General features: G+C 33.4%; 1 protein-coding gene across 1 annotated transcript; it reads right to left on the minus strand.

Moving 5' to 3' along the window:
• Positions 1-17,348: 17,348 nt before the first annotated feature.
• Positions 17,349-53,354, minus strand: LOC145242540 (uncharacterized). The gene is made up of 2 exons (XM_080105624.1): positions 50,069-53,354; positions 17,349-19,781 (listed from the first exon to the last, which is right to left on the minus strand). The coding sequence occupies exon 1, from the start codon at positions 52,229-52,231 to the stop codon at positions 50,258-50,260; it is 1,974 nt and encodes a 657-aa protein (XP_079961750.1). The 5' UTR covers positions 52,232-53,354; the 3' UTR covers positions 17,349-19,781; positions 50,069-50,257.
• Between the last annotated feature and the right edge of the window lie 18,735 nt (positions 53,355-72,089).

The raw sequence follows: 72,089 nt of genomic DNA on the forward strand, positions 1-72,089 counted from the left end.
CTAAATACTTAGAAACTAGGCAATGGACTAGTCTAGGTACTTATTCAGAAGGTGGGGAAAATAGTCTAAAGACTTAGAAACTAGGCAATGGACTAGTCTGGTTACTTATTCAGAAGGTGGAGAAAATAGTCTAAATACTTAGAAACTAGGAAATGGACTAGTCTAGGTACTTATTCAGAAGGTGGGGAAAATAGTCTAAATACTTAGAAACTAGGCAATGGACTAGTCTAGTTACTTATTCAGAAGGTGGAGAAAATATTCTTAATACTTAGAAACTAGGCAATGGACTAGTCTAGGTACTTATTCAGAAGGTGGGGAAAATAGTCTAAATACTTAGAAACTAGGCAATGGACTAGTCTGGTTACTTATTCAGAAGGTGGAGAAAATAGTCTAAATACTTAGAAACTAGACAATGGACTAGTCTGGTTACTTATTCAGAAGGTGGAGAAAATAGTCTAAATACTTAGAAACTAGGCAATGGACTAGTCTGGGTACTTATTCAGAAGGTGGAGAAAATAGTCTAAATACTTAGAAACTAGGCAATGGACTAGTCTGGTTACTTATTCAGAAGGTGGAGAAAATAGTCTAAATACTTAGAAACTAGGCAATGGACTAGTCTGGTTACTTATTCAGAAGGTGGGGAAAATAGTCTAAATACTTAGAAACTAGGCAATGGACTAGTCTGGTTACTTATTCAGAAGGTGGAGAAAATAGTCTAAATACTTAGAAACTAGGCAATGGACTAGTCTGGTTACTTATTCAGAAGGTGGAGAAAATAGTCTAAATACTTAGAAACTAGACAATGGACTAGTCTAGGTACTTATTCAGCAGGTGGGGAAAATAGTCTAAATACTTAGAAACTAGGCAATGGACTAGTCTGGTTACTTATTCAGAAGGTGGAGAAAATAGTCTAAATACTTAGAAACTAGGCAATGGACTAGTCTAGGTACATATTCAGAAGGTGGGGAAAATAGTCTAAATACTTAGAAACTAGGCAATGGACTAGTCTGGTTACTTATTCAGAAGGTGGAGAAAATAGTCTAAATACTTAGAAACTAGTCAATGGAGTAGTCTGGTTACTTATTCAGAAGGTGGAGAAAATAGTCTAAATACTTAGAAACTAGGCAATGGACTAGTCTGGTTACTTATTCAGAAGGTGGGGAAAATAGTCTAAATACTTAGAAACTAGGCAATGAACTAGTCTGGTTACTTATTCAGAAGGTGGGGAAAATAGTCTAAATACTTAGAAACTAGGCAATGGACTAGTCTAGGTACTTATTCAGAAGGTGGGGAAAATAGTCTAAATACTTAGAAACTAGGCAATGGACTAGTCTGGTTACTTATTCAGAAGATGGAGAAAATAGTCTAAATACTTAGAAACTAGGCAATGGACTAGTCTAGGTACGTATTCAGAAGGTGGGGAAAATAGTCTAAATACTTAGAAACTAGACAATGGACTAGTCTGGTTACTTATTCAGAAGGTGGAGAAAATAGTCTAAATACTTAGAAAGTAGGCAATGGACTAGTCTAGGTACTTATTCAGAAGGTGGGGAAAATAGTCTAAATACTTAGAAACTAGGCAATGGACTAGTCTGGTTACTTATTCAGAAGGTGGAGAAAATAGTCTAAATACTTAGAAACTAGGCAATGGACTAGTCTAGGTACTTATTCAGAAGGTGGGGAAAATAGTCTAAAGACTTAGAAACTAGGCAATGGACTAGTCTGGTTACTTATTCAGAAGGTGGAGAAAATAGTCTAAATACTTAGAAACTAGGAAATGGACTAGTCTAGGTACTTATTCAGAAGGTGGGGAAAATAGTCCTAATACTTAGAAACTAGGCAATGGACTAGTCTGGTTACTTATTCAGATGGTGGAGAAAATAGTCTTAATACTTAGAAACTAGGCAATGGACTAGTCTAGGTACTTATTCAGAAGGTGGGGAAAATAGTCTTTATACTTAGAAACTAGGCAATGGACTAGTCTGGTTACTTATTCAGAAGGTGGAGAAAATAGTCTAAATACTTAGAAACTAGGCAATGGACTAGTCTGGTTACTTATTCAGAAGGTGGAGAAAATAGTCTAAATACTTAGAAACTAGGCAATGGACTAGTCTGGTTACTTATACAGAAGGTGGGGAAATAGTCTTAATACTTAGAAACTAGGCAATGGACTAGTCTAGGTACTTATTCAGAAGGTGGGGAAAATAGTCTAAATACTTAGAAACTAGGCAATGGACTAGTCTGGTTACTTATTCAGAAGGTGGGGAAAATAGTCTAAATACTTAGAAACTAGGCAATGGACTAGTCTAGGTACTTATTCAGAAGGTGGGGAAAATAGTCTAAATACTTAGAAACTTGGCAATGGACTAGTCTGGTTACTTATTCAGAAGGTGGGGAAAATAGTCTAAATGCTTAGAAACTAGGCAATGGACAAGTCTCGGTACCTATTCAGAAGGTGGGTGAAATCTTTTAAACACTTAGAAACTAGGTAATGGAATATACTAGATGCTTAGCAACAAAGTGATAGAATAATCAAGATCTATTTTAGATGCTGAAGAAGAAAGTGGAGGTAGTGAAAGTAATCTAGATGCTTAACAGCAAAGTAAATAGTGTGGATGTTTTGAGGAAATGTAATATAATAATAGAGAGAAAGAGGGGGGGGAGGGTCAACGGTCAAAGGGCAATCAGTTCTTTCCTCTTCCCAACTAGTTTGACTTCAAGGTTTATTTATCTTTTGGTTAAATTTTTTTTTTTTTCAAATGTTTCAATTATGACTTATTTTTCTTTTTAGACTTCCTCAAATAAAATCCTCTATTTCATTTACAAAAAAAAAGAAAACAAAAAAACAAAAAACATTTTGCATGATCGTCAGCTCTATTATCTTGAACTGTTATAAAAGGACACATTTATACAATAGTCATGAGTTTTACAACCTTTGCATGTCTGTCTTATAAAAGGAGTTTTTTTTTTTTTTTTTCAAATGTACAATTTTTACAAGATAATCAATCGAACGGAAAAGAATTTGTTGATTGCTTACAGATTGTTTGCAAATTCCTTGCAGATTGTATAGATCGCTTGCCTGTTTTGACAGCAGTATTTCAGTGCTCTTCCAATATGCAATCTATCGAATAGTTTGGTTTTGGTGTGATTGTTTTGTTTTACAGCATATCAGCTCCTTTTGGGTCATTTCATGCAGATGCCAGTAATTTTGGAAAAAGTTTTTTATTCTTCAAGTTATTTATATCTTCAAATGTTTATTCATGGTGTTTGATTTGGTTGTTTTGAAGAAGAAAATTGTTTTTGTTTGTAATTTTGCAGAACATGATTGAGTTTTACAAAGAAAAAAAGAAAGAAAAAAAAAAGAATAATATTAATTTTTGGTGCACTTTAGGTCAGGAAGCCAGTATCTTCAGACAGCCTGATCTAGTAGCACCAGTCTATTAAATAGTGTGGTCTACCGAGTTGTTTGTATTCTGTTATGTGATTTTTTTTTTTTCATTAACACGAACCTGTTGTTAGGGTTAGTGTTATGGTTAAAATTAGGGTTAAATGTTAGATCACATATTGGATTTGAAACCATAAGGTAGAGTAGAAATTGAAAGAGCACCGATATTTGTTTTTTCTTGTTTTTTAGTTACATAAAAGTTGAGTATGTAAATGAATTAAAAATTAATACAAAGTCCACATTTTATATGAATATATGCACATTTTTGTCCAAATTGGCTTGTAGATAACAGCAAAAGTCTTGTTTGCAAATATCAACCTAATATCTGGATAAACACAATGTTGATCTCAAAATCAAAATAGTAACCAAATATCTGGATAAATACAATGTTGATCTCAAAATCAAAATATCAACCCAATATTTGGATAAACACAATGTTGATCTCAAAATCAAAATATCAACCCAATATCTGGATAAACGCAATGTTGATCTCAAAATCAAAATATCAACCCAATATCTGGATAAACGCAATGTTGATCTCAAAATCAAAATATCAACCTAATATCTGGATTAACGCAATGTTGATCTCAAAATCAAAATATCAACCCAATATCTGGATAAACGCAATGTTGATCTCAAAATCAAAATATCAACCCAATATCTGGACAAACGCAATGTTGATCTCAAAATCAAAATATCAACCTAATATCTGGATAAACGCAATGTTGATCTCAAAATCAAAATATCAACCCAATATCTGGATAAACGCAATGTTGATCTCAAAATCAAAATATCAACCCAATATCTGGATAAACGCAATGTTGATCTCAAAATCAAAATATCAACCTAATATCTGGATTAACGCAATGTTGATCTCAAAATCAAAATATCAACCCAATATCTGGATAAACGCAATGTTGATCTCAAAATCAAAATATCAACCCAATATCTGGACAAACGCAATGTTGATCTCAAAATCAAAATATCAACCCAATATCTGGATAAACGCAATGTTGATCTCAAAATCAAAATATCAACCTAATATCTGGATTAACGCAATGTTGATCTCAAAATCAAAATATCAACCCAATGTTTGGATAAATGCAATGTTGATCTCAAAATCAAAATATCAACCCAATATTTGGATAAATGCAATGTTGATCTCAAAATCAAAATATCAACCCAATATCTGGATAAATGCAATGTTGATCTCAAAATCAAAATATCAACCCAATATTTGGATAAACGCAATGTTGATCTCAAAATCAAAATATCAACCCAATATTTGGATAAAGGCAATGTTGATCTCAAAATCAAAATATCAACCCAATATTTGGATAAACGCAATGTTGATCTCAAAATCAAAATATCAACCTAATATCTGGATAAACGCAATGTTGATCTCAAAATCAAAATATCAACCCAATATTTGGATAAATGCAATGTTGATCTCAAAATCAAAATATCAACCCAATATTTGGATAAAGGCAATGTTGATCTCAAAATCAAAATATCAACCCAATATTTTGATAAACGCAATGTTGATCTCAAAATCAAAATATCAACCCAATATCTGGATAAACGCAATGTTGATCTCAAAATCAAAATATCAACCCAATATTTGGATAAATGCAATGTTGATCTCAAAATCAAAATATCAACCCAATATCTGGATAAACGCAATGTTGATCTCAAAATCAAAATATCAACCCAATATCTGGATAACTGCAATGTTGATCTCAAAATCAAACATTTGGCAAAAAATAAATAAATAAATAAAGTTAAATTTAAAAGTTCACAACAATTTTCTCCAAACACCAAATTTGAAAAAAAAACTATATTTAGAGCATCAATAAGTTTCATTGGATGTCCTGCTGGCTTGACAGGTCAAGAACAGGCTCGAGGCATTTACAAAAATGTGGTGACGAAGAGGTGCTGGTAAAGACAGCACAATTCACAATGATCCCCACATTTTTAATAGATCAAGACTGTTGAGGATGTCTCATGTGGCATCTATACAGCGATTAGGTGGGACGCAAATAGCTTATACAAATGCATATCATCGTCATTGACAAAAAATGGATACGATTATACATTTTTGCTCATTAGGATTGAGTGTTTTAGGTGATCCACGAGGCGCAACATCATGTCACACACACTTCAGATGTTACCATTCGCTGCGGCAAACATGTGATTAGCATGCAGATTCAAAAAGGCATGTTACAGCAGGTTGCTGGTATACCATTACGTGGAGTCCTGTCTTGCCGGCTACCCACCAGGCAAGTTTATTTGGGCTGCATTTTTCTTAATGAATTAAATGCGCTCCCAGATACCAACCTGAAAATTTCTATGATTCCGAGATATATAATGGACTCTCTCAACGTGTTCGATGTATGAGGGCCATTAATCTATCTTGTTTATATAGACACTTTTTGTTCAAATTAGCTTGTCCACCCATACAGCGCAGCTGAAATTGAACTCACTACACGAGTTTAGTGTAATTCAATTCTTGTCGGTAGCTGAATACTTGATGCTTCGCCAAGGCTATCAAGGGTATTTTTTTTTATCATGATGCCATCACTAGATGGGGTACCTATCACGGCTTAAGAGAGTCCCATCTACCCTCGAGAGAAGGATAAACCATGCCAGTTTCTCAACCTGGTACTTTACCTTGCAGTACATACAGTGCCTCGCCTTCCCAAATTGTCGCCCATCTGGTACTGGCCAGGCTCAACATTGCTTAACTTTGGTGATCTGGTGAGAACTGGTGCGTCAAGTGATTGTGCCATATATAAATTAGCTTGTAGATAACAACAAAAACCTTGTTTGAAAATATCAACCCAATATCTGGATAAACACAATGTTGATCTGAAAGTCCAACATTTGACAAAAATGAATATTTTGCATTTGCAAAAAAAAAAAAAAAAGCAAGCATAGTCGACTTACGCTAGGCCAATCAAAATATCAAAGTTAATTTTTTTTTTCTTTCAATTTTACCTACCCAACAAAATTGGGATTTCATTAGAAACGCTTCAATGCTTAATATCTCACAACTTCCAAATAAATAAGAATTGGAAACCCCATCCCTCCATGTTAAACTACATATACTATGATTTCAATGCTTGTGCCATTTATGTGACACCAGGCCAGCCTTGCTCCCACAAACCAAACTGCATGACTCATAAGTTATGAGTTGAGTAGGTCAATTCCTATTCGCGCACTACATAGATTAGCTTGATTTGATAATCTTGTGTTTAGATAAGTGTAAATGCATTACATTTTGGCATCCATAACTTTTTATCTGAGCCATCATTTTCAAAAGATTTTGTCTCCATATCAGCAAGTTTAAAATTATCTTTCAATTTGTCTTTATATCTGAGGAAAAGACGTTCCACATTCCGACTAAATTCCTTCAATTGAATGAAAGTGAGTTGATTTGTAAATCAACTTTCATTCATGCAGACAAGGTGACCTTTCCAACGAAATTGTGAATTCATTAGAAACACTTCAAGGCTTGATATGTCACAACCCTCAAATAAATCAGAATTCGAAACCCACACCTCTCCATGTTAAACCACATATACCGCAAAGGCAACGTTTATGAAAAATTTCCAACTGGACGACGTGCCTTCTGTACGGGGTCCATGTTTGTGATCACTGCAGTAATATCAAAATAATCACAGCACAATAAACAGACATTTTAGTTTTAAGAGACAACCTTCTTTCATTCCAAATACTCTGGACCGTAGTTTGTTGCTTATGAAATCCTATTTATTATCTCATCATCAAGTGAACCTGATGCATTCACTTTGCTTCTTAGATAAGGAAAAGATTTAATATCGTTCAAACGGTGTCCATCAAACCAAATTTTGTGGAGAGGTTCCTAATATGCAAAATCTGAAATCTTCACTCCTCTTTGTTATAAAAGGTATGAACTTTGGCTGGAAAATGACTTCCATCTGTTTTTTTTTTTTACTTATTGTTAACTCAAATGTTTTATCAGCTATTTCTTGTGCTTCTTCAAAGTATGTTGCAACAAGAACAGCAGCGTCTGCAAAAAGAAAGTCAAGAATCATCTTACTTCTTGTGAGCGTTTGGGCCTTATTAAACCTTTGATTATTAAAAAGTCCTCCACTTGTTCTAAATTCAAATTTCAGTTGCTGGAAAAGTATTAGCTAAGATCATCTTTAATAGAATTATGGATCATCTTGTTGATAAACTTTATCCAGAGTCACAGTTTGGTTTTGGGTCGGGGAGAGAAACCATTGACATGATTTATTGTCTCCGCCAAGTAGGAGAAAAGGGCTGTGAGAAAAATGAGGGTATATACAATGTGTTCAGCAATTTGACTAAAACATTTGACTTGGTCTATAAAGACGCATTAAGGGAACAATGAGGATACTAAAAAGAGCTCTCAGTTGGTTTCAATAAAAAGCATACCCAGGAAGAAAATTAAGAAAAAAAGGTTTTAAACAAAATAAGAGCATACCCAGGAAGAAAATTAAGAAAAAAAGGTTTTAAACAAAATAAGAGTCCCTGAAAACATATTAAATGTATTCAAATCTTTCCATGAAAATATGGAGGCCCGTATAAGAGCAGTTGGAAGGTTCTAATAGTCATTCAATGTGAAAAGAGGGACAGAGCAGAGCTGTGTTATGACTCCTGTACTCTTTGATCTCTTTTTCTCATTGATGCTTAAGCATGCTTTTAAGGACTACACGCAAGATGTTCAATTTGAATATAAGTATATACTAGCAGGCCGCAGTCTGCTGCCCGATCATAAAATATGCTTAACTATTATATTTTAATTTTTAGAGATTTCGTATTTATTATTAAGTAAATTCTCTATTGATTATTATATTGTACCTAATATATAGTAGTAATTTTGAAAAGTAACTAAATATCTGACGTGTGCCATCAATTAGAATCGAAATAAAAACATTGATGCCCAGCCTTATCTGTTAGCGTATAACCTAAATCTATATGCATACAAGACTGCAAAAAATTATGTTGTTTAACCTATAACTTTTAATTAGCGCATGTGTAGAAAAAAAAAAAACAGTTATAGTCGACCTACACCAAGTCAAAGTTTTTTGGGTTTTTTTCAATTTTACCTCTTAGCAGCTATTTTACCAGCTAAAAACCTAATCTGAAGTGGGCTACACGTCTAAATAACATCTTATCTACCAAATTTCAATTCTCTAGATTAAATATTCAGAGAGGCGTTTGGTAGATATTACTCGCACAGATACCGACTGTCACTATATATATATATATATATATACAAGAGAGAGAAAGAGAGAGAGAGAGAGATATGATAGAACAAATTCATCTTAAATTCTACGCAATTATGCAGAATGTAGAAATTATGTATAAATAGAATTCAGCATAATAGTGAAATGAACCAATCATCTCATGAGAAACCATAAAAAATTAATGAGTAATTAATTAACGAAAATGCGGGTACAAAAACTATATAGTAATATATATAGATTTATTCATTTATTTAATAGGGGTATACATAAGTTGGGGGCTTTAGGTAAATAGGAACTCTTTATACCATAGTACTTCGAAGCTTAATGCTTCTCATCAGAAGAGTAGAGAAAATGCTAAGTAACATAATGGGGATGCGACGTCTAGCGATAGTTTCGTTAGGAGTGAAATAAATTATTGACTTGTATAGGGGAACTATATTGATCTCTGTGATAAAGGAGGAGTGTAGTTTGTAATATATAATGTAAGTAGGTATATAGCATGTATAACAGTGGGTTTAATGTATGCGGATAGTATATGTGCTTAAACTCTCGGGGAGAATATAGGGTAAGTTAATATATATATACCAAATTATAATATGAAAGCTCTGTTTGGCATAGCTTGTTAATCATTGAGCTGCTACATGCCCAGAATTTGTTAATAATTCCGTTATTGATGCCGCTGCAAAACTATTGACACAAGTTGCATTCAATATTAGGGACTTGCCATTTTCAAAGAGAAACGCTGTTAAGCCATTGAGCCATTTGCCATTTCCTCTGTCAAGGCCAACTGCTTAGGAGTTCACCAGAATGTCAGTGATGTCTTTATAACACAAACACGAGTGGCAGCATTTGAACATACTTTTCTCAACCTACAGTTTTAATTCTTGGATGTATAATGTCAACTGGGCAATCTGCATGGAATTTTGAATGGAACTATTTATTTAACCCACGGAGATAGCATGCTCTCATTTCGTTATCGATGACTGGTTACAAGTCCTTTGTAATTCGCAATAGCATTAAAGTGTCAGCCGCAATGAGGATTGAACCTTCAGCCTCTAGAAGATTGTAACTTTACAATTAGATTTTACCAAGTACTCTATCCATTATACCATGGGTCCTTGCCCAAGGAAAATAACAATCAAGATGAGAACCATAGTTCGAAGAATCCAAATAATACACGTTACCATATTGGCTAAAAAGGTAGTGAATGATGCTTGGCATAATTAAAAGAGTCAGAGACTGCAGTCAATGCTATATTAGAAAGGAGACAACAGAAGTAAAAAGAAGAAAAGAGAAAGGTTGAAGATGGATTATTTATATATATGCCGCATTAATTTGCATATGAGAGGAATGGCGGCTTTAAGAAGGACGAATTAGAGAGGGCAGGTAGTCAGGTTTTTGACAGCTGAGAGAAAAGGAGAGCATAGATGTTGATAGTTGTTGTGAATTACATTGTAATTTAAGCTGAAAACACTATCAATAAATTCTCCTACTCTTTATCTGTACCTAAACCTAAACGTAGATTCCAAAAAGTTTCTTTCTTAGAACTGCACGCCTGTGGAACTGCCTTCCGTTTGCCTGCTTTCCAGCTGACAACAATATGGCCATCTTCAAGTCCAATACAAACAAGTTCTTGATGAGCCGTTCCACTTCACAAATTTACCGAATCTCCACTACTAACGATTACTATGATTCTGATACTGTACACTCTTTAACCCTTATCCTCGAGTAGCCTCTGGGCCTTGATAAGTGGTGACTCCTATGTAAAAAAAAAAAAAAGAAAGAGGGTTTGGTACAAATTGCGGTGTTATTGAGGAGAGTTCTGAAATTTTGTATTTTGATTATTGGATGACTTTGTTGAAAGCATAGTGGAAGCAAGTGAAAGTAAAGGACTTGCTTTAAACATCTTAAAAACGGTAAGCATGACCGTAACCAAGAACACCCAAGCTCCAACATGCAAGCTACAATGTCGCAATGTACCAGCTAAACAAGTTGATATATTCAAATATCTGGGCTACTGGATCACATCCGATGGAAGGTGCACGACTGAAATACAAAGTCACATAGCCACAGCCAAAATCACCTTCAAGAGATTGTCATCAGTTATGACGAACAGAAACGTTAAAATAGACACTAAATTCAGAATACTCCGAATGTATGTATGGTCTGTTTTTTATACAGTTATTAGTGTTGGACAATCACTAACAGCACAAGGAAAAGACTAGACGCAACTGAAACTTGGTTCCTGAGGAGAATTTTGAAGATATCCTGGAGAGAAAAGCTTATCTATTTCATTCTCTTTTCAGTGGACCTCAGGACAATGCAGATGTGACAGAAACAACCTCCCAGTTCTGGCAATAGCAAGGCCGCATTCAAACTCTCAAAGAATATTGAGGCCTAAACTCAAGTAACGTTACTCATTCATTTTTCGCTACAAACACTTACAATCTTTAATTTGTAATTAAATGTAAATAAATTTACATTTATTTGTTATCATATATCGGTATACTTTGTGTCTTCATTACGCAACCTTTGCTTCTTCTTCTGGAGGATTACATAAGCAGAACATCCTGTCCTCCACAAGTACAAAAAAGACAAATGAGGTTCATGGACCATGTCTACAGAAAAAGCGGATTTGAACAGATTAGTTTGATGGGAAAGATCGTGGGTAGAAGCAGAGGACGATAGAGAGAAATATATGTTGACAGTCTGAATACCTGGGCAACATCAAAATTGATGAGCAACAATGAATTCATGAATGCCTCGCGGGAGAGAGAGAGAGAGAGAGATAGGTGGAGAGCCATAGTCATCAATGTCTGTAACCAGGCAGGATACCACTTGATGATTGTTGAGAGCATTGTGTCTGTAACTTGTATTTTTTTTGTTTTTGTTTTTTGTAAATAAAAATAACATTATAAAGTTTAATTGTGTGTGTGCACATGGGTATATATGAGAGTTAAATACTTTGGTACTCTACAATCTTCGACATGGTGAGATTATGTATGTTTTGCATGAAAATTAGGATCGGAGATGATGAGGTTTAGGTTTGATTCCAATTACTAACCTTTGACACCACGAAGAGAAAAGGTGTCACATTTCAAAATGGTCACTAAGATTTTCCATAGATAGTTAAAATCACATTGAAACACGATTTCCATAAGATCATCAAAGTTAAGTAACATTGAGCCTGGTGATTATTTAGATGGGTGACTATTTGAAAATATCAAATGCTGTTGTCTTAGTGGCTTTGCAAACCAAGAACCGGTCACCAATCAGCAACAAACATTTCTGGCCGGTCCATTGTAATTTACACTAAACAAGTCACTGGTTGATTATGACAGATTAATTTAATATATATATATATATTCAAGCACATCTGATTGAACATGACAGAGTTCTTTTTTCCGATATAGTTGGATAACTTTTCAATTTGCCGAGCGGTCTTTTTTATTTCGGCTGGCATGTTGTATATTATGGCACCCAAAAGTTGTTGTTCAGCCATATTCTTCTATAATATGCAACATGCCAGCCAAAATAAAAAAAGATCGCTCAGCAAATTGAAAAGTTATCTCACAAAATCAGAAAAAAGAAGAACTCCGCCGTATTCAATCAGACGTGCTTGAACAATGACTTGCTGCCAATATATATATATATATATATATATATATATATATATATATATATATATATATAGAGAGAGAGAGAGAGAGAGAGAGAGAGAGAGAGAAATAAAAAAGGAGCAAACCAAGTTATGTGTTCATCAACGTTTTGTCTTAATCACAAGACTTCCTCTGGATGAATGAAATTAAGAAAACTAAACACCAGTACAAATATTTGAAAATATATTTTTGATGTAATGAAATGCATGGCTTTGTTCCATTTCAGAAATAAAAATTAACAAAGTGGGGGACATAGCGTTGTGAAAAAGAGTAAGATTTTTTTATAACGACATATAGCCGTTAATATATTTAAAAAGATATGATGCAATATATGACGTTATAAAAAAAAAATTTGTTTGAATCTTACTTTCTTCCACGACACTATGCACCTCCCTCCCACTTTTTTGAATTTCCAACGACTTTTTCCGTTTCTGAAATTAAACAGGGTCATACATTTCATTACATCAAAAATATATTTTACAGTATTCATGCTGAATTTTTGTTTTCTGAATTTAATTCATCCACAGGAAGTCTGCATTAAAGATGAAACGTTTATGAACACATAACTTGGTTTATTCCTTTTGTATTTTCCTATTTCATTGGAATACTATTTCTGTGCATATATATATATATATATATATATATATATATATCCCCCTCTCTTTCCCTCTCGCTATCCCTCTCGCTCTCATCTACTTAGTATACCTTACTGAACAAGCAAAAGGGAGTTAAAATTTAAAACCTAAAAATTGAAACTCCCCCTCCTCTCCTTACTCCCCTCCCTTTTTCTTTTCTTTACCATCTTCTCTCCCCCTCCCCATATCCATATATCTCTACCCACGCCTACCTGAATCTGCTACCCCCACACACACAATACAATCTAATGTATCTTAACCCTCAAAACTGAAATATTGTCAATACCCGTCTCCCTCTCCCCTTATTATCTCCTTCCTCAACCCCCCCTTTTTTTTGTATTTCTTCTAAAACACTTCTTCCTAATACTAACAATCACTTCTGTAAAGTCTGACGAGGCTGTTAGATCGTAAACATGGTCCAACATCTGAAACATATGTAACCAAACAGATAAAAAAAATAAAACACATATTTGCTCTGCAATAGTATTGAGTACTCTCTTCAGGTTTTTACTAATTACAAGTTTTACCAAATATATATATATATATATATATGTGTGTATATATAAGTGAAAATGTGTGTGTGTGTGTGTGTGTGTGTGTGTGTGCATTTCCTTACCAATTTACTCAGTAAATTTTCAGTCCACAGACTCGAGATTTGACATAAGGAGTATTGCGATTTGGGAAAATCTTTTTAATCAGTTTTTGGCCAGAAATTTGGCTGTCAAGGGGTCAAAGTTCTACATTTTGACCTTTAAAAACTCTACCAAATTCCTCCGCCAATGTTGGGTCTAAACACTTGAAATTTTAGATGTAGGTTACTTGGACATGGATCAAACTTTTTCATTTGATTTAAGCCCAAAACAATATATGTTAAGGGGTCAAAATTGAGGTCAAAGTTTAAAAAAAAAAATAACCTCTACGGTCTCTACCAAATTACTCAGCCAATTTTTGGTCTAAACATGTGAAATTTTACATAAAGGGTTTCAGACATGCAATAAGCTTCTTAATCAGTTTTTGGGCGAAAATTTGGCTACCAAGAAGTCAAAGTTTAAAGAGTTAACCTTTGCAAACTCTACCAAACTCCTCCACCAATTTTGGGTCTAAGCACTTGAAATTATAGATGTAGGTTACCTGGACATTAGTCAAACTGTTTAATATGTATATACATATGCGCTTAAAGTTATGAAAAGTACATAGGGCCCAAACAAAGCCGGCATGAACTGCTAGTATGAATATATATACATATATATATATAGAGAGAGAGATTTATGCATATATAAATGTATACATGTTTACATATGGTGTGTGCGAAGGTCAAGGTCAACCAGTGTCAAATCTATTATTTTTGTTTCTCCAATTTCCTATAATATATATATATATATATATATATATATATATATATATATATATATATATATATATATATCAGCATTTGATTTCCCCTCAATCCTTGTGTTTACTGCCGGTGGCTTTGAGGTAGAATGCTAGCCTACCAAGTCATGGTTGATTTTATGACTGGGTTCGAATCTCCTGACCAGCAGTAATTATCAATTTCTACGCTGATGTTTGCATAAGCATGAAACACTAGTGTTTTTAGGTACAAAAATAATTATTAATAGTTTTTTGTTTAATACTAGCAGGGAGACTCGACGGTGCCCGGGATCTAATGATGATCAACGAATGTTTCACACTACCATATTTTTATTGTCATCGAAATCTGCGAAACTGCCCATCTTTCAATCATTGCTTTGTGGTGCACTGGGAGGAAGCTTCATATGCATCCTCGCAGTGCCTTAGTCCACAATATATTGTAGTCTACATTGAAATGTAGAGAACCTACTGTTGATTTTATAAAATTATTTTTAATGCAATGGTTTGAATTAAAGTTTAAAATGGAAAAGTCAATTGTACTTTAGACATAAACATTCATTTTGAATGCGCCCCTATCATATCAAACAATCTACTGTCGATTTTATATGTCAAGTCTTTCAGCTTGTGTCGTAATAAAACTTCTGAAATGCACTTGTGATATTAGGCTGTGTTAGGTGTTATCTTTAGTCAAAATCTCCTGTTCCTTTTTTCATCAGAGTTTTTCGATTATCAATATTTATCGAAAACATCAAATCCCCCTCTTCTCTTCAGGTTTTTACTAATTACAAGTTTTACCAAATATATATATGTGTGTGTATATATAAGTGAAAATGTGTGTGTGTGTGTGCATTTCCTTACCAATTTACTCAGTAAATTTTCAGTCCACAGACTCGAGATTTGACATAAGGAGTATTGAGATTTGGGAAAATCTTTTTAATCAGTTTTTGGCCAGAAATTTGGCTGTCAAGGGGTCAAAGTTCTACATTTTGACCTTTAAAAACTCTACCAAATTCCTCCGCCAATGTTGGGTCTAAACACTTGAAATTTTAGATGTAGGTTACCTGGACATTAGTCAAAGATTGCCAAGATCGCTGGAAGAATGGTGGGATTTTTCTACCGTTCCAGCAGATATCTCACTGCTGATGCAATTCTCTATTTATATAAAAGCTAAGTATGTCCAGGGATGGAGTATTGTTGCCACATCTGGGCAGGAGCTGCTAGAAACAGCTTATCCTGCCTTGACAGAGTACAAAATAGACTTCATAACAGTGGGGGATGCCCTTTTCTCTTCCCTGCAACCCCTTTCTCACAGAAGGGACGTCGCAAGCCTGTCTTTGTTTTATCATTATTTCCACAGCAAGTGCTCGTCTAAGCTCCAGTCTTTGGTACCCCCTCGCCAATCTTTTTTGAAAAACACCCATCTAGCTGAAACAACTGTCAATAACTTTCCCCACTCTTTAACTGTGCTTAAATCAAAAGGTAGATTCCATGAACAATGCTTCTTTCTTAGAACTGCATGCCTGTGGAACTCTCTTCCATTTGCCTGCTTCCCAGCTGACTACAACTTGGCTGTCTTCAAGTCCAACATAAACAAATTCTTGATGAACCGCCCCTTTAAGTAATCCAATCTACCAAATTTCCATTAATAACGACTACTACGATATTATACAATTGATTACTGTACACTCAATAACCCTTATCCTCGAGTGGTCTCAGGGTTTTGATAAGTAGTGACTCCTATGTAAAAAAAAAGAAGACAATCTGATAAAAAACCTTATCTAAGAACACTGCCAGATACATAAAGTACATTTGTGTGAAATTTCATAAAAATCAGCTCAGCCATTATGGAGTCTATGGAAACAAATCCACACACACAGTTTATGTATATATAATGTGTGTGTAGTAAAAGTAGTGATCTATAGTGATAAGTTTTTTGCATAATTTTTGGATATGTTCATTACTGTTACATGACAATTAATTAGATGCCATTAGTCTTACTTGAAATTCAATATTTCGATTTTCGAAATTCACTATTATAACGGAGAAGAACCAAAAAATCTTTGAAAATAATTTAAGTATCAAATAATATTTACAAAAGATTTTTGGTAATAAATTAAAGAAAAAAAAAATGGTTACTAATGTGTGCATGTATGCCAGTGACATTCACCCTAAGCGGGTTGAACCAGCTTCCTCCAAAGGAGGAAGTGTCAAGAGACTATTAAATTCACACATGGTTCCCAGTCGCAGAGGAGATAATGATGTTAGGTTTCTGCAGGTCTAGGAGGGATGTGTCGACGTCCTCCTACATACAGCACCTGGTATTCTCAAATGGTTACCCATCTGGTACTGACTAGGCTCAACATTGCTTAACTTCAGTGATAAAAATCTTTTATTACCAGATATGGGATGATTTGCAAAACAAGGCTTTCCATGATTTCACACAAGTAAGTACTAATTGGCCTATTTGAGCAAAAAAAAATTCTTGCAGAATTTATACTTTGTGCAGATTTCATAAAATCTATAAGGCTTTCCTTATCCCATGTACATTGTACACATATTTCTGTGCAATGTTCAGAAAAAAAACAAACCCTTGACTTATTTCAACCAAAATATCAGAATGACTAGGAAGGTATTATTAATTTTGAGGGGATATGGAGAGAGATCATTAGTGCATTTTAGCTGTGGAGAAGAATATTTTGGTTTTAATTTTTGAAAACTTCTACTTGGAACAGGAGAAGACAACTGAAAAAGTTCTTTTAAATTTCCAATAACAACTGCTTCAAACTATTTATAAATGTAAACGTTTATTTTTATTCATTACAAAAGTTTAATTTTGTAAAAAAAAAATTTTTTTAATGTTCGTGATTTTTTTTAAGTCATACATTTTCATTTTAGAATTTTCTTCTTTTTTTTTTAAGAGACTATACATTTTAAAAGGTTTGTATTTCAAGATTCTAATTATTTTATAATGCCTAATTTTAAAAAAAATTTTTAATTCAATAAATGTTCGGATAATAATTGTTTTATTTTGTGTCATTGTGTGGATTTAGCATGTTTGTTTCGCGTTTACCAAAAAGTTACATGAAACTTTAATATTTTTGGAGAAATTTAAAAACTTCTTGAATTGTCTTTCCTGTTTTGAGTGGAAGTCTTCAAAAAATGAAAACAAATAAAATTGTCCTCAAGAACTAAAATGCACAAGTACATCTTTTTTTTTTTAAACTCATAAGAGAGTATAACATGAATTTTGGATTTACTTTTGACAGCTTCATAACTCTCACTCCCTTCCTGTGTTGTCCTTAAGTCCTGAAATCTTGTTAGTAATGTTTCTGATAAATGGGGAAGAATTGCTGTTTTCTGGGCCAGCTGCTGTTTTGAGTGGATGGTATGTACAGATTTTCATTACTCTCATAGTATTCATCATCATTCGACTGTCAATCTAGTCATTGTATTACTTGTTATCTTCAAGTGTTTTTGTTTTTTGCCTTGAAATGATGGCTTGTTAGTAAAAAAAAAAAATATCTGTGGTAGCAAGTTAAATTTAAAGCTATGAAAAAAGTAGAAATGTTTTTGTCTCTGACTTTAGGCACGCCATACAAGTTTTAAAAAATAACTTTTTTTTTTTTCTCATATAAATCAAAAGATGTCTCTCTTCAACCATGGAATGAAAATGTTTGTGCTCAAAGTTCCCTTTTTATATATATTTTTTTTTAATTCATGAATTGTGCACAGTTTATATTTTGAAAAACTATAGACACTTTAGACTTGCATAAATCATTCAGATCATCTCTTCAATTTGGTATTTTTAATGTTTGTTTTTTTGGGGTTTTTTTCAATTCTTTGGAAATTTTGGGGGGGTACGTTTTCCAAAATACTGGAATTAAAAAATGTTCTTTTATTCCATAAACCTTCCAAACTGTTTTAAAGCCTTCCAAAGATTTTCTGAAATCCTAGAGTAAGTATTTACTTTATTCTGTATATTCTTGAAACCAATGTCGTCATCATCATCATTATTACACATTTCCAATCATTTCTTTTGAAGTACATCTGTTTGTCTTAAAAAAGAATATTTTGTATTTAGTTCCATATTTTTTTTTTTTCTTTATATCTTCAAACGACAAAAACAAATGTTAAAGTCTCTTCTTTTTTTAAATAAAAAAACAGTTTTCGCGGCCATCTTGTTTTGGAGGTCATAGTGTGTGCCATTAACGATTTTTTAAATGACAGTTTATTGATTTTAGCTATGGAAGGCCTTAAGTGCCAAAAACTGCATTGTTTTTTTTTTTTCTCAGCACAGTTTTCTGCAGAGTGTTGCAATTTGGACTTTGGCTTACTTTATACAATTCCTTTAACTTTTTTTTTAACCAATTTATATATGAAATATTCAATGATACCACAGTAATGACAAAAACAGAAATACCATGAATATACAGAATATAAGGAGAGGATTTTATCGCAGATTTCCAGAGAAGAACTGTTGCAGGCGGTTTCACAATGATTGCATGTTTTTTTTTTATTCTTCATGATTCAATTGTCTTGCAAATTTCTAGAAAAACGTGCTTGTTTTTGGCAAATAGTCGTTTTGGTATATAAGAGTGTGCATGTGTGTATATGATTGATAGATAATTGCATTGTCTTTATTTGATTAATAAGAAGAAAGGCATCTATGTCAATTTTTTTTATTATAATCAGCAGCAGCAAAGGGGGGGGCATTAAGTGCGAATGGTTCTCGTCCAGATTTCCTCCTTATATTAAAAGATAAAAATAAAGAAAAATTTGTATGATGTACGTACCCATGAGAAAGCGAAAATATATTTTCAAAAATCATGTAAAAATCAAGTAGTTTTATTTTTAAAATAAGAAAATCAACTTTTGAGTATCCAAGAAGAGACTGTCTCACCCAACATTTTGAAAAAAATATTTTAAGGAACAAAGGGAGAAAACTCCAAAATGATTCGTACTTACTAGCTTTATTTTGTAATGCCTACAAATTCCCATTAATCGCATAAAAATGATTTTCTTTATAAAAAATAAAACTATTTGATCAATTTACGTGATTTTTGGAATATGATATTCTCATTTCATCACAACTACCTATATCATACAGATCTTTTTTTGTTTTTTAATATAGAGAGAATTCTGGAATAAGGACCTTTTGGATTTGTTTTTCATTTTGTGTCTAAGAAAAAAAATAGTTTGATACATAAAACTTTTTTTTCCTTTTTCTTTTTAAAGGAGTTTGTGGGTCGTCAGCAAGGAAGCACCGGTTCTTGTAATAGAACTGAAGTTCAGCAACATCAGCTTTGATAATTATTCAGATGGATAACCATTCTTGGAATCTCAAAGTTTGAAAGTTGAAAGTTCCATTTGTCGAAGTTCCTTTCTTCTTTTTCTTTGAGAAAATCAAAACCCAAGCCTGGAAAATAAAAACATTTTAATAATAAGATTTGTGTTAATAAAAAAAAAAAAATATATATATATATATATAGAGAGAGAGATATATATATATATATATATATATATATTAATGTTGGGACGATTAATCGGAATCGGAATTGGGACTTTTCGAGGTATTGGAATCGAAAAATTTGGTGCTTATTTTCCAATGCCAAAAAGGATGCCTTTAATTATCTTTGCTTATTTGATTTTGTTTAAAGAGAAATCTTCTGCTGCTAGTAGTAATGATAAAATAATAAATATTTATTGATTTTAAACTACCAGTAAAGCTAAAATCCAAACAAGTGTGTTTTTACATTTGAGAAATTATCTGCACATTTAACACATGTTTTCACGGTAATCGGGAAAAAATAACAACTTAATAGTTAAATATTTAGAGATTTATAAAGAATCAGAATTGGTAATTGTATCGAAATTGGGAATTTAGAACAGAATCAGTAATTGTATCAGAATCTGGAAAAATATTGGAATCGTCCCATTACTAATTTTTATATATATATATCTATAATATAAAGCTGAATGTCTGTGTGTGTGTGTGGGTGTCTGGTCACGAATAGGCTCCTATATGGTTGACTATTTTAAAAAACTGATTACATATAATGATAGAAGATGTATCGAGACACAGGAATGGGTATGTTTGATCTGGCAGAACGGTGGTTCATTAAAATTGTGGGGTCTGCATTTGCACCTGGTCCACAAAGTGTGGAAATAAAAAATGTAAAAATTAAAAAAAACGTTTACAAGTGTTTTTGATATAGATGTACATAAGAATACTTTGATAAGTATGTTTTAACTTAAATAGGGATCGTATAATAAAATTGTGGGGTCTGCGTTCGCGCATAACCTCCATAGAATGGAAATAGGCACAAACTTTAATAAATACTTTTCATATCTATCTGTGTAAGTATACTTTGATAATTATGTTTTTGTTTGAAGAAATATGGTATAAAATTATGGGGTGTTCGTTCGCGCCTGACCTCCATAGAAAGAATGGAAATATGTCACAAAGTTTAACAAGGTTTTTTAATATAGATCCACAAAATATTGTCACAAGTGTTTCAGTGTGAACAGGTATTGTATAATAAATTATGGGGTTTATCTATTTTATTTTTACTTTCATCATATTTTGCTTTGGTTTTGATACCCCCAAATTCAACCCAAATTTACAACCCTTCCTTTTCATAACCTATCATACTTTCATAAATCAGAGTCCATTTTCTGTAGGCTGTTTTTGAACCCAGTCAACGACGGGTACTTTTGCTAGTATATATATATATATATATATATATATTATATATATATATTACACACACACACACACTGATATATAAAATATATAAAAATAAATAAAATATTTACATTATAAAATTGGAAAATAAGTTCAGTTTTCAATTTATCATATATTGTAAGTTTACCATATTCAGATATTTTCAAATAACTGAAAAAGAAGAAAGAAAATCAGAAAATGGCAAGGTAAATTAGAATTATTTGATGTATTCTTCTTTGGAGAAGCTCCAAGAAAGAAGTTTATAAATATTTTGCTTAACTCTTAGAGAAAGAGCACTAATTAGACCTCCATTGAAAGAGTGTGCAGAGTATTGACATCTTGAGAAGGCTTATTGCAACCCAAATTCCAAATAAGACCAGTGGTCTTTGCCAACAAAAAAAAAAAAAAATCAATGGTAAGCTGTCTTTGCAATAAAGTAAAGTCATTTACAATGGTTATCGAAAAAGGTGGATGTTGGTAGACTTATTGTCACTCAGAAACACCACTCCTTATTGTCAGAGAACAATCATTGCACTAGTACCCTCTCAATGTAAATACCCTCAATAAACACAACAAGCAGCAAAATCCTGCCCCATACATTGTAGAGATCCCTTGATGCATTAAAGCTTTCTACTCAAATAGCTTCTTCTCTTGAACTGTTAGACTTTGGAATTCCCTCCCAGGTCCCATGCTTCTCTAATTGTACTAACATGCAGAAGTTCAAGAGTAGTGTGAATAGACATCTTGCCGCCCAACTCTCTGCATAGTATTCCTGCAAATCTGGTTCCAAACGACTGGCACTGTGTTTTGTTTGGAGTGAAAAAATAGTTGAAAAGAAAAATGTTTTTTTTAAATCATAAGCTGAACCAAAGAAGAATTTAGGCATTTGGATCAGAACACAAGGAAACTAATGACTATACTCAATGTATTGCACCCGAAAAATGATCTTGACTGATTCTATGTGAAAAGGAATGGAGGAGGAAGAGAACTGATGTGTAGAAGACTGTGTAGCAGATAGAAGCACAGAAAATTGATTAGTGTCGGGAGAGTCATCGTCAAAATGAACGCTACAAAAAACAATGAAACCAGAATAAAAGAAAAGTGGGAAGAGAAAGAGCTACACAGACGATTCATAAGAATGACAAAAGAGAATCATGAAAACACAAGGACATGGCTAAGAAAAGGACACATAAACAGAGAAACACAATCTCTACTCACAACTGCACAGAACAATGCAATTAGAACTAACTACATTAAAGCTACAATCGATAAAACACAGGAAAAAAGTAAATGTAGATTCTTTGAACAAAGAGACGAAATGAAAAACCACATAATAAATGAATACTGCAAACTAGCCCAAAAAGATTACACAAACAAACACTACTATGTGGGTAAAGTAGTACATTGGAAACTTCCAAAATGCATACAGATAATACTGGGAAAAACCAGAGACTACTTGAAAATGAAAAACACAAAATCCTTTAGAACATGGCGGTATAAATAGATAAACTCATCCAAGGAAGGAGATAGAACATCTTAATAATTAACAAGGAGGAAAGAAACTGCAAAACTGTAGTTTGCTGTCCCAGCAGACCACTGGGTGAAGATCAAAGAGAGAGAAAAACAAAACAAATACACAAAACTTGCCACAGAACTGAAAGGAATATAGAACGTGAAGAAAATCAATACAATACCAATAATTGTAGAAGCACAAGGAACATTCCCAACCAACTTGGAAAAAAGACTGAGACTATGCAACAGACGGTAACGCTGAAATTTAAGGAAAATCCTTGAATGTGGAAAGTAACCATCTTCTATAATATAAATCTCAGCTGTCTGTTTAAATGTATGTCTGTATGTTTGTATGTCTGCCTAAAATTTTTGACGAATTTTCACGAGATTGGGTTCGTTTTGAAGCTCAGCCCTTTGGACAACAAATATCGAAAAATTGGCTAAAAACATTAATTCCTTTACCTTTTCTACAAGGATGGGTCACTTTTTTTCGTCAATATTTTTGAAAGTTATTCCCTCTTTTTGATTGACTAGCATTAATTTTAAACCTTCGCCACTGATGCTGATGGTTTCATGAGCCGATTACCAGGATTTAACTGAATACTGAAGCTTTTGCAATAATGCACACAAAATATTGGCACCAATTTTGGCTCATTATGCAAAATACCACTTTGTTTGCATCGCAGTACCATGGAACTAAGTTCCCCAAGATGTAGTCCAGCAGGCAACCACAAGCACATTCAAGGAAAATTTGGACAACTGTTTTGATGATGTACATTGGACCATGGGGCATTTTGGAGCATTTTAGATGACTAAAAGCAGATAACATTGCCATAATAGTTGATAAAGACTGTATAATAGTTGATAAAGACTAAAGATTTCCATAAAAAATTGTGTAACACAATTTCTTATGGAAGTCTTTACAGTGAGACCGTCCATTTTCTATTCTCAATTTTGTACATTTGTTATATAATTTACATAATTTATACATTTCAACAATTCACTATTTTTTTTTAGTATAGCATTACAAATTTTTCTATTTTTGTTGTTAGTAAGTTTTGATTTTTAGCACCGATATGCAGTAAATCGGTAAACTCTGGCGTTGGTATTCAGTGCCACACAAAGTAATATAACATTATATTGTAATTCCTCAAAGTGCGGACATAATTTCAAATCCGTTTCTGGAAGAGAAAGTCGTCTTTGTAACCATGTTAAAAACACTACAAGAACAAAAGCAGTATATCTAAAAACACATTATTTGAATTATTTGGACTAATGTTCTTATCTTATATTTATACAACATTTCTGTCGATGTAACCTCTGACCTTCTTCAGGTGTATCTAATTGAACTCAAGAATCTGCACAGACTCCTTTATTTAATCCATGGAGGTAGCATGCTCTTGTTCTGTCAGCCATTACTGGACAGAAGTCTTAAATAATTTGTAGTTATATTTTCAACCGCCCACACTGAGGATTGAACCTTCAACCTTCAGAAAAAGGTTACTTTTAGAACTAAATTTTTTCCAAGTGCTCTAAGCGCCAAAAGTCTTTGCAGACCTGAAGAAGGTTGGAGGTTACAGGAATCAAGATGAGAAAAGTAGTCCAAAGAACCCAAATAATACAAATAACCAGTCCTTATCTAAAAAATTCAGAAACGTGATATCTAAAAACACATTTAAACACAAGCAAAAAGGACATATGAAAATTCACATGCTGTGGAATGTTCGGAATAAATATAATAATTTTCTTACATTCTTTCTCTTCAGAATCATTTGAAGCATTTGTGGTCATTGTTTCAGTCTACGATTGGAAAATCGGAGAGATCATGGATGACTAGAAAACAGTAGAATATTGGAAGAGAGCAACCTGCATCATTATGATCCACTTTGAATTTTAAAAATCTGAAATCTTAGCTGCAGCCAAGTGTTTCTTGAATAACTTGAAGGTTGTGGGATGTGAGTTAGAGAATTGTAATGGATATATAGAACCAGTGGCTAGTAAGCAAGGCCATAACAGGTGTGTGCGCACAAAGGAATTCATCAACCCTTATCCCTGAGTGGCTTCCGGGCCTTGATAAGTGGTGATCAATGTGTAAAAAAAAGGTGCAGTAAGATCTAGGCAAGGCTATGCTTTTCTTGGCAAGGAAAAATAGGCGCCAGAGCGGCAGCTATGAAGAAACTGCTAAATGAAGATCTTTGTTACTCCACGTACAAAAGTTGCAAGGGTTAACAACTCACTGCCTTACAAAAACCAAGGAACTAAGGTCAATTATTCAGTAAAGCCAAGGTTCATCTGATTCATAAGACGAGCAGTTGCACAATGCTCAAAACAACAGCTGACTAGTCTACAATCCACACAAAGTTCCATGCATCATGAAGACCAAGTAACCTTGTGATAGCGTTTCCAACAAAAGCCATGTTATGCCACCCCACATCATTGTAAAAGGACTCAAACTCAATATAGATGACTGCATTGAATTGCTGTCCACTGCTTCCAAACATTGCGTGGCTCATTAATATATTAAAAAAAAAAGGCTATGTAAACATGCACTGTGCAGCATGCTTTGCTGGTGCATATGAGTGACAGGCATTCCAGTTGATATATGTTTGGTCAAAGCAAGAGGATAAGGGCACAGAGAACTAAAAGTATCTCTGGTTGGAATCCAATCATCCAAGAGATATTTTCTTTGTTTGAAATAAAATAAGTATCTAAATGAATTGGGGACCGATCTGTTAAAGAAAAGTGATGTCCAAGACTATCTGCAGATAATCCCTTATGAATGGAGACTGTCTGACCATTATTTCCAGTGAATATCTCAAGTATTTAACTTCTGGGTAATCGAATGGTGACCACTAACAAAGGCCAGAATCAGTCAGAGATGATATGATTTTAGGAGATAAGAAGGGCAGATGGTCAGAACCGGCCTTCCAGAGGAGAATTTGGATTTGGATGTTTAAGGAGAAGTTGTTCTTTTCCTGAGAACTGCCAATCAGTTAGGCTGGTGTGCCCCTCCTTGTAAGTCCTTGGGGCTCTTAGTTAAAGGACTGTGATAATGGGATTTATGTGTTTCAATGTGATCAAGCAAGCAAAAATCTCATTCTGCAAATCTATTCTTGCACAAATAAACAGTTTGACAGTCAAATTTCTGGCCAAAAACTAATTAAAAAGATTTTCCCAAATCTCAATACCCCATGTGTCAAATCTCGAGTCTGTAGACTGAAAATTGACAGAGTAATTTGGTAGGGAAATACACACACCGACAATTTCACTTTTATAGATATATAGATTTAATTTTTAAGGTAAAAATTGGGGTCCTATAATTTAAACATAAACCATTAAAGAAGAAAAATTCAAAAAGAAAACCAAGATACACTTCTGAAATATATTTCTCCTAAGCTCTAATTGTATGTTTAGAAACATAAACTAGATAAAAAGGATAAATAAGGGGTGGGGCAGAAAAAAAATCCCTATCGAAACTTCTTTCAGCCAACCCTTTTCAAGATTAACGTTGGCAACGGGGGGAGAAAACATTGTTTAAAAAACGTGGTCAAACGACCATAAATTATTAGCGAGGGTAAAAAAAAAAGAAAATTGTATGGGTAATAAGAGAAAAGGAAGCAATCTCAGCGAATACCCATAAGTTCCAAATTATGGGTATACTCTCTTTGTTTACACAGAGATCGTTGGCGTAAATTAATGGATACTACCTCGAGAATTTTTAAGTGAATTCTCGAGCGCGGTCTGTGTAAAACCAAGAAAGTTTCATCAGTTTATCCATCAGTGCAGATCTGGCACTGTAATAAATGTTAACCAATGGTCGACCCATGAGTTGGTAAATGCCCGGATGTTGCCCATTTTTTGTGCCTACGTATCGAAGGGGGGACATGTTGGGAAATTCTAACCTCCAAATGTTCAATGGTATTGCCCACACAGTCAGCTTCACACTGACCGTTAAACCGATAAACAACCATATTATATTGAGTGGTAGGGATACCATCATTTCGAAAGGTGGGGGTGGGGGGTGGGTGAAGCATTTCTGGTCCCAAACACCGTTCGAACCTTGGTTGCAAAATAGCAACGTGAAACGTCTGTAGCAATTTTATCTGATTAGCAACAAAATCCCACCCTTTCACTGTAAAGATCTCTAGATGTTGGAAAGCTTTATCCTCCTGTATATAATATTTTGATTGTAGAAATTCCCCTCTGGACCAAATTACTGTAGGTTTATAATAAAAGATGCCACATACAGAATTATTATGTCTAAAGTATTACCCACCATCTTATGTAGGTTTTTTAATCCCGTTACATACACATTTACTCGTGCTATCAAATTGCTACATTATATCCATGGAAAACAACCATCACAGCTGCAACAGTATAAGAGGAAGAAGTCCGTACTTTTCCCTCTATACATTTAGTCCTACCACTGCTACCAGTTATCGCCAGGTATTTTTCTGCAATTCTTTACTACAGTGCGATTACATCCTCAGTAACTAGATGATTACATATATATAGAAATAACATATTCTTTCTGAATTACAATTCAAAATTAATAACTTTTCCCCGACCATTCTCATATTCTAGAATGAAACAAACTGATACATAAACAAATACTTCTAAACGTTCAAAAAAAAAAAAAAAACATGGCAGCGCTCTGTGGCACCTATAATAAAGATTGTAACACTGAGTATGGAGCAGCCAAACCAGCTGCCAACATTGCCCTGCTTTTTATTGAAACCAACCGAGAGCTCTTTTTAGTATCCTCGCTGTTCCCTTAAGTGCAATTGTCTGGATCTCTTTTGCACTTGGTTAACCAAGAATATTAGTTAGGTAGGACTTCAGGTTCTTCTTCATAAGCCCTGTGATACCTATAATAACTGGCATGATTGATATCTCCCTAAGATTCCAGTTTCTTTTCATATCAGACCTGACACCTTGATATTTGGTCTGTTTCTCTCTTTCAGCTCTGTTCAGACCTCCATTATTAGGGACACTCACTTCAACCAAGGTTGCCACTCTCTCTCTCTGACTTATTCCATATAACTATGTCAGGTTTGACAGCAGCATTTTCAAAGTAGGTGGCTGTAGGGATTATATGGTCATAATATATGATTTATAAGTCATTTCCAACTGTTCTTACAGGTTGATGTTCCCAGGACTTGCTGCTACACTGGATGTTTAATTTTTTACAGATGGTCCAGTGGAGGTACTAATATACTCCATCATGTCTCGCTGTGTAGTAGCCGTCCTCCAAAAGAACCTTGCAACTTGATACCAGATGACTCACACTTTCCAATTCTGTGTGGTAGAATCTGCATTTGAGTTAATTCGGGAAACCAGTATCTGATGGCACCTTAAAGAGTTTAGTCAGAATTTCTGATAACTTGAAGAAAGTTGGAGGTTACATCAGCTGTAACGTTGTGAGAATGACATCTAAGATGAGAATAGTAGTTTAAGTTGGCTTGCCATTGTTTCCTTTCTTCCACGTGCAAATAGTGTTCCAGCTACCGGCAGAGAAGACACTATTGACTCAGGACCAAAAGAAAAAGAAAACGACTAACATACAAACCCCAACAAGAATACTTTAATCACTATCACTATTGGAAGAAAGCAAATATTTTAAATTAGAAATTATTTAAAAAAAAAAAAAAAAAAAAAAAAAAAATAGGTTAAGTTTACAATATATCTGACAAAGTTCAAAATTACCAAAATTGATTTTGCAATTAAGTAGATAACCTTCGCTTTACGCTATTGTTATTTCCATGAAAATTGCTCGGCTGAGCTCCAATTTCTGATTCATTCTTGTAAAACTTTCACAACAAGAAATCATATTGCTATTAAAAGGCTTTTGTTCATCAGGGTGATGCAACTTTTTGATGTTAGCCTGGGAAGTGTGATATGCAAGAGAGACTGTTGCCCGTGTAGCAAGTCCCCACCTCTTTATGTTGCTGATGGATTGGCATTAATGTTGAAAAGGCTGATATAGTTTGGCATCAATATCGTTCCAGGAGCTGGTATAATGAAGTTATAGATAATGTCAAATTGCCTTAGGGGCTCCAATCCAGATTTTTCCTCAAGGTTTATTTCTGAAACCTTTCCCATGAATGGATATTTCACAAGGCAAGGGATGTTTGAAATCAGGGTTTATCTTCCCTTAGATGAGTTTGTCTTCCAGGATTGATGAGCCAAATATTAGCACTCCAACTGTAAAATAACTTCTTTTTTTTTTTAATTTTCTTCATGTGATTAACATCAAGCAGAATTTCCATGAACAAAGATTTTTCCAATAACTTCCCAACAATAGAACACATTACTGAGAGACTGCTTCCATGAAGACTACAACAAAGGCTATTTCAAATCTAATGTCAATAAACACTTGTCATTAGCCGTCCTTGTACAATCAAGTAGGCTACTAATTTTAAGGTTATCAGAGTTTGTTCTCATTCCTCTCCAGGAAAAAGGGGGAAAAAAACTCGATCTCCTCATCACAGTCTTCATCAGTTACCTACCAAGAGGGTCGAAATGTACTTTGTAGGTATGGGCAATTAATGGCTGCTTCGGTAGGGGGGGAGGGTATGGTTTTTAACGCCGGTTAATCATAATAATTTTTTAAATATGCAAGTACTTTTTTATTGTATTTGAAAGATTATAGTTTAAAGTTAATTTCTCAAAAAAAAAAAGTGTGTGAAATAAAAAAATACATGGAATAATTTTGTCTCAAATCTGAAAAAACCTAGATTTCACGTAAAAATTCATTATGACAAAAATCGCGTTTACATTTTTCTGGTAAGAAAAATATAAGTTTTCTGGAATTATTTCAAAGTTAAGTCTTAAGATAATGAATTAATACAATAAATGTACTTAACTTTTGCAAAAAAAGTAATAATTATCCAAAAATGTATCACTGGTAGCAACGAGACTCGTCCATTCGCATCAAATTAAACTCTCGCGGCAAAATTGAAATATGTATGGAAAGACAAATTAGACATAATTTATGTCTTTATTCCGGCATACCGAGCGACTTTTTTTTTTTTTGAGTCGAAGACCCTCCTTCTTTCATTGACCCTCCTTCTTTCATTTAAAAATGCATACAAGTTAATTAAATTCATTAATTATACTATTGACAATTTATTCTTTGAAAAAAAAAAGTTAGCGCCATTATTTATTAATATTAGAATTACACTTGGTTAAGAAAACAATTTATAATCATTGAAAAAATCACACACTAAAAAAATACAGACTTACGTCAAAATTTATCATAATGTTTATGTGAAATTTAAAGTTGATGAACACAAAGAGGCCAACAATGACACCCTTATGAAATTTGCCTTTGCATTAGAAGTTGCTAGGAAGCAACAGAGAGGAAGGTCGCTGATGAGATAGGTAGACACTCTGCACAAAGGTCTGCGTAAAATTGGCCTTCATCTAGACCAAGCCTGTAATCATGCTAAGTGGAGACAAAATCCATCATTGGAACCGTGCCATAGCTTAAAATTAATGCATAAGGAAAAGATATAGATAACTCTTTGCTAAATTATTTCTATAAACAGGTTTTATTTTGCATATTTTTTGATAAATTAAAATTAAATTAAAATTTGAGTGGAAATTGACAAAACAAATGCTCCATCATCCTTCACTACTAAGAGCTATAAATTTCTCCATCGTCTCATGTGTCAGACTGATGAGAGCAAGCGGAAAAGACAAGATATGACAATGACAATCCATTTCGTAAGATAATCATCTTCTACAAATTTCTTGTGCCTTTTTGAAAAACAATAAAAAAAACATTCGAGAAGGCATTAAAAAAAAAAAAATTATAGAAAAACTAGCAGGATGTCCGCTGTTACCTGGTCGTAAAATATGCATAAATATTATATTTTAATTAATGTAGATTTCTTATTTAATATAAACAGAATAACGTAGGTATTAAACGTAACATTAAATTCCTTCAAAAAAAAAAAAAAAAAAAAAAAAAGAAATGAAGTAAAAACCGGAAAGAAATGTGAGTATTATGTTTTTTCTAAACAGTTCACTTCTTGTAAATTAAAAAAAATACTGGATCTGAGATTTAGACCAGCTTGCCATAATCTTTAAAAACTGTTTTCAAACCTACTTATTCTTAACATAAATAATCTGTCATGCGAAGCATTCACGCATGCAGTCATGAAACAGTTGACAAACAGATAAAAATCCCATAACCTCCAAGTACTAATTTCTAAATTTTAACCCCTTAACAGCCCTTTTTTCTGAATGAAAATTGATTAAAAAGTTTTTTTTTACATGTCTGAATACCCTATATACCAAATTTCAAGTCTGCAGATAAAAAATTTGTCGAATATGTAGGTTGAAAGTTGTCCTCATATATCACATAAATTCTCACATATATATATATATATATATATATATATATATATATATATATATAGAGAGAGAGAGAGAGAGAGAGAGAGAGAGAGAGATAATGTGACCCGTTGGGTCAGCCGTTTAGTTTGGCTAAGATATAGATAATGTGACCCGTTGGATCAGCCGTTTAGTTTGGCTAAGATTGTTTGAATCAAGAAATGGTGAGTTTAAATATAAAAAATATAAAGACAAAATTCAAAACTAGTCTCTCTCTGGCTGCTATATCCTCCTCTCTTTCTCTCTTCAGGTATGGATTAAATGCTACTACTTGTGGTGATATTTTCTTTTGTTTATAACTATTCCAATCTTATTTTATTTCTTTACTTCCTTTATTATCTTTGACTGTTAATAAACTGAGCGAAAGAGTCACGAAAGCAAGAGTAATAGATGTGAGGTGCCTTCAATAAGTTTCTAGACTTTTTTTGTAAAAGGCATTTAAAATTGTCATAGACTCATAAACGTTGAGTATGTTATGGCTATACATCTTATGAAATGACTGACCAATTTTTATAATTTTTTATTTCAGGTTCAATTGAACAGCTACAGCAGGAATTGGAATACACTGTACTAAAGCCTGATTGTCCACAGCTGGTGAATTTCAAAAATGCAATCTGGACGTGAGGACACTTTAGAAGAACGATATACAACAAAATTCTGTTTTAAACTTGGGGAAAATAGCACAGAAACGTATGGAATGCCTCAAACAGCTTTTGAACCATCTTGCATGAATCAAGCATCAGTTTTTGAGTGGCATAAGAGATTCAAGGAAGGCAGGGAGTCTGTGAGGGCTGATGAGAAGTGTGGGATGAGTAAGAAAGTCAGTTGATTGGCCAACTAAAAATCGTTGTGTGACTATAGAGACAATAAGCGAACAAACTGTACACCTAATTATTTGCAAAGAACTGAAGATGTGGAAGATTTGCGTGAATACATCAGTCCACAACTCCATTCTTATCACAGACTCTTTGACCAAGATGGGCATCAAAACAGTTCCTCACCTTCTCTATAGTCCAGACTTTACTCCCTGTGACTTTTGGTTATTCCCTGAGCTCAAGGAGAACCTTAGAGGCTGTCATTATGAAACAATCGAGAAGATGAAAGAGGTTGTGGCAAGGCTCATTGACACGCTCATACAAGAGGACTTCAACGGAACCTCCCAAAAGTTGTTGGAACGATATAACACGTGCATTGCAGCCGGAAGAGATTACTTAGAAGGGGACTAGAGTTTCATGTATGTACTATCAATAAAAGTCCTATACGAAAAATGTTTGGAAACTTATTGAGACCCCTCATATAATATAAAATAAGAGCTGATGTTGAATAATGTTGGTGCGCGATGCTTAAACAAGCAAAAATGAGAATTCAAAACTCCTGGGCAACGCCATACTACCCTGGAGAGCAAATGCATAACAAAAGACAACACTGTGATATATTATAATATTATTGAAATAAAATATTTTCGGTGCTTATTCAGCTTGGTACTTAAAATGGCGGCAATTAAAAATTAAAAAAAATACACAAAAGTCTGTATGATGTACATACTTGTTACAGAATGAAGATGTCATTTGAAAAATTATGTAAATCAATTAAGTAGTGTTTTTTTAAGCTAAGAAAATCAAAATTTATGATTTTTTATGATATTACTACTAAAAAGCATTGTCTGTAAGGTTTTCACCTCTCAATTTCGATTTAAGTTGTCTCCCATTTTTTATTTCACTGGATTTAATCATGGCAGACAAAAACATTACAACTTGCTTAGTCATAAAACTTGATTTTCTTGAATAATAAAAAAAAAAAAAACACTTGATCAAATTATGTGATTTTTTGAATATTTCATCATCTTACTGTGACTGGGATGTACTTTTCTGTATTTTCTTTACTTTTAATTGCCGTGGCAATCTGAATAAGCATCATATTTTCAATAGCAGAAAGAATATTAGAAGATAAATTAGAAGATTTAAGAGTTGCAATAAAATATTTACTGGATCAAATATTTTAAGCCAGTTAAAATCTGTATAATAATAAGGAATTTAGTTCAGTAAAACAATAATATTCACAGTCAACCATAAACAATAAGATTGACCTGTTTACGTAAAGTACATAGCTAACAAAGAAACGAGATTATGATATATTTACATAAACAGACGAGTCAGTCAGTCAGTTCGAGCCACTGAAGATATTCGCTCAGAAGAGATTTTGCCTCTTGCAGTCCAGAAGCGTGAAGGGACGCGTTTATAGCAAGATGTAGAAACCGAAAAAGAAATGTTGACAAACTCTGAGGAAAGTGTAAAAATAAAGTTATATGTAAAATATAACCTGTTGTCTGATGTTTCCTTCAGAGGGGAGTATCTGTGTTCACAGCGTGACAAAAAGAGAAGGAAGAAAGTAAAATAAGGTACCTCTGCACCATGCAGGAAAAAAGATGTTAAATGTGTTGCATGTACCCACACACACACACAATGTACATTATGCTGCCTAAATACACACAATTCAAACTACATAACTCAGCAGTGCAACAAAGTACCACAACCAAAGAGTTCCGATTCAACTTACTCCAAAGGCAAATTACCTTGAAAAAATTCAGAAACAGACCAGCGAGCTTGACGAACTTCAACAAAAAACTCAAGCCCTCTGTCACTGAAGAAAAATTATACAAAGGAAACAGAAACTGTTTGTTATTTTTAACGATATCTACCTGAATGTACATTATATGAACTAGTGAACACTGTTTATATGCACCGCAGTATGAACATTTCATGTTGATTGTATCGCAATTTGAAAATGTTTTTATATACATACTAGTGGGACCTGTGGAAATTCCACAGGGGACTCATTCATATGTAATATGTTGATGTTGGCATTCTGTAGATGTTCAGTATAAATGGAGACGCTCTAATATTATTGTAGCTCTTTTGTTAAAAGCGCAAAAGTATTTATCTAAGCTAGCACAAACGCCCGGCAAAGTATGCTTAAATATGATATTTTAATTCTTGCAGATTTTGTATATATCATTATAGAGTTAATGTTCTATCGATTTTTTATATGTTATAAAGTTGCGATTTCAAAAATAAAAAAAATATATATCCATATGACTTGGATGCATCAGCTTGAATTGAAACCGAAATAAAAACTTACGAAAAAAAATATGTGTGTATATAACTGGAGTTCCTTCAGACATAATTGAAGCCGAAGCTTATGAAGAATTCTAGGTAAAATTATTTATGAACAGAAATGGAAGTACATAACAATTAAACGACCCGACTGTAAACGTGACACAGAAAATAACACACGCTATCATATTATTTATATGAACACTGTATACACACTAGACGACACAGCCCGGTAACAACACAGTTAAAAGACCATTGATACTATACAACATACACGTTATATAGATGCTATACTACACAAGGAGTTACCTAAGCAATATGCAGTGAAAACAGGTGAAGTTAAGTGAAGGATGAGTCACCTGATGAGTTAATTGCAAATTGCAGCTGATTAGAACAAGTAAAATGAAGGGTTTTTTCAAACATAACTCAATACAAAAACCAAGGAATATTTTAACATGCATTTTGCGTGATTAAAATATATAGGGAAAAAAGCGGAGGGAAAGAAACATTGATTAACTCATTTTTAGTATAATAATAATATTTAAAAAAGAAACCAGGTCTGATAAGAACATTAGTGAAATTGGATATGACCATGGCTTTTTATTTTCGAGGGCATGTCAAAAATAAGGAATGGATGAGATGTGATACAATTAGCTCTTACATAATTCTCACTTCCCTTATTTTGTCCTTTAGTTTTCATGTTCCATGAGCAATGTTTCTGACAAAGGGAGAAAAATTGCTGACTCCAGGATCAAAATCTAAGTATCGAACACTTCTTGTTGGCTAGTTTTTGACCTTTAAGTATTTTTTTTTTTTCTTTTTAGCTCCTTACACCAACTTGTAACAAAGCAACTGGCACGTATGCAAATGACCAAGTCATGGTGGGGAAAGAGACTTAAGCACATGTCGTTTTTTTTTTTTTAACCACAACAGGAACTTTTAAACAAGATGCAAGACTCATTTATCCAAACTTTTAACAAGGTTTTCGGGACATCATATAAAGGGGAACGAATTACAGACATAATAGCTGGTTGTAACTGCAAACTAAAAAAACGTTAATTAACCCCAAAAGGAAAAGCAGGAAGGCAACCATTTGCTGGCTTGGAAAATATGTGTCAAGCGGCTTGGTGTGTAAACGACCAGTAATAAATGTCTTTTCTTTCAACTGAAAAAAAAAAAAAAAAAAACTTGTCAAATTTCTTTCCTTTGTTTCTTTACGAGACTTTTTATACACAACATCGGGTTTGTGTTAAGATGTAACTACCACGTAACAAAGTGGCTTCATGCCTTGTCTAGAGCGTTTCCATTAAAAAATAACAGAAATGGAAAGATGTTGCTTCTATAAGGTGAAGGGATAAAACCATAAATCGTATTGATAGTTGATTATAGTTAAGATGACACAAAGTAATGTCTCAGAAAAGGAAACGTGCTTCTACCGGTGCCCCCCCCCCCTCTCCACATTTTTTGAGGCTTTATATCCACTCCCAATCCCATTGAAGTTAATGTAATACTCATTGGTAATACCTGATGATATAAATAGTGAAGCCTATTAATATAGGACTAAATTAGGCACGACAAAAGACACGACTACTTGCTGCTGCTGATAATGCTACTGCTGATTTACTATTTAAGCAACTTCGGCTTGTTGTTCGAGCAAACTATGATTTCTATCATCATCTATGTGATCTGGGCCTGTCGATGCAAATTATCATTAATATTTCTTGCAGTATTATGGAAATAAACAACAAAACAAATTTAGTCACAACTTTCAGTTGAGAGTTTATTTTATTTGGCAAATATCTTTTTAGATCCATAACTAAAAAGATAATTGCCAAAAGTAAACTCTTAATGTTTTTAAATATTTCATCTTAAACTTGAAAAAAAAAAAAAAAAAGAAAAAAAAAAAAAAAAATTACGAAAGCGTTTGGACTAAATCTTACTTTTTCTTTAAAATTTGTAATTTTGTTAACAAATTTGCATGAGAGTAGAAAATCTTTTTTCAAAAGTAAACGAAGTAAATAATAATTGTATACATCAAAATCAACATTTTCTATACACAAATATGTTGATATTGTAACTTAAAAAAAAATATCATTGGTACTGCATGGAGGAGAAATCCTTAAAGACTAAGGCAATTATTATTTTTTTTTTTTTCCAATCCAGTTGTTTAATTATACCTTTTTTTTTTTTTTCATTTTTCTTAATCTTTTTGTTTGGAAATCAAAAATGTTGATAAAATCCCATATGAATTTCTTCAAACATTTTTGTCGGGAACAGACTCCGTCATCTTCAGGAGGTGGGTGGTACACTGTAAAAAAAATCACCTACAAAAAAAAAACATAACTGCCCCTACCCTCTGAAGTCAGAGAAATCTTAATCTAAAAACACAAAAATAATTCATCATGAAACAAATGAAAAAAAAAAATCTGAAAATACTCAAAGCCATCTACATAAAAATTCTAAAGCCTACAATTAACACTGTCACTTTCCACACAAGCACAAATGCTTCAAAACGCTTACTGTAACCTCCTCTACCCTTTTTCCCTTCAAACAACCCAATTACTAACCCCATGTATCTTGCTTGCTGATGGCCTCCCAACCAGAACCTAGCAGTATGCTTATACCATGCTGCCTTACAAAAATCTTTTTACCGTCAGTCTCTTTCTTAGTGTACCACCCACTTCCTGAAGATGCCGGATTATGTTTCCTGCGAAAACATTCAAAGAAATACATATGCGATTCTTAACATTTTTTGATTCCCACACCAAAAAAAAGATTTAAAAAAATGGAAAAATTAAAAAGGTATAATTAAACAGAAGCTTTCTGTCATTTTTAATAACGTTTGTTTAAATTTTTATTTATACAAATATTTTGCCTGCACATTCGCAGGCATGTTTCAGCTTGAGCTGGAAATCAGTTGAGCTAACTTACACAAAGTGCTTAGTATGAAGGTAGTGATAAGTCTCTGCTCTGTTTCCATAATAAGAACTTTGCCTGAGGAATCTCAGCTTATTTCCAGCTGGAACTGAAACATGTTTGCAAATGTGTAATCAAAATGTTATTAAAAAAATTATATATATACTAGCAAAAGTACCCGTCGTTGACTGGGTTCAAAAACAGCCTACAGAAAATGGACTCTGATTTATGAAAGTATGATAGGTTATGAAAAGGAAGGGTTGTAAAGAGATAGCTTCGAATTTGGGGGTATCAAAACCAAAGCAAAATATGATGAAAGTAAAAATAAAATAGATAAACCCCATAATTTATTATACCATACCTGTTCACACTGAAACACTTATCACAATATTTTGTGGATCTATATTAAAAAACCTTGTTAAACTTTGTGACATATTTCCATTCCATGGAGGTCAGGCGCGAACGAACACCCCATAATTTTATTATACCATATTTCTTCAAACTGAAACATAATTATCAAAGTATACTTACGCAGATAGATATGAAAAGTCTTTATTAAAGTTTGTGCCTATTTCCATTCTATATGAGGCCAGGTGCGAACGCAGACCCCACAATTTTATTATACCATCCCTATTTAAGTTAAAACATACTTATCAAAGTATTATTATGTACATCTATATCAAAAACACTTGTAAACGTTTTTTTTTGTTTTTTTTAAATTTTTTATTTCCATACTTTGTGGACCAAGTGCGTACGCAGACCCAACAATTTTAATGAATCATCATTATGTCAGATCAAACATGCCCATTCCTGTGTCTCGATACATCTTCTATCATTATATGTGATCAGTTTTCTATAATAGTTAACCATATAGGAGCCTATTCGTGACCAGACACACACAGACGTTCAGCTTTATATTATAGAAGATATTACTTGTTATTAAGTACTATTATATAAACACAGTAAGGAGTCAATGGATTAAATCCTATGAACAAAAGTTCAATCATTATTTTCGATTATAATTTCCATATTAATAGTTGTTTAAGCTCAATTACATAATCCTCTCGATAAACTAGTGAAGTACACAATTATATCATATTCCAAAAATTACATAAATTGATAAAGTTCTATTTTTATAAAGAAAATTATTTTTAAGCGATTAATAGGAATTTGTAGGCATTACAATTTGTTACTTTGTGATTTCCTTATTTAAAAATAAAACTGATCAATTTACCTAATTTTTGGAATATGATATTTTTTGTTTTGTAACGGGCATGTACATCATACAGATTTTTCTTTATTTTTTGTTTAATATGGGAAGAATTCTAAAAAAGAACCGATTTTTGCTACCATGAAAAAAAAAAAACAAAAAAAAAAAAAAAATAGCTTTATATATTTTTTTAAATGTCCAAATTTTGGCACGGTATCCCGATGTAAAAATGTGCATGCGAATAGCGGACGTTGCAATGACAGATGCTTGGCCAGAGGAAGAGGGGAGGGCACAGGAAACAAACTATCTCTGCCCAGCAAGCAAAACTATCCCCAAAAGATATTCTATTTGTTTGGAAAATAAATACTTCCATAAATGAGGAGTTCCACTGGGATTGGTTTTGTGAGGGAAACAACATTTGGAGACTATCTTCAGTGAATGTCTCTTCTGGATGGCTGAACAATGACCACTAACAAAAGGCCAGAATCAGTTAAGATCCCAGGAAAATGAAAAAAAAAAGACAGCTTTAGCATCACCACCCCTTCTGAAAGTGGAGAAAGAGTGAGAGCTGAACGTTTGAGGGCAGTTGATTTTCCGGAGTTTGCTTTCGGTAATCCTTGAGTACAGAGGGTCTGTTGGGTGAAGTTGAGCTAAAGTTTTTAGTTGGCCAGGATAGAAAGTAAAACATCTAATTTCTGCAAGTTTGCCATTCAACCTTGGTGAAGTGAGTGCCACTTATCCTAGACAATAAACATTTTTATTGTTTATATCAATTTATAAACAATAAAAATGTTTATTGTGTGCAGGATAAGTGGCACTCACTTCTGTGTTCCGTTTTTGATGGAGACCTCTTTCTTGCAGAAGTGATAGATTCTCATTGCTTCTAGCCCAGAATATATATTCTGAATGTCAGATTCAAGATTTCCAAAACAGCTCCATTATGGTAAGCTATCCAAAAGAAAAAAACCATAAGACGACAACTGAAACGGTTCAATAACAGCCTGAAAGTCTCCCTCAAACAGTTTGGTTTGTATTCTAACTCATGTGGAAAAACTATCTCCAGACAGATGTTCCTGATGTACTGCAAACCATAAAGAGGCTACAATTGTTGAATCTGCATTGAAGAATGCAAAAGAAAACGTCCTATTAAAAAAGACACAGCAGTCAGCATTTCTTCAACAGAATCATCCAACATAGGAGAAATACTTCAGAGCTTGAATCGAACCGACAAGCTATCTCCGGATCCACAGAACAATTGCATGATCATGATTATCTTCACAAGCGATGGATGAATATCATGAGCAAGGAGCATGTTGAAGACGATCATGGTTGGTGAGTGCATAAGTGCATTTCTACCCCAATTAAATAACAAGCAGTATCCGTTGTATTTACCACATAATGCCATTACAGGTTGCATGAAGAAGTGACCAGAAGGTGGGCTCAATGTCAGCAAATGCTACCATCTTTCAAGCATTTCTTCGCCAAACACACCATTTAATTTCAAACCTGGCTGAGAGCTGGTAGATCCCTCCTTTACTCTCACTGCTCAATACATCCAAATGGCAAATAATGTTCAGTGTGCTCCTTCTCATACACTGCACCTTTGCCACCATGACATCATTCTGCAACTATACACATCTCAGTTATAGTCAGCTAACATACTTCCTAATTTCCAGAAGCAGTGACAAGACAAATCAGTCCCTTCACTTTTTTTCTCTCACACCTATAACATTTCTAATAAAATTTCAAATAACATAAAATTTTATTTTTTTGATCTTGTTATTAAAAGTGCAAATAAAGACTAATTGCGTTATCTTTATAATTTTGTTAATTTTTATTGTATACGTTTCAATAATGTTCTTTTCGTATATCTTATTTCAATAAATAACTTGACTTGAAAGAAATACTGAAGAAAAATAAAAGTGAATGAACTAATTTCCTTGTCACCACTTCTGGTAGCACTACATCGGAAGTTAGAAAGTACGATAGCTGACTATAGCCTGCATCTCTGATAGGACTCATTATGAAATGTGGCATCCAAGCTTAATCTCCCTGATTTCATTTAAGATATCCAGCACGTGACACAGACTGACTCCATACAAAGTCCTACGAATAACAATTATTTTAAGGCATGTTAAAGTGTTAATATAATTTTATGTAATGACAGCTCTTTAATTTTGAAAAAAATGGCATTTATCACGTTTTGCAATCACTATTTTTATATGGTTAGAAATCGAACTATATATAAAAATTAAAGCTTCTTTTTGTTTTGGTCATGATAAAGTGATTGGAAAGATACATGATTTTTTTTTTTAATAATAAATTAATTACAAGGCAGATTTTAGAGCAATGCAACTAAAGCATGTGAATTGGACCCTATGTTAGCATGGCCTAACACAGGAATTTAATATAATTTAATATAGGGTGCATCTATAAAAAAAATAGTCAGTCTTGGAAATATCCATATTAAGTTTGGACAATGTTTCAAATCACAATTTTTGATTCTTGTCCAGAATTCCCCTATATTAAAAACAAAAATAAATAAAAATCTGTATAATGTGCATGACGAAATTAAAATATCATATTTGAAAAGTGACATAAATTGATCAAGTATATTTAATTTTTATAAAGAAAATCATTTTTAAGTTATTAATGGGAATTTGTAGGCATTATAGTATAAATCTTCCTATATTCAAAATTTAAAATCTCCCCATATTAAAAAAAAAAAAAAAAAAAAAAAAAGAAAAAGCTATATGATGTACATAAGTTTTGATGAAATGAAAATATATTCTAAAAATCACGTAAAAAAAAAAAAAGATAAAATTTTAATTTATATTTTTCCAAAAATCTCATCTGGGAAAAAATTTAAGATTAAAAAGAAAATAGGGTGTATTTTTTTTTTTTTAGACCACCTTTATGTAGAAGAATTTATTTTTATTCAAAAATGTTTCGTTTCTTTCACGCAAGTAATGGTTGGAATGTATGAAAAGTAAGAGGAAAACAATAGGCATAAAAATACAGTTTTCATTTTTTGTTGACAAATTTATTTCTGATGATTAAGTACTAATAAGGTTGTTAATAATTTAAAATGAAGTACCTTGGACCTCACCCCACAAAAAAATTTTGTTGTTTATTTAGATTGGCACTTATATAGCAGCAATTAAAACTAAAGAATATACAGAAATGTCTATGATGTACGTATCAGTCACGGAATGAAGATGAAATATTCCAAAAAACCACGAAATTTGATCAAGCAGATTTTTTTTTTTTATTCAAGAAAATCAAATTTCAGTCCGTGCCCATAAGGAGAAAAGAAAAGAAAAAAAAAAAAAAATGATGGTGGTAAAATCAAGGACAGAGAAACGACTTTCATTTCAAATTTTTTTTGTTTCTGGATAACGTCAGAAAGACAATTGAAACGTACAATTTAAAACCAAACAATTATTTCTAAACAAAATGAGTATTTTATATTTTTCAGAACATAATATTTTCATTATTTGAAAATTTTATTTTAGAAGGTTAATTTTATAGAAATTAAAAACAAAATTTGAATATTAAAATGGATTCGGCCCTCATTTATTGGTAAAAAGGATGGCAAATTATTTTTTTCCAAAAAAAAAAAAAAAAAAAAAAAAAAAAACTACTTGATCAATTTTTTGTGATTTTGGTAATATACCCTCTTCATTCCGTGACCAGTAGATACAATATAAAAGTTTTTCTTCATTTTTGTTTTTCGTTATAAGTGGCAATCTGAATAAGCACCTAAATTTTGGTAAAAGAGAAACAGTCTACTTGATGATGGTGGCTTCTGTGTTTGAAATCGGAAATTGACAAGTGATTGATATATATATATATATATATATATATATATATATATATATATATATATAATGTATTCCTGTAGGTATGGTCCTAGTGGAAATGTGCCTTGTTTGGGGGAGAATATGAGTGAAAAAGAACATCTTCATAAGAAATAAATATCTTATGTATTAAGGACAGAATACATAGAAAAAAAAAAATGGAAAGTTTATAGTGGAATTGAGCTTGCATAGCACGCAATCCACTCTTTTTATAAGTAATATATGGAGGATCTAATTTCACATTGAATGAAACGATTGGTCCATACTAAACTGTCAGGTTTTTAGTCAGAGTTTACCTTCTTTTAGATAGGTTACCTTCACACAACCCAGAAGCCCTATCTGCCTCGTTTGAACTGATGACAGTAAGTCATGTTATGGGGATCATCATGAGAGAGAGCTTACTGTTTTGTCAGAGTTTTCCTTCTTTTAGATGAACTGTCTTTACCATGGCCTGAGAACCCCATCTATCCCAATATATATATATATATATATATATATATATATATATATATATATATGCAGGGCTACTTGGATTTGCCTGGGATCGTAAAGAAAACAATAGAATAGGTTAAAAAGTGTGCATCATATCCTTATAACTTCTATCTCTACATCTCTCAATCCATCTACCGTCTCTCCTATCCTTCTTTATATAATAGACTTTATAGAATAGATAACATTGAAAAGGATACCCCTCCTTCTCTTCAACAAAACCTCGTCTAAACACGAAATGAACAATTTTGTTTCATCTTTAGATATTATACATTCGGAAGAATGCAGATCAAGAAAATATAAACTTTGTGGGTTTTTGGTTTGTAATTTAAGACTTTTAGTTGGACAGACAACTTTTTTTATATATATATATATAGATAAGATTATTTTTTTATACTTGTTTGGGAATTTTTATTTTTTCTCAAAGAAAAAAAAAAAAATCCAAATTATGTAGAGATTGAGATCAAGTAAGAAAGTTGTTTTGTTTTTAGTTTACTTTTCGAAAGCCGTGTTAGACTGGTGTGGAGATATACTCTCAGCTGAAAGGAACGAGTATAAGTGGTGTGCTCAATTTATTTACAGTCCCTTATTTTATTTCTACTTAATTATATACTTTCTATAAAAAAAATCAATTGTACCTATTTGAAGTTAAAAAAAAAAGCATCAAAAAGTAGATCAAAAGGAGACAGTTTTGAATACTCCAACACCAACCTACTGAAACTGCTGTATTTATATTGTAGATAATGAAATTATGTTAATATGATGAACTCCTCCCCCATTTCTGGTCAGGCAAATATAAAGGTTATTTTGTGAGATTTAAAAAAATTGTACTTAAATAGTATTTAAACTGACAAACACTGATTCTGACTTGCCAATTTTCATTTATTATTGGCACTAAAACTACATACTTCACTAGTTTCTGCCTGGAAACATTTCTAATGGAAAATATAAAAGGAGTCGTCTCCCTTACAACTCACATTTTTCTGTATCAATTTTAAAAATGTGCAAACAAATAAAAATAAAAAAATTAAAATGACTTCACTGGATCCTGGACAACGTTGGGATGGTACAGCTAGCCTTTGATAATCAAAGGAGCATCTAAAAATCTAAAAACAAAAATCTAGAGTTTAGATATAACTAGCCTGGATGCCTGGCGTTGCCCAGGTGTTTGGAGGGGTGCGTTAAGCAAAGAAAAAAGAAAGAAAAAAAGTTAGTAAGCAGGCAGGCTCGAACCCGTATTGTGAAAGAGGAAAAGAATGTGAGAAAAAAAAAAAAAAAAAAAAAAAAAAAAAAAAAAAATGTGATGCCTTTGCCATTGTGTCCATCACCAAACCAGAGGTGACAAAGATTTAAAGTAAGGCTAATCAATCGAAAAGAGGATGACTTTTGAAAATATTGACGAAAAAGCGACCCCTCCTTGTAGAAAAGTGCCCAGTTGAGGGTGAAGGAATTAATCACATTACGTTTTTTTTCCACATTCTTTTTCTTCTTTGCGGTACAGGTTCGAGCCTGTCTGCCAACTACTACTTTTTTTTTTTTTTTTGGCTCAACACACACCTCCAAACACCCAGGCAACGCCAAGCACTGCCGGGCACCCAGGCTAGTGAAATATATATGGCAGTTAAGCTACAGAGAATTTTTTACGTTTAATCCCTGTAAGTATTTGTCAGGCTAAAATGCACTTCAGCCTTACACGCTCATGGACTCAAGTGTATTAAATTGCCATATATATTTTTATAACTTACTACTTAGCTCTATTCAAGTATTGAGAATCCATACAAAATATTATATCTCCTTATAAAATTTTATGTGAATACTAAATTCAAATCTCTCAACTGGCAGTAATTTCCTACACTGATGATTGCAGAAGCATGAAACCATAGTATCTGTAGGTAGAAAAATAATTGATATTTATCATTAAAAAAAATCATCATTTTATATATATATATATATATATATAGTAATTTATAAAATATATATGGCGATTAAGCTACACTGAATATTCGGCGTTTCATCCACTCTAGGATTCGTCAGGCTTATGCGCAAATTCTGTGGTTGTTTCTCGTTTTTATATGGTCCTCTTCTGTTGAGGATTTTAGTTAGCCAATCAGCTTTCTAGTATCCACCGCGCCCCTTCCTATCAGTCAATGGGCATGCATTTTATCGAACAAAGGATCTGTTTTAGAACTAGGTTAATGGTTTAAGGCAGACCTTTTCCTTTTTTTTTTTTTATATATATATATATATATATATATATAAATATACATATGTGTACATACATATATATATATATATATATATACACATACATTTGGAAGAAACGCCGAATATTCAGTGTAGCTTAATCGCCATATATATTTTATAAATTACTAACTAGCTCTACCTACGTATTGAGCACTTTTGAAGTAAATACTTAAAGTTTACGCATAAATCTATACTTTCGTATATTAATTTTATGTGAGTAAATGAAGTAGTTATATCTATATTAGTGTTGGAACAATTAATTGGAATCAGAAATCAGAACTTTTTTGGGTATCAGAATCAGAAAAACTGGAGTCTGATTTCAGATTCCAAAAATTATTCTTTTAATTTTTATTTTCTTAGCAATCTATATATCTATAAAAGTGAAATTGTGTGTGTGTGTGTGTACATTTCCCTACAAAACTACTCAGTCAATTTTCAGTCTACAGACTCAAGATTTGACATAAGGGATATTGAGATTTGGGAAAAAATTTTTTAATTTGTTTTCAGCCAGTTCAACGATTTGATCTTTGAAAATTATATCAAACTCTTCTGCCAATTTTGGATCTAAACACTTGAAATTTTAGATGTAGGTTACTTGAACATGGATCAACCTTTTTAATTTGATTTGAGCCCAAAACAATAAATGTTAAGGGGTCAAAATTGGGGGTCAAAGTTTTAAAAAATTTTCTACCCAATTACTCAGCCAATTTTTTTATTTAAACATTTGAAATTTTACATAAAGTGTATTCAGACATAGGGCAAGTTTTTTAATCGGTTTTTGGCCAAAAATTTGGCTGCCAAGGGATCAAATTTCAAAAGATTTTACCTTTGCAGTCTCTAACAAACTATTCAGCAAATTTTGGTTTAAACATTTGAAATTTTACATGAAGGATATTCAGACATGCAGCAAGCTTTTTAATTAGTTTTGTTGGGGCAAAAACTTGGTTGCCAAGAGGTCAAAGTTGAAAGAGGTGACCTTTGCAGACTCTACTAATCTCCTCCATCAAATTTTAGATGTAGGTTACCTGGACATGAGTCAAACTTTTTAATATATATATATATATATATATATATATATGAAAAGTTATGAACAGTACATAGGGTTTGAGCAAAGCCAGGCTGAACTGCAAGTAAAAAAAATAAAGCACAAATGTATTTATTTATTAGAAATTATTCATTTACCAGATAAGACTAAAGGCCACAGAATCACAATTTATACATCTCATTCCCAGGTGTAGAATTCAGTCTAATTTATTTTTATTGGTTTAGTAGGGTCCCTGACATTGCCCGGGTGTGTGGAGGTGTAGTAAGGAACCCCGTGAGGGTGGGAGTTGGGGGTAAAGTGGTAGTAGTGGGGGGGGGATCAAAACAACAGTAGGCTGTTTGGGTGAAGAGAGGTGTTAAAAAAAAAAAAAAAAAAAAAAAAAAAAGTGGTAGCAGGCAGTTTCGAACCCATACACGAAGGAGGAAAGAAAGGTTAAAAAACATAACATCCTCACCAAGGCCTCCATGGTGCAAGCGGAAGTCGCAAGTGTTGAAATTAAGCGTAGTCAATCCAACGTAGACGATGAGGTGCGGAAATGTTGACGCTAAAACCAATCCCCTCCTTGTGAAAAACTGCTCAGTTGAAGGTGAAGGGAATGTTTTTTGGCAAATTTTTCCATATTTGGCATCCAAAGAATCGAGCTTTAAAACAATACCAATCTCGTGAGGATCCGAAAGTTTTTGGCAGACATACAAACACACAATTTGCCCTTTATATATACAGAAGACTAACGGGGGCCCCCAGTGTTGTCCGGGTGTGTGAAGGTTTTAGTAAAGAACTCGAAGTGGGGGGTAGAAGGCAGGGGTCAAAACAACAGTAGGCAGCCCAGGTGGAGAGAGGTGTTAAAAAAAAAAAAAAAAAAAAAAAAAAAAAAAAAAAAAAGTTATAGTAGGCAGGCAGGCAGGCTCGAACCCGTAACGCGAAGAAGGATTTTAAAAAAATGTAATGTTTTAACCACTGCCTCGATGGTGCAACCGGAAGTCAAGAGCGTTGAAATTAAGTGTAGTCAGTCCAATGGAGATGATGACTTGCAAAAATGTTGGCTAAAAAAGCGACCCCTCCTTGTAAAAAATGGTCGAGTTGAAGGTGAAGGAATGAATGTTTTCGGCCAATTTTTCCATATTAGTCGTCCAAGACATTGAGCTTCAAAATAATACCAATCTCATGAGGATCCGTTGTGTGTGTCAAAAGTTTTTGGCAGAGATACAATCACACACATATTTTGCCCTTTATATAAGTTATGGTAAACAATGTAAATATTTTAGAGTTCACTTGCCAATTCGCTTATTAAACCTTTTCACACCTATTTGCTGAACGTCTATATGCCACCTCTTAGGTGGTCTATAGTTGATTATTAAAAGATTTAAAATACTCTGGATAAATTTTTTCAACTTTGTTGGCGTCAGCTTCACAGTGTCATTGTCTGGTCATCGACTTCTTCTGAAATAATTAATGTTTTATCATATTTTTTCGCTTTGGACACAAGTGAAAAATACAGATGAAAATCTTACAATGATTTTATAAAAATCTTTGGATAAAATACAAAAAAATTAAAACATTTAAAAGCTTGTCAAATTAAAAAAAAGGAACGATATCTACATTTAAACAGATGCCCACTGTCCCGAAAAGAAGAATGAGATTTGGGTATTTGCAGAACAAGACGAGACGAAAAAACAAATATGCAACAAATAAATGTTACCAAATGCAAGATAAGTTACTTTTCTACCTTCATGGATAATGTGCTTAAACTTATTTTGTGTTTTTAACTTAAAACAAACTTAATGTCCATTCTGTTAAGTTAGACCACAAACCCATAAGCCCTGAAGGAGGATTCTTGATAATCACTAAAAATCAAAACTTAAACAAAATATTGGTAGAAACACATCAAATAAATGTCAACAATCATGCAAAAATGTAATGTTTTAGTAGTATTTTGTTTAATTTTCAATACTCTGATCGATTAGTTTTCATAAGATTAATGGTAAAACAATCCATTGAATATCGCTAAAAAGTCTACTCTAAATGGAAATGATGATCATTTTATGTTAAATTTATGCACGAAACTTGGTTTTACTTGAAATTACAATTTTTTTTTTCAGTCACATAATTATCTAAAACAAAGTAGAATCTCATTTTGGGAAAGTGATTTAGCTAAATATGTTAATCTACAAATTTGCGGCTATTATTATTTTTATTTATTTATTTTTTAATCTTATTTTACTTTCAGTAAAGCAAATCCATCTAATAATTGACCAAATCTTTAAATTTGGGAGAAAAAATATAAATATTTTTTCATAGAGGAAATACGTTAATACGAGTCCTCCTCATATTAAGAATGTTTTTCTAAATAGTAACATTATTATGTAGAAACTCATTTTTGACATGGAGACAGGCTTTGTTAAGTATTCTGTTCCTAAACTGTTCATTTATTTTGCATACCAATCGTTGATTTTTTTTTTAATTGTTTATAAAAATTTCAAATGCCATTAATGATCAAGAAATGTTAATCGGCTTTGTTTTAAAAGAAAAACAAATCTTGTCTCACAATTTTCAATCACTTACTAGGAAAATATTTGAGAAAAATATTTATAAAGATCAATCCTTGTAATATACACCCTATCTTCCTAATTTATTTATGTTTTGCAAAATATATGCAGACATTACACAGGAATTTTAAAGTCATTTTAACATTTTTAAAAAGCATCAAATCTCTAATGAAATATTTAGAGATTCTAAAAGAATCAGACTTTGTATTTATATCGGAATCAGGAATTTAGAACAGAATCAGTAAATACATTTAGAATTGTCCCATCATTAATATAAGTTTTAACTCTATGGTATAAATATTTAGTTAGTCTCTTAAGGATTCAAACCTTTTGGAAACACATTATTTGTATTCTTTGGACTACTGTTCTCATCTTGAGTATTATTTTCACAATGTTCTGGTCAATGTAACCTCCGACCTTCTTCACATGTATCTTGTTGAACTCAGGCATCTTTTAAATTTAATTTTACTAAGTATTTTATTCACTGCAAGGACTCCATAGTGTAGTGAATAAAGTACTTGGTAAAATTCAGTTGTAAGTGACATTTTTCTTGAAGGTTCAATCTTCAATGCGGATGACACTCAAAATCCAATCGCAAATTATTTAGGATTTCTACATAATCATGGCTGACGAACGAGAGCATGCTACCCTTGTGGATTAAAATAAATGGTTCTATTTGAAATTCCATGCAGACTTTCAAGTTTGACAAGATACACCTGAAGAAGTTCGGAAGTTACATTAATCAAAACATGAAAAATAATGCCCAAGATGAGAACAGCAGTCCGAAGAATCCATTCCAAATTATCGATCCTCTTGGAATCTGTATATCAATGTTAGAATAGTATTGTTGTCAATAGAAATACAGAAGAGGGAGGGGCATGTTTCTGTACTGTTAGCAATGGAGATTGTTTCTGAGGATCACGGATATAAATTCCTTTTTTGGTTTGCATTATTTCATTAATGCTAACTACAATATATGTATATATCTTTAAAGAGAGACAGTAAGGGAAGGCAGAGGTAATGTTGAGGTGAAAACAAAGACAAACTGGTTTGAAAGAAGGGATAATGGTGATAATTGCATATACAATAAGTTATTTCTGCAAGTCAAATTTTTATACACAAAAAAAAAAAAAAAAATTCTTTAAGTGTGTGGAAAAAAAAAAAACCCAAAAACAGAAAACGAAAAATACCACCTTGCTGATAAAAGCAATTTAATTTTAGTACCGTCTTTCTTACAAGACATTTTTGTTTGAGTGTCCTTCTGCAAGGGTTTTTGTATTCCTCCAACAGATGCACTTATCAAATACAGCAGAGAATATTAAAGCCAAATTTAAACTAACCAAACGAAAGCATTTCTATACACAGGCTGGCGTTACATCTCAACACGGTTCACTCCACATCGGCTTTACAAGTAAAAAAAAAAAAATAACAGCCGTGTATAATGCAACATACACACACACATACACACACAAATCCACCTACCAGCTTGAAAGCAACTTGTTTTTTCTCATTCAAAGCGCAAATATATCGCATTATACACGGACAAGTACAGTAAATTCTCTGTATATTTATCAAATAACATGTATATCACAAATATATTTTAATAATGTCTCAAATGAAGGTCAAGGTTAGTCATTTACTTACATACAAGAGTCTTACACAACCTGGAATTATAGACGTAGATGTATGGAGTATATACACGTTTTTGCATATGTATGGATGGATGATTAAAAGAGAGAGTGAAAGTGACAGTAGCTGGGTCTTGCTTTTTTGTGTGTTGTTGGCGTCTGTTGCTTTTTTTTTTTTTTTTTAGAGACAGGAAGAGATGACTATTCAGTGATTATAACCAGATAATATATTGAGAGCACTGTACAGGACTTCGCCCGTACTTGTGTTTTTGCATTTTTTCAACCCAGTTTTTTGTGCGAGGACTTTTTTGCAGAGGTCATAGGTGAACATTTTGACATCGGGCTGCAAGTTTTCATGTCTTTTGGCATCGTCTGACTGTGGAGTGTCAAAAATTTCCTTCTTGCAAATTGTGAGAAAACCGTCCGAATTGCAGCCCGCGATGCCTGGGTGGTTCATATGACCACAGGCAGAAAGTTGCAAGGGGTGGTAGGGATTGTTGTGGCTGTGGTGGTGGCAACTAGGTAGAGGATTGCATCCACAATTGCATCCGCCATTCGGCACAGTGGCGCCAGGATGTTGCATTTGAGTACAAGAACAGTTGGCATAGTGGCAACTGTTGCTTTGGTTACACTGCTGCTGTTGTTGTTGCTGCTGTTGTTGTTGTTGCTCGGCGCCAAGTTCATCACATTCATCAAAAGATTTCGCCTCCACTTTTATAACAACTGAATTGCTCGGATGACTGTTACAACCAAAACAGCCACCATTTGAACAGCTACTGAAGTCATGGCAGAGTCCTGGACCACCATCTTGAGTTTGATTGTGTTGGTGACAGTGAGAGCGATCCCCAACCCCCCGGAACATACAACCATGCTGACTACAAATATTATTACTATTACTAATTCCACTGTTAGTACTACTATTACCACAACCTGTGCCATTAGTGATTATATTATTATTATTATTATTATTATTAATAATATTATGATGAGTACGTTCGTGGTTAGTTAGATGAGACCGCTGTACGAACGCCTTAGAACACATGGTACACTTGAACGGGGCGTCGCCCGTGTGTGTCCTCTGGTGGTTCTTCAGGTGTCCTCGCTGTGTGAACGACTTTGAACACCTGGCGCACGTGAAGGGCTTCTCGCCGGTGTGAATGCGCTCGTGGTTGTTCAAGTGATCACGCTGCGCGAACGCTTTCGAACAGAATCGACAGCGGTAGGGTTTTTCCCCCGTGTGCGTGCGGGCGTGGTTTTGCAGATGCACCTTCTGTGCAAAGTGCTTCGGACACACAGGACACAGAAACGGCTTCTCCCCGGTGTGAGTGCGCTCGTGGATGACGAGGTGCGCACGGTGCGAGAAGAGCTTGCCGCAGTGCGTGCATGCGTGCTGCTTGCCGGCCCAGTGCGCCCGCTCGTGGTTGCGCAGGTTCGCCCGACGAGAGAACGCCTTCCGGCACAGGTGGCACTTGAACGCTTTCGACTCGCCCTTCTCCACCTTGACATCGACCACGCCCGTCCCCGACCAGCCCAGACCCCCGACAGCTATACCGTCGCACTTCTCCTCCTTTATCACCCCATCGCCGATCCAACATGTCGTCACTTCCTCGCTAACTTTTTCCTCAGAAATTTTTCCGTCTTCTTCTTCATTTGTACAACTATTTTCATTGCAATTAGTCGGGTTATTGTGTTCACTGTTCTCAGACAGAGTTATTTTTTCTTCCTCCCAGTTTTGATTAATGGGACTATTAGCATTACTAGTAATATTATTATTATTATTTCCATTTCCAACGTTGTTACAGTCACTAACAACATTCTGCAGAGTAATTGTGTCATCATTAGAGTCTTTAAGTTTGCTTTCGTCTGACTGTTGCAAACTGTTATGACATTGTACAATACTGTTCGGATCGGTTATTTGCGCCTGATCATTGGTGCTCTGGCTGAGAAATTGTTCAGCGTTTTCTGGAGACATTATCGATTTCAGCTCCAGCTGTGGTTCTCGTGGAAAATTCTCAAAGTTCCGAATGTTTCCCGCTCGGGTTTGTAGGTGTTGGTAAAATTCATTCTGTGGAAACACGGGCTGGACGCAGACCGCCCCGTTGCTGTCGACACTCAAATCAGCCCCAGCAGCATATGGATTGCCCATCTGTGATGCGTAGAGTGAATGAATTGAAAACATAGTCACAGCTTGTCAGTTTCTGTTCAGTCAATTGTTCCTTCTTATTTTTTCCTTCTTTTGTTCTCCTCAGTCTGACCGTCCACAGCAGAAAGGAAAACTGATTAGTATCATTCTTAAAAAGGAAGGTTTACTTTGGGGCTGGGCAGTAGTGGTCGTTTAGTGCAACACAGGGATTTTTTTATGTTCTTAAATTTGGTTGTATATATATATAGGCAGGGTATATGGAAAATATTTACAGAACTAGTTAGAAATATATAAATATATATTTCTAATAGAAAGACATTTAAAAAATAAAGAAACTTTCCTTATATACATATATATATATATATATTATAGTGAAGTTTATTTGGCACAAGTGTGGGCCGCTGAAAGAGTCCAACTAGATAAATAGACTTCTATTAACTATATATTAGTCAGTTAAATATGTGTTCCTATGTATGGAAAGGTAGTTAAAATATTGTTTTAACAAGTTTATATTTACATACATTTACGTATATAAGTGATATTATGAGACCTTGAATTATTTTTTTTTAATCTCGGAAATGATGGATTGCCTCCCTTTAAATGTGTTTGTGTATGTATATTGCATATAATAATTGAATAAATGTGTTTTTTATTAGTGTCATGCTGTAAGCGATTCGTCAGAAGACAAACTTTTTTTGTGCATGTTTGTGAGAGGTTTACTAATACTTACAGATATAAGTTATAAGTATTATTGTATAAACACAGTAAGGATTCATTAGATTAAATCCTATGAAGAAAACATCAATGAAATTAAAAAATTTTTTAATGTTTGTTAAAAAAAACTATGTTTCAAATAAAAATTGTTTTTCTTTATAATATAACGAATTCCACAACAGAATTTATTTTTGGAAAAGGAAATTACTGGTTAATAATAATTAAAATTGAATATAAAATCTAATATTAAGATTAAAATGTTGTTGGTTTATTTAAGATTATGTAAGTTTATAAATAATAAGCCACTTATTGAGATGAGAATTAGTTTAAATTAAATAAAACTACGAAAAAGGCAATGTTTTCATATGTGTTACTTTAATAGAAGAAATTTTTTTTTTTTAATTTTTGTCATGAAAACATCCAAAATTGTATTAACATAATCAAGTTTAGAAATTAAAAATTATTTAGAAATACCTGAGAATTAAAGATATACAAGTATTTCAAATAAAATTAATTTTTAGGAATCTTATAGATATAAATAGAAATAATTTTTTTGTTTGAATGTAAGGTTTATATTTTTCTGAAAGATACAAAGGAAATAAAACCTATCTAACAAATTTTGATTATAACTCGTATGTATGTTTATTGAAAAGAAAAATGGTGCTTATTATAAACTATCTCTCTCTCTATATATATATATATATATATATATATGGATACATATATATGTGGCAAAGAACTAAGTGATATATTTATACATTTTATATAAGTATCTAAAATTAATTTTTAAAAATGCAGCAAAATATGTAAATATTATAATTAAATATATTTCATTAAATAATCTATCTTGAAATTTTATTTAAAATTTGTATCTATAAAGTGCGTTTCTTGGCTAAATATTATGAATACAACATTTGCCGAATAAAAATTAGGGAAAACATGTAAGCACATAAAATTATGGGCGTTATTATAATTTTAATATTTCAAAAAGTCCTGTACCTTGATGAAAATTAAATGAATAAGAAACATTTATGTAAAGTTATAAATTTTCAACTTTGTGAAATGTTAATTCTTCATCTCACTGTTTGTATAAAATCATTCTACTGAATGGCAAAGAGAACTATTACTTTTTCCTTAAGATATATATATATATACTGTTATGATAAGATCTGCTTATAAATTCATCAATATGTAGATAATTTGAAGATGTGTTAAAGGTATGTATAAAACTAAAATAATTTTACAAAATATAAAGTACTTCTTTTAAGTTGGAAATAAGGATACAAGATATTTTATATTTCATCACGTGCATAGTTAAAATGTGTATAAATATACGTCAACTCGTGTAGAGATTGTGGAAAATAAAGCCAAATGGTTTAGTTATTATTTTTTATCAACTACATGAAAATGTGGCCTTTCCCCCCCAAGGTACCTGCTATTTATGGAAATTATTTTTAAGCATGTAGATATGAAATAATGTATGACTTAATAATTTAAATTGAAAGTAATATTCAACTTATTGCAAAGTAAAATAATTTATTCGTGTGATACAATTTTGGAGGATCTTTTTTTTTTTTGTGTGTGCAAAACTAAGTTATGAAAATATCTACAAGATTCTGTTTTAAATTAATTAACGCACGAAGGTTAAATATATTTTCAAAGAGTTTTTTTTTCTATTTGCAGTTAAGAATTTATTTTGTTTTTTAATTATCAACAGATTTTTTTTTAATTAATATTTTTGGTTAAAAGGCTTTCCAAGAATAATGAGCCAAATATGGCACTGAATCAGAGTTTTCTTGTCTTTTTAAGATCACTTTGTGGACTTTGCTATAAAAAATGCATGGACAAATAAATGTTTGTTTAGAACAGATAATTACAATTAAAAAAAAAAAATTTAGTAAAATTAGTTTATGAAAAAATATATAAAACTTTAAATTTTTTCAGGGGTATGATTTTGTTTACAAAATAAAAATGCTACCACGAATGTATATGTAAATATGAATATGTGAACATACACAAGGTATTGTATATTGTAAAAGTTACAAAAATACAATACTACATCTGATTTTGAAAGGATGTATATATTTTTTGTAAAGAAGGATAATAGAAAACTTTTTGACACTTAGTCGGTGATAGTGATTCAAATGTGTAACAGTTAAGAGTGGGTGGTAGATGGGGAAGGGTTTTTAAATAGAATCTACTAGACTAAATATCAAATAAAATGGAGGAGAAGATATGTAGTTAGCAATTTACATATTCTTCTCCAAATGTTTGCCGTGGCATCGTAACTGTATAATGCCAGGAATCACATTCCTGCAAGTTAGATTAAATGTTTCTGTTATCATATTTAGCGCCACAGCAGCAGAAACCACTCAATTCCTCAGCAACATTTCCTTTTGGTTTTGGTTTTTTGCATGAAATCTTTTGTTTTATATATATGTTTTTCCTTGAAATGAAATATTTCCATTAAAAAAGTTATCCCATTATTCTTTGGCCTTAAAAAATGTCAAGCAACTTTTTTTTAAGTTTCATTCATGTAAAATCGTTTGTTTTTTTTTTTTGTTTCGTTTGTTTTTGTTTGTGCAATTTTGTCAAATGCCAAAAATTCAGGACAGTTTAAAATTTTTTAAACAAAGAATACCATTTCTAAAGACAATCTTGAATCAAGTCCATTAAAATATGTTCCAAATTTTATTTAATTCCACAATTACCAATAGCTGCACCTTTTTTTTTTATTTTTCTCCTCCAAATGAAATGATACTTTTAAGATGGTTTAATATATAAAGTTCTTTCGGATGTTCTGACATGATCAGCTACAAAAATTTATTTTTTATTATTATATTTACTAGTAGTACATAACAAAAACAACCAATGTTATTTAACCAGTTTTTTTGTTGTTGTTGTTTGTGATTTTTTAAAAATAATATTTCCAGGCTTGATTACAATCATAATGTCTTTGTAAAAATAAGGCAAAAATAATCAGGGGTTCCAGAAAGTGGATGTCCTCAAATCAACTTGCATTCCAATGATCTGTTCTTATTACAGAAGTATGATGGATGGCATCTTTTTTATTATCCAATAGTAGTTCGTTTTCTTCCTCTCAAGCAAATCATTTATTTCTCTCTCTCCCAGCAGACGATTTTGGAATTGAAGAGTTTTTAGATCTTGTGATTGTGCAAAGTTTCTTTGGTTTTGTACTTGTTGCTCATCAAGTTCTTCCTTTGAATATTTCGAATTTGGTTTTCTAGAAAAGTGAAAAAAAAAATGAATTAATAAAAAACTAAACAAAACTTAAAAGAGAAAAAAATTACTCAAAGAAATTTTTGGTGCCTGTTCAGGATTTGCCCTACATGAAAAAAACAAAAAGAAAGAAAACTGTTTGATGTATGCACATGTGACAAAAAGAAAACAATGAACACTAAAAATTATATATTGAAAAATAAAACTACTGGAATTAACTTACATGACTTTTGGTGTACAATATTTTCTTTCCATCATGGGTACATATGATACAGAGTTTTCTTTCTTTTAGGGGGGGGGGTATAAGCGCCAATCATTTTAATTGCATACATTTTTAAAATAATCATTACACATCATAAGCTTTTTACATTTTTTTCCAGAACTATTGTCAGCACCTTTGATATTTATATTGCATTCTTTTGATAAATGAATATTGAATCTGAATCAGATGCAATGTTCATTTATCATTTTTTTTAAAATCAAACTTAAATAAAATTGTTGATTTGTGACAATATTGGCGTGTTAGAACAAACAATAACAACAAAAAAAAAGTTTTATATGCCACAGAGTCAAATGTCAGAATTCAGACGATGGAAAAGGAAAAAAAAGGTTGAAAAGTAGAAGGAAAGAAAAAACAGGTTGAAAAATAAATGGAAAGAAAAAAAAGGTTGAAAAGTAAAAGGTTGAAAAATAAAAGGACAGAAAAAAAAGGTTGGAAAATAAAAGGAAAGAAAAAAAGGTTGAAAAATAAAAGGAAAGAAAAAAAGGTTGAAAAATAAAAGGAAAGAAAAAAAGGTTGAAAAATAAAAGGAAAGAAAAAAAGGTTGAAAAATAAAAGGAAAGAAAAAAAGGTTGAAAAATAAAAGGAAAGAAAAAAGGTTGAAAAATAAAAGGAAAGAAAAAAGGTTGAAAAATAAAAGGAAAGAAAAAAAGGTTGAAAAATAAAAGGAAAGAAAAAAAGGTTGAAAAATAAAAGGAAAGAAAAAAGGTTGAAAAATAAAAGGAAAGAAAAAAAGGTTGAAAAATAAAAGGAAAGAAAAAAAGGTTGAAAAATAAAAGGAAAGAAAAAAGGTTGAAAAATAAAAGGAAAGAAAAAAGGTTGAAAAATAAAAGGAAAGAAAAAAAGGTTGAAAAATAAAAGGAAAGAAAAAAATGTTGAAAAATAAAAGGAAAGAAAAAAAGGTTGAAAAATAAAAGGAAAGAAAAAAAGGTTGAAAAATAAAAGGAAAGAAAAAAGGTTGAAAAATAAAAGGAAAGAAAAAAGGTTGAAAAATAAAAGGAAAGAAAAAAGGTTGAAAAATAAAAGGAAAAAAAAAAGGTTGAAAAATAAAAGGAAAGAAAAAAGGTTGAAAAATAAAAGGAAAGAAAAAAAGGTTGAAAAATAAAAGGAAAGAAAAAAAGGTTGAAAAATAAAAGGAAAGAAAAAAGGTTGAAACGTAAAAGGACAGAAAAAAAGGTTGAAAAATAAAAGGAAAGAAAAAAGGTTGAAAAATAAAAGGAAAGAAAAAAATGTTGAAAAGTAAAAGGAAAGAAGAAAATGTTGAAAAGTAAAAGGAAAGAAAAAAGGTTGAAAAATAAAAGGAAAGAAAAAAGGTTGAAAAATAAAAGGAAAGAAAAAAGGTTGAAAAATAAAAGGAAAGAAAAAAGGTTGAAAAATAAAAGGAAAGAAAAAAATGTTGAAAAATAAAAGGAAAGAAAAAAATGTTGAAAAATAAAAGGAGAGAAAAAAGGTTGAAAAATAAAAGGAGAGAAAAAAGGTTGAAAAATAAAAGGAAAGAAAAAGGTTGAAAAATAAAAGGAAAGAAAAAGGTTGAAAAATAAAAGGACAAAAAATGGTTAAAAAAATAAAAGGACAGAAAAAAAAGGTTGAAAAATAAAAGGAAAGAAAAAAAGGTTGAAAAATAAAAGGAAAGAAAAAAAAAGTTGAAAAATAAAAGGAAAGAAAAAAAAGGTTGAAAAATAAAAGGAAAGAAAAAAATGTTGAAAAATAAAAGGAAAGAAAAAAATGTTGAAAAATAAAAGGAAAGAAAAAAGGTTGAAAAATAAAAGGAAAGAAAAAAAGGTTGAAAAATAAAAGGACAGAAAAAAAGGTTGAAAAATAAAAGGAAAGAAAAAAAAAGGTTGAAAAATAAAAGGACAAAAAAATGGTTAAAAAAATAAAAGGACAGAAAAAAAGGTTGAAAAATAAAAGGAAAAAAATGGTTAAAAAAATAAAAGGACAGAAAAAAAGGTTGAAAAATAAAAGGAAAGAAAAAAGGTTGAAAAATAAAAGGAAAGAAAAAAGGTTGAAAAATAAAAGGAAAGAAAAAAATGGTTGAAAAAAATTTTTTTTTTTTTTATACACAGTGATCACCACTTATCAAGGCCCGGAAGCCACTCAGGGATAAGGGTTATTGCAAGTACATTACGTTAGTGTGGAGATTTGATGAAGTGTTTACTTAAGGGGGCGGTTCATTAGGAATTTGTTAACATTGGACTTTAAGACATCCAAGTTGCAGTCCGGTGGGAAGCAGGCAGACGGAACAGAGTTCCACAGGTGTGCAGTTCTAAGAAAGAAGCTTTGTTCATGGAATCCGCATTTTGATTTAGGCACAGATATAGAGTGGGGGAAATTTTTCACAGTGGATTCAGCTTGACAGGTGTTTTTCGTGAAAGATTGGCGAGGGGGGACCAGAGATTGGAGTTCAGACGAGCACCTGCCATGGAAATAACGATAAAACAAGGATAGGCTCGCAACGTCTCTTCTATGAGAGAGAGGTTGCAGGGTAGAGAAAAGGGCATCCCCCACTAAGCCACGAAGTCTATTTTGTACTCTGTCAAGGCAGGATAGGCTGTTTTTAGCAGCTCCTGCCCAGATATGGCAGCAGTATTCCATCCTTGGACGTACTTGGCTTTTATATAGATAGAGAATTGCATCAGTAGTGAGATATCTTCTGGAGCGGTAGAAGGATCCCACCATCTTTCCAGCGACCTTGGCAACAGACTTGATGTACGTGTTCCATTTCAGATCAGGAGTAAAGGTCAAATCCAGAAGCTTGTCAAAACACGGGGCCTCACCCAAACGAGAGCCATCCATCACAATTGATGCCAGATGGGGATCAGAGCGTTGATGATGTAAGGATAGGAGTTTGGTTTTGGATGCATTAAAGGTAACCAGCCACATCTTCCCCCACTGAACCACGCGCTCGAGATCAGAGGAGAGAGAATCAGAGAGAACTTTGTCATTTACAGCCTTTGATGTGTTGCCGTAGATGGTCGTGTCATCAGCATAGATGTCAACGAATGATTTAAGTATGTGTTTAGGGAGGTCATTGATGTAGATCAGGAAGAGAGTTGGGCCCAGGATTGACCCCTGAGGGACTCCAGCATTTATATTGCAGACCTCCGATTTTTGTCCATCTACCACTACTCTTATGAGCCTATCGGAGAGAAATGATTTAATGATTGAGAAAACATTTCCAGTTATACCGTAGCTGGAAATCTTGTGAAGTAGACCCTTATGCCATACCTTGTCGAAGGCCTTTGATATGTCAAGAGCAATTGCCCTAGAAAGGAAGCCTTTGTCAAGAGATTCACTAATCCTGTGGGATATAACCGTCAGCACATCTGCGGTAGATCTTGCAGAGCGGAAACCATATTGTGTGTCACTAAGAAGGTTATTCCTGCTGAGGTGGTTTACTATTTCTCTATTTAATATGGATTCCAGCAACTTACTCATAACACACAGGAGACTTATTGGTCTGTACTGAGAGGGAGATGACTTATCACCTGAGTTCTTAAATACAGGGCAAACTGATGAGGTCTTCCAGGGAGTCGGAAAGCACTTCTCCTTAAGGCAGCGCTTAAATAGTTTCGTAAGTATGGGAGCAAGTTCTGGTTGAAGCTTTTTTAACACTATAATTGGGATGCCATCAGGGCCAGTTGCTTTACTGGAATCTAGGTTCTTGATTAGCTTGGCGACCTCATGCACGGATATTTGTATGTTACCTAGCTTGTTCTGTGTTATAGGAGGAAATATGGGGAGTTGATGGCCTTTGTCGCATAGGGTAGAATTAGCTGCAAAGTTCTTTGCAAATAGTTTGGCCTTGTCTGACGCTGACGAGATGTCCTCTGGTCCATTGATAATGGTTGGGATAGAACGCACACTTCTGTTCAGGATCTTATTTGTTATTTGCCAAAACTGGTGGGAACCAAGCCGCTGATCAGCTACCTTGGATTTAACATTTAAATAAAAGGAAAGAAAAAAAGGTTGAAAAGGAAAGGGAGAAGAAAGAACACGGCTGAAACTGTTAATGGTTCATAGAAAATTGTGAAGGTAAATGGATTGTTAAGAGGTACTCAGGGTTACACAAAGAAGACTTGTTGAATTTGTAATGTCGCAGAACAAAACAGAAAAGAAACAAAAATTCATAAATTGAACTCGGCATTTTTTTTTGTTTTAACATGTCACTTATTAACATCACTTTCCAAACAATGCTTATTTTTTTACCATTCATTTTGTCTGCCACGAGATTAACAAAACCCCGTCATCTCAACATCCATTTAAAAGTTTCTCCCTGCCAACACAGGGCCCACACGTCCATCTCGCCCAGCATACTTTGCTTCTCCTCGACCACACACCAGCCGTAGTCAGTTATTTTTCGCCTTCGACTTTACACATCCATCTTTTCTGATGAACACTTTGCTTCTCTCTAACCATGTGGAATATTTTTTCTTTTTCTTCATACGCAAGCCTGCGCACACTTCCTAATTTGCACTTTAACGGCTGCTGCTGCTAATATCTTTGCAAGCCAGTTATCCTACAGCTCCTGCTGAGATTTGCACTCACGCACTACAAATTATTTTCTTGGCCATAAACCTTAAGTGGAATTTGGGGTACTTGTACAGTTTAATCAAGACATTAAAAAATGAAAAGATTGAAAAAAAGGTTATATTGTACTTATCCGTTTTGGACTGAAGATCTCCGAAAAAAATGTTCATTTAATTTGGTCAAGTAGTTTTTTTTTTACAGAGGAAAAACATGTTTTTATGACAGCACGTGTAAGGCAGACATCTTGGATTTTTAAAAAGATTTTGTTTGAATTTTAAAACCACCACGGGAGATAACTCCAGTTAAAGCGCCGACACTCCCTCCCCATCTTTATTACTAGCTTTTCTTCCTAAAAATCGAACCTTTTGCTCGGTATCCTAACAAATTGTTTTTTCACTATAAAAAAAAAATACTTGATGAAATTAAGTGAAATTTTTTTTTCTGAGAACTTCATTCCATAATGGATACGTACAATTTAAACTTTTTTTTCAACATTTTCATTTTTTAATGTCTTGATTAAACTGTACAAGTACCGAATTTGGCAATAAATTAACATTCCCAAATATTGAAGAATTGGGAAATTGATTTTCAGCAACAACCAGAAATAATGTCTCTTTCTTGGACATGTCAGGCCTCTTCAGACAGAGTGGTCTCTTTTACATCTCCAAGAATATGGTTGGCAGTTTCATTGTCATTATAAACAAAATGATGAATTTGAGGATATCAGAGACAAGACATCATTAACTGGGTTTCTCAAAATATTTCAAGCAGATGAATAGCTTATCAAGAGGGCTGGGGGAACCACACATACACATACACACACTGCATTTAATTAACTCTTTTTTTGTGGTTGAGATTGATAAGGAATTAAACAGAGAAAGTACATATATGCTTTTGAGGGCCAGCCCAAAAAAGGGAGGCGAATGCATCATAGCAGGAAGAGGTGAAAAACAGATAAGAAAAAGGCAAACCTAAAAGTCTATTGGCTAGTTGTATTCTCCAGAGTTAGAAATTGTAAATATTACTGATATGTTATTGAGAATTGGGAGTTAAATTCTATTGGTGAGATGAGTGGAGTTATGGCCCTGGGTTCTCAATACCACACAGTGAGCTAGAGACAGAGGACAGAAAGTCAGATGACAGAGACTCAACTGGATCGAGCTGGGAGACTCTGCTTTGTCCCCACTGGACTGCACATTGTTAAAAGTCTTACCTCCAAACTTAGGGTTGGTAACTGAACTTGAAAATCGCCCAGACTGCTTTCTCCTCACTGGATTGCACATTGTCGAAAGGCTTAGGGTTAATGACTAATTTTGAGAATCGCCCAAACTGACCAAAGGATGCTGTCCACAAACAAATGTTAAGGGCCTAAGTTGAGATTTGTGAAGAATCAGAATGTATGACTTTTTTTATACGAATAATTATTGTTATGTTATCCAAAAAGATCAGCTGTCGAAGTGTCATTCTTTCTTCTTTTGGCTTCAATGACCTTTGCTCCACAGTGATACAGACCTTAGCGACAGTGCTGGACAATTTGTCCTTTTGAGCTTTTTATAACGTGAGGGAAGTGGTAATTCACTGGACAAGAGCTTTCAATACTCAGAGCCTTTGCCAAAGTGACCACAAAACACCAAGAGACCAACCGGAACACAAAATGTCCGAACTTGGTGATGTCACTGAAGGAGTGAGAGGGGTGATTAGTTGTGTCTTGTATAGGCTGGTGTTTTCTACATAATTAAATACAGTAGAACCCCAGGATACAGTGACCCTAAGATACGTTTTTTCATGTTACGATGTGGAATACGACGTTTTTCTAGACCCTAGTTACGGTATTTGCCCTATCCTACGGTGTTATTTATAAATTATTTGATTATATACGTGTATTATATACTGTACTGTATTTTGTTTTTAATGTCGTGAACTGGGGTTCTACTGTATCATGAATTGGTTATTCTGAAATTAATGAATACTCATACATAGCACAATGTCAAAACATTCTCTGCCTAAAATTAGAAGGCGAGAAGTGTTTTGACATCACTCAGCAAGATTTTAGTTAGTTGTTCTCCAGCCAACTATTTAAAACTGTATACAGATATGGTAAGACCACTCTTACAGTTCACATCATCAGTCGGGAATCTTCATCTTGCTCAGAACATAAGTGTTTAGAAACCATTCAGAAAATTGCAACCAAGCAAATACCTTTCATTATTCAAACACTTCTTAGAACTTGAAGTAATTAAAGTTCTAACAACTAACTTACTAAATACATATAAAATTCATATTATTTCGGTTATTGGGACTATTGTTCTCATCTTGAGTGTTATTCTCTCATTTTAGCAGATATAACCTCTAACCTTCAGGTGCATGTATGTATGCATATGTCAGCCCAGGAACTTATTAAGTGATGTGTTTGCTATAGTTATAAGCTCCTTTGAGCCCTCTTTAGGGAATTAAGAAAAAGTGGTCAATCTAAGCACAAATACAATATTCTGACTTCCTGTTATTGAATACCCTCTGACTGTTTACTGTTTATGTCCACTGATTTGGCATTCATAGGTACTTAATATCCCTCAATCCTTGTGTTAATTTCTAGTGACCTAGAAGTAGAATACCAGCCTAAGAAGTCAAGGGTGACTTTGTGAAGAAGTTTGAATTTCCCAACCAGTAGTAATTATCACTTCCTACAGTGATGATTGTGACTGTAGGTATAAAAATAATTATTAATATGTATTTTAACCCCCCCCCCCACCATAATACAAAAAGAAAATAAACAAAAATCAAAATGCATTGGTTTATAAAAATAAAAACAGTTCAAGATTTATAATGGGGTATCCCGTTCCTTACAAAAGGGGGTTTTAAGCAGAGTACAAAAGTTGGCATGATCAAACCTGCCAACTTTCCCCAATAAGGATGTCTCATACAACCAACGACAAACCAACTAATGGTAATGCCTGGGAAGATGGCTTCCCAGGACTGAATAAAAACATACTCCACTCTGATCCAAAAATGAGGGTCACTATGTACCAATATTTGTTAATTTAAAAATAAACGCTTGCATAACCAATTCATGTGATTTAAGTGCATAAAAAATAGCAACCCACACAATACACAAATAATCAACTACAATCTTATCTATACAAGTGAAAAACATCATTAAATGTAAATGAAGCAATGCATACCAGCTGAACAGTCAAAATAGAAATATCAAGTTTGATGAGGATAATAGAACAAAGGATATAAACATTATTTTGTAAATAATGAAACATTCAAAAAGAAAACATAAGAAATATCAAACACAGTAACTGTAGTTACCCATCCCACAGTAAATAAGTTTGTGAGAAAAGAATACAGATAGAACAAGAGATGTTTTATTTGTTTGAAAAAATAAGTACCTCATTAAATGGGATATCATGCTGGGACCAACATATTTAAGAAAAGTAATTTTTTAGATGAGCTCCAGAAAAATCCTTTTGAATAGTAACTGTCTGGTTGTTATCTCCAGTGATAATCACTAGTAGTTAACTTCAGGATGGTCGAATGGTGACCACTGACAAAGGCCAGCATCAAATATTTCCAGTTAGAGGTGAAGGAATTCAAGGAAAAGGGAATGGAGGATAGCCAGAATCCGCCCACTAAGCAGAACAGAGGCAGTTTGAGTTTGACGCTTGAGGAGGCGAGTAGACAATGTGCCTTTCCAGGCAAGATGACCCCTTAAGATGCTTGGCTGAAAGACTGTGTTAATGAGAATTATAAATTTCAGTTTGATTAGGCAAAAATCTCATTCAGTAAGTCTGCCATTCAACCTAAGAAAACAAGTGTCATTTTTAATCTCCAAAAATAAACATAAATTGTGGTTTTGCTTCAGATTAGAATATCTTTGTTGCTGTACTGACTTGAATGAACAACTTTGGATTGGCACGAGTGGGACAATTATCCCCTGTGCTATGAACACACAAGTGCATGTTCATTTTTTTTCTTTTGGTTTGTTTGTTTTAATTTTTTTCATGCTGAAGTTGGAATTTTCGTGAATGACTTCCAACTTTTATCAGTCTGCATTTTGTTTGTGGCCCCCACCTGAATCAGGTTTTCATTAACTGATCCCCCTCGACATTTAAGTGGCTGACCACATGTCTTTATAACATCAACACTGATGAAGGATATACTTTGGTGTGTTACAGATGACACATGATGGAGGTTACATGACCCGATCAGTTAAAATGTTGTTGAACAACATATGTTCTCATGGATGCCTGCACAATGAGACTGTCAATGTTCTTCATCCAATGCATTGCAGTGAGGATCGTGTCCTTTTGATGTTTCGTCGTTGACTACGTCTCAGTCATACAAGAGCACAGGTCAAACATGGTGTATGCTGTTACTCTTGTGTATGATGGGATACCTTTGTTTTGTAAATTGTTGACAGCCATCATGTAGAGAATATATACCATATTATAGTTCGGCAAACTGAGACAACTATAAGACAACATATTGAGTTGGATATCCTGACAAATTCATTTCACTCACCAATTTCATAATGGCACATGTCATGGATGATGGAGAGGCTTCCGATGACTTTCCAGTCAATGGTGATGTCAAACAGGGCTGCATACTTGCATAAACGCTCTTCAGTATGATGTTCTCAGCAGTGTTAATTGATGCATTCAGCACAAAAGATCCCGGAGTAAGCATCAACTATCGGACAGATCACAAATTGTTCAACTTAAAACGACTTAGTGCTGTCACCAAGATTAAGACTACCATCATACGAGACCTTTTATTTGCCGATGACTGTGCCCTCAATGTCAACACAGAGCCACTTTGGTCTGACTATTAATCTGAAGAAGACTGAAATAATGTACCAGCCTGCTCCTGGAAAAAGGTATGTTGAGCCTCAGATCTCAATTCGTGGAACCAACCTAGAAGCTGATTCTTACCATCCTTATGTATGCTTGTGAAACTTGAACTGTATATGCCAGACATGCCAAGAAACTGAACCATTTCTATATGACATGCCTCCATAGATTGTTAAAAATCAAGTGGCAAGATACCAGACACTAAGACTCTAGCCTGGTCAAACCTGTCATTACCTTATGTTACAGCAGCGCCAGGTGCATTGGGTAGGTCATATATGCAGCATGTCTGATTCAAGTTTCCAAAAACACCTCCTTTATGTCCAAAGGAAAAAGATCTGGAAACGGTTCAAGGACAATATGATGGTCTCGCTCAAGCAGTTTAGTTTCTATTCTAACTCATGGGAAAAACTAACCCAAGATAGATGTTCCTGGCATGCCTCACAAAGGGGCTACAATTGCTGAATCCGCATGCAATGAAGAATGCAAGAGAAAACGTGACATTAGAAAAGACAGAGCAATCAACATCTCTGATACAAAATTATCCCACCGGTGTCCAACATGCGAGAAATACTTCAGAGCTCGAATCGGTCCAACAAGCCATCTTCAAACTCACAGAACGATTGCATGATCAGTCATCTTTGCAAGTGACAGACATCATACATCATAATATAGTTTGGCAAACCAAGACAATTATAAGACAACATATTGAACAGTTTGAAAACAAAGATTGTTGAACACTCACGATTGAAACTTGGTGGACAAGTCAGACATAGATTGAAGTTTATTTGTACAAATTAGAATTCGATTGCAGAAAAGATTGAAAGTTTATTAATGATTTCATGAGTGGCATTTTCTTTTTTCATACTAAATGTATAAAAAAAAAGTTGAACAATGATAACTGTGCAATAAGAATCTCTTTTTGTTTTTACCTTTACGAGCATTTTTAATTGAAATGTTCTAACAATAATTTTAATATTAATCAGATTTAGAAATTCAAATCAAAAAAGATATAAAGAATAATACATTATCATTATTCATGACGGTTTCATTTTGTTTGTATTTATAAATTAGATATAATTTTTATTATTATTTTTAAAACTTATTTATTTTCAAAACAGAAATCTAACGTAACTTTATTGAATTTAAATTGAAATTAATATCATTTATCGTTATTTTTTTTTATTGAGAAGGACAGAATTGATATAAGAATGATACGATGATGGTTGTGTGACGCAAGTCTTTAAGATAGCTTTTGTTCTAATGACCTCAAAGGAAGATTTAACCTGGACAGTATAGGAAAATGTCAAGAACAGGAGACTTCTATGGTATGGTCATGTTGATTGAATGGATGAATTCTTAAGTTGGTAGATGCAGAAGAGTTGAGATAGCAAAGTCAGTTGGCAGAAGAAGGCCAACATGGAAGGAAGTGATAAGGATAGATTTAAGAGAGGTAAATAACAATGTAGCTAGATACAGTTTAGTTCAGAACTCACATCTTACAGCCAGCCATCCAGTGCATGCTAGCATGTAAAATAGACACTAAACTGAATATGATTAAAATGACTGTGAGACGTTCATTCCAATTCATTCAATCTCTTTAAGAACATACACTTTATTATATGAATAAAATGTTTTATTTGCTCTTAGTTTTTAGTAACTGAATAATAAAACTGAAACACTATGACCTACAATGTAATTATTAAGCAAACTTTTCTACTTATAGCATGCTATTATTTTTACTATTAATTTTATGGGGAACTAAACAATAAAAAAAAACAACTAATTTTTAAATAGAACTAAAAGAATACTCGTCCCAGGGCGGGTAAAATTAATTCTGCAAACAAAATAGTTTTTCATCACTTTCATATCATCTTGCAAAGATTAAAATCAAGATATAATGATAAAAAATGTTTAGGATCCTTATTCCAATCTTAATCAAATTAACTGATTTTAATTCTAAAAGATGTTTCAAATTTAAGACTTAAGCATAAGGGATCTTAAGAAAATAAAATTCAGGAAATCTTGCTTCATTAGTGTTTAATGACAATGGATTAATATCTGAATTTTTTAATGGGAGATTGTGCCATTATTATGCCTCACTAAAAAAAAAAAAAAAAAAAAAAACTTTAAAGAAACTGAAATTTGGGGAATATTTATTATATTATGTCTAATATCTATTATTAAAATTTCACACAAATCAAAAGTATCTGAAATTTCACAAACCAATTCCACCTCCTTTGCATGAAAATAAATTAAACTAAATATAGCCCACATTTGGACCCCTTATGTGTGTCCAAAAAATTCCTAATGATTGCTTAATTTGTTGAAAAGTGAATCTTAAACATGTAAACATACCAAACTTTGTAAAGAAATTAAGAACTTAGTGATCTGATTTTTAAATGAGGTAATTATGAGGTAATTTTTTAAGGCATTGGTTATGGAAAATATATGACAGTGAATTTTAAGTTTGCAGAAATTTTCTATGTTTTTTAAAACTGTTTCGATAGTAATAATAATATAGAACTACTAGTTGGTTCTGCAAAGTTTGCTACTCGAAATATTAATTTAAAATAATTCATACAATGATTCAAAGCAGCAATTGAATCATGTTTCAACACAGAAGTTCTTTAACAAACCACACTCTCGCCAATGGTTCACTTCTACTTATGCATACTGCCTTTTCTCAAAGGCAGTAATGCACACCACAGACTTATCCAACAGGAGTTCAAGACAAATAGGCAAAAGTATATAGAAGCTAGAAATAATTGTAAGAATGAAATAGCCATAGCCAAGAGAAAGCATTCCAATGTTACCAGAAAACACATTGAGTCACAGAAATTAGGAAAAAAATTTACAACAGTATAGTAAATAATGGATAGTCAATGATTCCCCCACTATCCAACAACCTTGAGGTTGTTTGCATGGCAACCAAAAAAGTAAACCTGCTTGCCAGACAGTTTGCCTCCAACTCCACTTCACCCTTCCAAAGTCACACTGATGATCTGAAAATCACCCCTTCCCATGTTTGTGAGGTCATAAAAAACTTACACCCCTTGAATGTGTGTGGGTCTGGTTTCATTCCTACTATACCATTAAAAAAATACTCTACTAAGGTTGCCCCAGTTCTCTTCAAACTCTACAACAAATGGCTTACTGAATCTTGCTTTTCTGACTGCTGGAAAACTGCTTCTGATGTACCAGTTGTTAAGAATTCTGGTGAAAGAACTGGCCTACTCAATTATCGTTCCATTAGCCTCCTCCTCTTCACCAAAATCTTAGTCCTTAATCAATCAAGCACTAGTTCACCAGCTCATAGATAATAAACTTCTTTCAAAGCGAAAGTATATATTTAGGCATGCTCGTTTTACTGGAGATATCCTAACTGCAATCTCCAAACATATATACCATGCACTGGATAAGGCAGGGGAGGCTAGGGCAGTAGTTCTAGACATATTCGAAGCCTTTGACAGAGTTTAGCATGAAGATCTTCTCATGAAAATTAAATCATATGATATTATTGGACAAATACTTAACATAATCAAATCCTTCTTAGATAAGAGAAAAATCTAGATTGTCCTTAAAAGTTGTACGTCAAAAAAACATAATATAAATTCAAGTGTACTACAGGGGTTGATCCCTGGGCCTTTATTATTTCTCATACTTATAAATGACCCCCCTGATAAAACTGTCTGTAACACTACGCTCTACAGACTTGAGCAGAAAGCAAATGAACACATATCTAAGAAAATGGCTAAACCTTAGAGAAAGACCTCTAGTCCGTAGTGGAACGGGACTGTGAATCAATGATAATGTTCAGTGTTACCAAGACTAAATTTATTTCTTTTAATAATTACAAGAAACCTTCTCAACCACTGATTGCTATAGCTAATGATACACTACCTGAAAGTACTTCACTCAAACTCCTAATCTTAACATTCACAGGCAACATTAATTGGAACAAATACATTGAGGTAATTGCCAAAGCTGCTGCAAAGAAGGTGGGACCGCTCTACCCTGCTTAGAAGGTTACACACACCTGAGAGTATCCTGTATCTCTACAAAGCCACTATTTGCCCATGCATGGAGTATTGTTGCCACATCTGGGTTGGTGCATCTGCCACTCGTCTTTCTCTCCTAGACAGAACAAACACCAACCTAATAGGTTCCACATTATCAACCAAGCATGAACCTCTGTCCCATCGCTGAAATGTGGTATCCCTGTACCTGTTTTACAAATATTTTAGTGGAATGTGCTATGACAAACTCAAAGCACTTGTATTCCCTCGATGTAAATACCCTCGACAAACTCGTCACGCAACAAAATCGCAACCCTACACTGTAGCGATCTCTAGATGCCATAAAGCCTTCTACTTAAATAACTTCTTTCCCCAAACTGCTATAATTTGGAATTTCCTCCTGGGTCCCTACTTCCCCAACTATACTGACATGCAGAAGTTCAAGTGCAATGTGAATAGATGTCTCGCTGCCCAACTCCCTACATAATATCCATAAAAATTTGGTCCCAAATAGTAGCCGCTTATGACAAAATGGCACTGTGCCTGGTTTGGACTGAAATAACGGTAAAAATAAATACATAATTTTGTTGTAAACAAAAAAATCCTTTTCATTTATTCATGCAGAAAGATAGACATTTTTGCTAATTTCAAATCTAATTTAGCTTTTAAATGATGAGACCATAAAAGAAAGGAAAAGAAATTTGTCTTTTCATTTGCAATTTAGAAATGGATCGAAACTTACAGAAAATCAAGTCAATCCTTTGAAAGAAAGGAAAATGTTCCTATTTTCAACACAACTAAGTTGTGAAACATAACTTTTTTAACAAAGGAATCACCACTTATCACGGCCCAGAGGCCACTCGAGGATAAGGGTTAATGAGTATATAGTAGTCAATGGGAAAATATTGTAGTAATCGTTAGTAGTAAAAATTTGGTAGATTGAATAACTTAAGAGGATGGCTCATCTAGAACTTGTTCACATTGGACTTGATGACAACCATATTGTAGTTTGTAGAAAAGCAAGAAAATGGAATAGAGTTCTACAGGCATGTAGTTTTTTTTTTTTTTTAATTCAATTTTCACCCCAAACAAGGCACAGTGCCACTTTGAAGCAGGGGGCTACTATCAGGGACTTAATTAGCGGGGTCATTATGAAGGGAGATGAGTAGAAAGATGTTTGTTAACATTACACTTGAACTTCTGCATATCATTGCAGTTGGGAAAGCAGAATCCCGGAAGGGAGTGCCAAAGACCCGCAGTTCTGGGGAAGAAACTATTGGAGTAAAAGGCTTTCTTGCACCTAGGGATCTCTACTGTAAAGGGATGAGACTTAGTAGCTTGTCGGGTTTGTCGGGGGTAGTTTCGTCGGGGAGGTACAAGTGTTTGCAGTTCGTCAAAGCATTCACCATTGAAGTATTTGTAGAACAGGCAGAGGGATGCAACATCTCGTCGATGGGACAGAGGCTGAAGCCTAGATGACAGTTCAGGACCTATCAGGTTGGCGACTCTCTTTTGAACCCTGTCCAGGAGCGAGAGACAAGAAGCAGATGCACCAGCCCAGATGTGACAACAGTACTCCATACATGGGCGAATGGTTGCCTTATAGAGGTATAGGATACTGTCGGGCGTAAGTAGTTTTCTAGCATGGTAGAGGGAGCCAACCTTCCTTGCAGCAGCCTTGGCAATGCTCTCAATGTATCTATTCCAGTTCATATTCCCTGTAAACGTTAGGCCGAGGAGTTTAAAAGAAGTACTTTCAGGTAATGTGTTCTTGGCCATTGCTATTGGTGGCAGAGAAGGTTTCTTGTAGTTACTGAAGGAAACAAGCTTAGTCTTAGCAGCATTGAATGTGACCAACTACAGATTGGAGGTCATCCTCTAGCGTTTCTGCCATTTCCTTGGATATGTGTTCATTTGTTTTCCCCTCATATCTGTTATAGAGAGTGGTGTCATCGGCAAATATACCCATCTCCGAAACAATTTTATCAGGGAGGTCGTTTATGAATATCAGGAATAATAGAGGTCCAAGGATAGACCCCTGAGGTACTCCCACATTTATGTCGTACTGTTTGGATGTACGACCGTCGAGGACAACTTTGATTTTTCTATTACTTAAGAAGGATTTAATTACATTATGAATTCTTCCAGTGATTCCATATGATCTAATTTTCCTTAGAAGACCATCATGCCATACCCTGTCAAAAGCCTTAGATATATCGAGGGCCACCGCTCTACCCTCCCCTGTTTTATCCAATGAACGG

The sequence above is a fragment of the Euprymna scolopes genome, chromosome 21 (genome assembly GCF_053919585.1).
Source record: "Euprymna scolopes isolate OS-2025 chromosome 21, ASM5391958v1, whole genome shotgun sequence".
Lineage (NCBI taxonomy): Eukaryota > Metazoa > Mollusca > Cephalopoda > Sepiida > Sepiolidae > Euprymna > Euprymna scolopes.

What these genes read in the sequence shown, in the direction of transcription:
- LOC145242540 (XM_080105624.1), bottom strand. Translation starts at nt 52,231, where the DNA reads ATGTTTTCAATTCATTCACTCTACGCATCACAGATGGGCAATCCATAT.